This window comes from Drosophila sechellia, chromosome X (genome assembly GCF_004382195.2).
Source record: "Drosophila sechellia strain sech25 chromosome X, ASM438219v1, whole genome shotgun sequence".
Lineage (NCBI taxonomy): Eukaryota > Metazoa > Arthropoda > Insecta > Diptera > Drosophilidae > Drosophila > Drosophila sechellia.
The window spans coordinates 22,086,112-22,158,200 of NC_045954.1; the positions used below are offsets into that span (position 1 = coordinate 22,086,112).

At 39.8% G+C, this 72,089-nt stretch overlaps 5 protein-coding genes across 8 annotated transcripts; 4 read left to right on the forward strand and 1 right to left on the reverse strand.

The window, feature by feature from the left end:
* The first annotated feature begins 3,537 nt into the window (after positions 1-3,537).
* LOC6620094 (protein stoned-A) lies at positions 3,538-8,159 on the forward strand. 4 transcript variants are annotated; one of them, XM_032724552.1, is made up of 3 exons: positions 3,538-3,610; positions 5,010-6,441; positions 6,858-8,159. In XM_032724552.1, exons 2-3 carry the CDS (start codon positions 5,166-5,168, stop codon positions 8,132-8,134), a joined length of 2,553 nt encoding a protein of 850 aa, XP_032580443.1. In that variant the 5' UTR covers positions 3,538-3,610; positions 5,010-5,165; the 3' UTR covers positions 8,135-8,159. The 4 variants fall into 4 exon arrangements, with proteins under 4 accessions (XP_032580443.1, XP_002044306.1, XP_032580444.1 ...); XM_002044270.2 differs by having other exon boundaries at positions 3,569-3,610; positions 5,137-6,441; XM_032724553.1 differs by lacking the exon at positions 3,538-3,610 and adding an exon at positions 4,286-4,426.
* A 9-nt stretch (positions 8,160-8,168) lies between these two features.
* Positions 8,169-20,298, forward strand: LOC6620093 (protein stoned-B). Its single transcript, XM_032724550.1, has 7 exons — positions 8,169-8,300; positions 10,801-12,411; positions 13,415-14,678; positions 14,898-15,149; positions 15,209-15,390; positions 18,120-18,330; positions 18,401-20,298. Exons 1-7 carry the CDS (start codon positions 8,189-8,191, stop codon positions 18,543-18,545), a joined length of 3,777 nt encoding a protein of 1,258 aa, XP_032580441.1. The 5' UTR covers positions 8,169-8,188; the 3' UTR covers positions 18,546-20,298.
* Positions 20,299-35,070: 14,772 nt separating this feature from the next.
* On the forward strand, positions 35,071-36,090 carry LOC6620090 (farnesol dehydrogenase). Its single transcript, XM_002044268.2, has 2 exons — positions 35,071-35,666; positions 35,777-36,090. The coding sequence occupies exons 1-2, from the start codon at positions 35,091-35,093 to the stop codon at positions 35,942-35,944; spliced, it is 744 nt and encodes a 247-aa protein (XP_002044304.2). The 5' UTR covers positions 35,071-35,090; the 3' UTR covers positions 35,945-36,090.
* Positions 36,091-40,092: 4,002 nt separating this feature from the next.
* Positions 40,093-42,254, forward strand: LOC6620089 (farnesol dehydrogenase). The gene is made up of 2 exons (XM_002044267.2): positions 40,093-40,801; positions 42,012-42,254. Exons 1-2 carry the CDS (start codon positions 40,226-40,228, stop codon positions 42,177-42,179), a joined length of 744 nt encoding a protein of 247 aa, XP_002044303.1. The 5' UTR covers positions 40,093-40,225; the 3' UTR covers positions 42,180-42,254.
* A 5,455-nt stretch (positions 42,255-47,709) lies between these two features.
* Positions 47,710-49,151, reverse strand: LOC6620088 (nuclear envelope phosphatase-regulatory subunit 1 homolog). Its single transcript, XM_032725327.1, has one exon. It carries the CDS (start codon positions 48,382-48,384, stop codon positions 48,013-48,015), a length of 372 nt encoding a protein of 123 aa, XP_032581218.1. The 5' UTR covers positions 48,385-49,151; the 3' UTR covers positions 47,710-48,012.
* Between the last annotated feature and the right edge of the window lie 22,938 nt (positions 49,152-72,089).

The following is a 72,089-nucleotide window of genomic DNA, read 5'->3' on the forward strand; positions in this document are numbered from 1 at the left end:
TCCTCGACTATCAGATACCTGTGGTACTATGCGATCGAAACCCCTTTCATTTACACCTTACATATTTTTCTACAAGCCCCCGTAGAATTGAATTTTTTTAACAAAAAATGTGTCTTTTGATACAAAGAATAACAAATTGTTAAGCTGTGCTTCATCAATTCCAAGTTCTGATTAAAAAAATAATTTTTTCATTGGAAGTTTCATTCATTTTCCTCAAAATCCGTATGCTCTCATAGTTTTCTCTTCATTACTTCTACTACTTCGGTTTCCTAACATAAATAGACATGAAGTTGTAACAAGTCAAATTCCAAATACTTTTTATCTTTTTTTACTTCTCTTAAAAGACATTAGTAAGTAATGCATTTCTTCGTGTTTGCTCCGCATAGAAAACATTTCATAAATGATGTAGCTTAATACGTTGCACAATTTGACAACTGCCATAGTGTGGTATTAAGTACCAATGACAACAGAGTTAGAATATTCCAATGTCTTTGCTACTACCAAATTATTGGCAACATCATTTATATTACTACAAAATATTGTCAACCACTCTAAAATGACTTTACACAAATAATGTTTAATCAATCAATAATACATAAAGTTATACATCTAAAAAAGTTAAAATAATAGTGAAGTAAATACCTTAAACTTTAAACCATGCGTGGCCTTTGGGCAATGATCGAAAATAGTAATTTAAATCTTAAAATATTTTTAGGGTTTTTTCCTTCAAACTGCCTTCGAGTAATTCCATAAAGATAACTCGACCTTTCCCAATCTGTTTACTATACCTCTATGAATTCTTGGTTTAATTTTAAATAATTTGTTTTTACCGAACAATTGAGTAGCCTTGAATTTGGAATTGTAGTGTAGGAGCATTTATTTTTGATATTCAATTCAAAATATTCAAAAAATAATAATATATTGTATAGAAAGGCATATAGGGGGTTCCACTTGTATATGTACATACATTTGTCTATTTATCATGCAGTCTTCACCCGTAAACTGCTACCAACAACACCCTCAATTGTGTTTCGTCCAAAAGAAATAACTAAAATAATTGAAGACAATCTCAGTCCGAAGAAGTCCCGTATGCGGCGGTGTAACATCGGAAATGATCACCGAGCTGCACATTCTGCAGTTCGTTACATAATCCAGCTCTTCAACACTGTCACTTTAGAAAATTGAGGCTGGTGTCCCTACAAATAGTCGCCTAATGGTATCCAAGTTTGCCGACGACACAACTATCCCTATCCGTTCAAGATCCCCAATCCAAGCTACAGCACAGCTGGCTTGTACCTCATAGACATTGAGAAGTGTCTCTCTAACTGGCGAATATACAAACGTAAGTAAACGAGAAGAAATGCAAGCACGTGACGTTTACGCTAAATAGACAGTTTGGCCACCACTGTTGTTGAACAAAATACCACGTCCGAAAGCAGATGAGGTAATGTATGTACCTATGAGTACACTTTGACATATGAGAAGAATCATATGGCGCAGTCAATTCATCTTGCATTGAAAGCCAACAACCTACACTGGCTGATCAACTCTGGCTCTCCGCTCAGCCTTGACCAAAAGTCTTACACTATAATTACGTATTGAAACCTATCTGGACCTATGGCTCACAGCTATGGGGCAATACGGCAACAGCAATATTGACTTCATACAACAGATGGTTGAGAACCATCACTCGGGCACCGTGGTACGATCGGAATAAAAATATGCAAAGAGACTTAAGTATTCCATCAGTCATTAATGGAATTCCGAACATAAGGAAAAATACCAAAGAATTCTTAGTCGACTTCCCCGACTATCAGATACCCGTTACTCATCTGGTAGAAATGCAAACGCGAATTTTCATAATTTTTCTTGGGTATCCATAGATAATGGTGAATAAAATGAGAAACAAATTTAAATATTGTTTTAAAGTGTGGGCGTGGCAAAAAGTTTTTTTTAGCAAATTAATAAATACTTACAAGCCAAATAAAACTATGAAAAAGAATCAATACATTTTTGCAAAGTGTGGGCGTGGAAAGGTTGGGTGGTTTGTGGGCGTTAGAATGGGCGATTCAAATTCCTTTTTGGAAAATCGAAAGAAATTTGAAAAACTAATAAAAATATGAAAATTTATCAAAACATATTGCAAAAGGGTGGGCGTGGCAAATTTGAGCGGTTTGTGGGCTTTATAGTGGGCGTGGCAACATGAATCAACACAATTGATCTGCGTCTATGTCTCTGGAAAATGTATACTTAATATCAACTCTCTAGCTTCTATAGTTCCTGAGATCTCGACGTTCATACGGCCGGACGGACAGATGACATGGCCAGATCGACTCGGCTATTGATCCTGATCAAGAATATATATACGTAATATGGTGGGTAACGCTTTCTTCTGCCTGTTACATACTTTTCAACGAATCTAGTATACCCTTTTACTCTACGACTAATGGGTATAACAAAATGAGATCTGACTTAAAGTTTTCATGAAATCACGTCCACACTTTTTTCAGAACAACACCATTCCTTGTTAATTGCATTAGAAGTTTGATGATTCGGACTTATCCAAACAAAATTTAAAATTTTGCAATAATGCATGCCTGAGAGCTTTGTCTTAGAATTGTGAGTTCAAATAATTTGTCGCCCTCTACTTATTTGAGTGATTATTCAAATTCGGGTAAATCGAAAGACAAACAGAGTTGGTTCTGAAAAAGTTAGTTTAATTTAAACATTATTCGATTATTTGAATATGCACTAAATATCACATATTTTCAGGGCTGAAACATGTTTAGGATACGCATGCGTCAGAAACAAGACTTAATAAAATGCCAAGTGTCATATGACAGTACGCAGATGACAGCGCTTCTCTTTATATCCTTCTCTTTATATATATAAAGTAAAAGCGTATACTAGACTTGTTGAAAGGTATGTAACAGGCAGAAGGAAACGTTTCCGATCATATAAATTCTATAACAATAGCCGACTCGATCTGGACCTGTCCTTCTGTCCGCATGGACGTCGAGATCTCAGGAACTATGAAAGCTAGAATGCAGCTTCCAGAGACGTAGATGCAAAACAAAAAACTTTTTACCGCACTATAACGTCACAAACTGCAAAAAACTGCCATGCCCACTCTTTTGAAATATATTCGGAAATTTATATATATATATATTGATCAATTTTTAATTTTTTTAATTTTTTAATTTTGTTTCCCAATTTCTACCGATATTCCAAAAAATATTTTAATGTCTCGTTCACACTTCCAGTTGAGTAAAGGGTATCTGCTAGTTGGGGAAGCGGACTATTCTTGTTTAATTCTCTCATTCTCGCATTCTCTCTTGTTTAAGTCCTTCTCTTGCAGAGCTTTAGGAGCAGCAAAAATCCCACAGGCGCAAAAAATAGCATAACAAAAGGCAAATGTCAGCTGTGGAAGGAAACTTCCTTAAGTACAGTGTTTTTCAGAGCTTTATGAAGCTTTTGCAGGATATACCGTTGGTGCGCCGTAACGCTGCTTCTCCTCTGCTGACGTCGCAGCTGACGAAAAGCACTTCCTACGGAATTTCACGACATTTAATTCATTCTGTGCTAGATTTCCCGATAGTTCAAATCAGAGGTAAAGACCCCGAAGCGAATCAAAACGAAAAAATAAAGTCCTCTAAAAGCAAACAACGCTAAGTGCTTGTGTTAGGTCTTTGCTTATTTTAAAGTATGTGCCAAAATATTATCTCCAAAAAAATTAGTGAGAAATGTTCTTTTTTTTCTCGTACAAATGATGTTCTTTCGATAATTGTGTGCACAAGAGTGAGACGCAAGTTGCATAATTTCCTGAAAGAAAACTTTGGAAATTCAGCTGCGTACAATATTTGAAAAGCGGGAATTGGCTTACGAAAAGTTACAGTTTCTTGGGCTCCTATACCCCATACATATATAATTGTAGAGTTAAACTTTTCTATGTGACGCGTGTGTAAGTGGCCAAGTGTGTGTGACTTGTAGTGCGGGGGCGCTGTCTCTTTTGCACGAATACGTCGACTCGCTCGCCCTTGTCAGAAATTCAGTCTCTAGAGCATCGATTTTTCCCACCAACTCTCATCAGAAAGGAGAAGAAAATGAAAGAAAAACGAAGAAGTTATTAAAAAATAAAAGATAGAACGAAATTAAGACATTATTGAATTGTACCTATATTGTACCTATTACTCAACATGGATAAAATTTTGCCTTATATGTATAACTATGATATCAAACTTATTTTTTTAGGTGCTCACTAGGGGTCTAAATCCAGTTTTTATTGTGAAGTACAATAAAACTGTACCTGTAATCCTGTTCAAAAGTCGGTCTTCTATAATACAATACTGTAACCAACTTTTGCATTAATATTCTAAAAGATGTAACCCAAGCCGCATGAAAACCGTTTTGATAAATGTATTCAGTGGTAGGTAATCAACAAACCAAATTTGAGTTCTTTAAACAAGACAAGTGATTAGCAAAAATAAACAGCTAAAATGATAAAATTTGTGCTTAAAACGTGATAAATTCGCACTGTCCTAAGTGCAAGTAATTGGTATAAACAATGTGTCCGAATATGTTGCCTATTTTTACGGTCAGCAAAATATTTCTCCCTGGCATGCGAGATTGAGTTTCTGTGTGTGTGTGGTAGGGCTTTGAGCTTTGACTGACTCAACTGCAGCCGTTGCGTCTCTCTTTTGGTGTGAGGTGGGAAAGCTCTGGCAATTCGACAAGTTCACGTGTAGGTACACAATCGAGCTCTTTATATATACGTACATACATATGTGTGTATCAAATTTTCCGAAAACGATTTTTGATCTCAGATATACTTTAGGTTTTTCTTTGAGCTTAAGCGATAACGCCTGGAACATCCGAAAAACAGCCGATAAGGCGGCGGTGAGTGGGCCGGCAAATCGTTGCAACTATAGACACCCCAGTTTCGATACCGGTTCAATTTCGCGAGACGTACATATCTTACATAATCACTCCTCTGTTCCTCCCACCCGCAGTTCCAAGACCCCATCCAACTAGAACTAAACTGAATTCTACGTAGTCGCTGTAATCACACCGCCACCTTCATCTACAGCACGATTTCGTATTCGACCGGAGTCAGTAAGTTGTACGACCTCTTTGCAGACCGATCTCGATGTCTCCGCAATTAGATAATGCTTAAGCTACCAAAAAGCCTAAAAAAGAAAAAAAAGAAGTCGAAAAAGGATCAGGAGCTCTTCACCGAGGAGGAGCTTGAGCAGTACAAGCGGGACCTAAAGGCCAAACAGGAGGCGGCGGCCACAAAATCGGACGCCGGCGAATCCGACGGAGCGGCATCAGACGTTGAGGCCCACCACGAGCCAGTAGCCCTTAACTCAGGGTTAGGCTCGGGATTATCCTCTAGCATCCTCAACGCCCAACAACAGTTATCGGATCAAAATCAGGGGGCTGCCGGCGGCGACGAGGAGTGGGCCAAATTTAAGGCACTTACATCAGGCGTCGATAGCATTCTACACAAAACCCAGGACGAGCTCGATCGGATCAAGAAGGAGTCATTTTACCAGCGCCTGCCCTCTGCCGCTGAAAAAAAGAAACAGGAGGAGGAGGAGGCCGCTCGCCTTGAAGCCGAGCAGCAGGAGCGGGAAAGACAGCGCCTTGGGCAGATCGAGTCCCAACGGGACAAGTTAGCTGAGGCGGTTGTTCAGCTATCTGAATCAGAGGAGGAGGCAGGCGATTACGAGGCTGATGACATCTTTGCCACCGACTACATTGAGGCTATCACCAGCGGCGAGCTCCAACTAGCCGTTGTACCAGATTCCCCCGTCCTTGCCGACGACGGTCCCGATCCCTTTGACACCGCATACGCGGAGAAGGTTATTGTTGGTGCCGATAGAGCAAAAGGCAACAAGAAACTAGTGAGTCTTGGAGCAGCCGTTGAGGTTTTATCCGGTCGCGTGGACCGAGAGCACGCTGTCGCCCTAGCGAATCCCAAGCGAAAGTTAAGAAAGGGTATCCAGAACCTCCTTCTTAGCGAAAGCGTAGAGCTAGCTGATTCGGAAACGGAACTTCTGGCTGCCACTTCGAACGTCGAGCCTCAGCATAATTTGCTTGACGACCTCGACGAGGAACTATCCGAGTCATCGGTTCCCATTGATCTTAGTGTCTCCTTGCATTTGCACTTGATTAAGCACAAGCAGCCCATAGAGGAGGAGGAAGAGCTCGAGCACAAAGATCACGAAAATCAGCTGCTTAACCCGGATCTATCAGAATTCGATGCACTCAATGAAGAAGAATACGACGAGTTCGCCGAACTAGCCGCGGAATCGCTGACCAAAAAGGAAGAGGTTACTGTCGTTAGCCAGGTTGCTTTGCCTGTCGCGCAGCTGCCCACTGAAGCCTTTGGAGAAGGTAGTTGGGCCGAATTTGAAAAGCAACCGGACCAAGAATCAGGTAAGAGTTCTCTGAGCTTTTCTGGTTAGGCTTTTTTTTAAAAGTACAATAATGACTTATAACATTAACATTAGAGTGTAAATATATGGTAGTATTTTTTGTATTTGTGTAGATTCATGTTCTTAAACACAATTCAGCTGTCTTTGAAAGTGCACCGTTTATATCTGCATTAATATATCTTTCTGCATTAATATATGTCTGAATAATTAAACTTTTTGGCCCGCCCACAAGCCGCTAATTTTTTATTCTCGAATGTATATGGCAGATATGGCACAATATGTCAGAAAAATTATGAAATTTCGCATTCTCACTTTCAATAGATTCCGTTAGTATCTGATAGTCGGAGATAATAACTTACTTATTTAAAGTCTTTTCACATTTTCTAACCCACCAATTTACTCCTGTTTTATCCCTAGGAAAACCAAAGCGTCCGCCACCTCCAGTCCGTCCGCCTACAGGACCCCACATTGTGCCCGGTGCGATTTACGTGTCAGAGGACGAGGAGGAGAATCCGGAAGACGACCCCTTCAACACCAACTACGCAGAGCAAGTGATTAAGAAGACCACTGTACTTGAGGAAGACGACGACTTTGATCCGCGTGCGGAGGAACCGGCCACAGGGCCATCCTTTTTAGCAGCTCCACAACGCGATCTTCTCGCTGGTAGTGCTACCGACCTCAGTCAGGTGGTTCCCGCGCCCTTGGCGCCGACATTAAGCGTCGACCAAGAGGCAGAGGACTTTGATCCCTTCGATACATCGGCCGTATCGGCTCTGGTGCAACCCAAGTCCACGGAACTACGGTTTCTGGAGCGCGAGCTTCTTAACTATTCGGGCGTAGACGGAGTAACCCTTAAGCAGTCCCTGAGTGACCCAGACTTTGATCCACGGGCGGATCAAGAAGAACCAGCAGCACCGCAAGTAAAATTAGAGCAAAAAGAAACGGATTTCGATACAGCTCGACGAAAGTCCTCTCTTAGTCTAAACATCCAGGCCAAGAGTGTGGGCTTCCTGGAACCGGCACCAGATCTTCTCGGAGCGGGTAATGAGTTGGGAGCTAGTAAGAAGCCACTGACGCCGTACTACGCACCATCTGACAATCTTTTGCAGGAGCGTGAACGAGAAACTGAGGACGTTGACCCCTTCGATACGTCTTATGTGCCTGAGGCAAAACTCAGCGATATAGAGCTGAAGCATATTGAAAAGGATTTGATCTCCGTATCCGCCAATCTACGGCACAGCCTTTCCGACCCCGATTTCGACCCCCGGGCTCCACCTACTCCTGTTCCAGCTGAAGTCTTGCTGGCCGTCGAGGAGAATATCAACATCAAGGTCTTGACACCCGCTCAAGAGCGTAAGAAGCTAACCAATTCAGGTGGAAGCGACAAATCGGAGGAGGACATCGACCCATTTGACACATCCATAGCGGCAAATCTCCAGCCGGGCCAGACTGAGCTAAAACTTCTAGAAAACGAACTATTGCCGGAGACAAAGACTTCGGTGACTGACGTACTTGACGTGCAAAGCGACGCTCAGGAGTTGGGCTTGGGCGACAAGGTCCTCACGCCTTCGACCCCCTCAAGACCGTCCTTGCCCGCCCAGGATATAGACCCGTTTGACACTTCAATTGCGGAGAATCTAGCGCCCGGCGAGACAGAGATAAAGCTGCTGGAAAGCGAGCTGATCGAACGTTAAGATAAGATATATAGGCTATCTTTAATCGCAGAAAAGTAAAAGCCGAATTCGGAAATGGCTAATCCCTTTTTAATGGACGAAGACCTGGATGGTTGCGATGCAGCGGCCAACCCGTTTCTCATGCAATCTGAACCTGAACCTAGTGCGGATAATCCTTTTATAGCAGGTATGTACAAATTTCCATTCAGATTCACAGGTTTTTCCCATTTTTTTGAAATGGAGTTAGCTATGCAACCCGAAGTTTAGATTAAACAAAACCCCCCTTACTGAGGAGTGACGAACGGAACCTAAATACACCATCCACAATTAATAATTCCTCTCGTTGAAACAGAAAATTTCCACTTGGGAAGCTTAATATTTTAAATGAGAAAATTAAAATAGTATTCTTATTTAGCTAAGTAGAATTTTTCGTAACAAAACCTTATTTTAGAGCTTTTGTAGATGGAAGGTGAGATATTAATTAAAATTATAATTAATTAAAATTCTGGGTACTCTACGCTCATTTAAATTTGTTATTTATTTTTTTTATTTTATTTTATAAAGATTAAATCTAGTATTAAATACTAAACTTAATATATATTGAGAACAAGTACTGGCTGCTGGTTCCTTCGACTCGAAATAATATTTACATATTCCGTTCCAAATATCAAATTTGGGTTTTTATTATAAAATTCTTCAGATTCAAATGTTTTCTTTTGAGGTAATGCGTAGAATGGTGGATGGGAAACAAATTCATTATCTCTCTCTTATTCTCTCAAGTTTATGGCAAGTGTCCAACATATGTTCGACGGATAGATTTTCCCCGCATAATGGGCAAGGAGTTTAATGGTAGAATGACAGAGTATCTGTGTCTGAAGACGATGTCTCGTCAAGATGATCTTGGATTAAATTATTGATGACATTGACATTTACGGGACTAAAGAGTATCGATGGATCTTGTTGATTGCCAGTATGGTTGGGTCGCTGTGGAGACGGTTTTGTAGAGCAGATATGTTTGAAGCCGCGAACTGACAGGCTTTCAGTATAGCGAAAGCCTCCAGCGGTAAAGACTGAGTTATGTAAGGGCAGGTGCCCTCCAGCGATAATGTTGTGTTCTCAAACAACAGCGAAGGAAGTTGCTTCGGTCGATCAGATACTGGTCGCCAGATACTGTTGCGGATTGCTTCTTATTGAGACAGAATACGGCCAAGAAACTCGGCACTCGTAGTTGTGTTCCTTGTAGAACTCGCCAGATTTGTATTGATGTTGGGGGGACCAATAAGGCGGCGAGGATATAGCCTCTTGTGGTATAAGAGGCGGCAGGCCGAGCTGGGTGCAGTAGCTGGCACAGCGCCTGAGCGTACAGAGGTATCTGTATTTGCGATTCTGCTTACATTTGGCGCAGAAATCTTTTTTAAAAAGGGTGTTGGGAGTGGTGAATAGGTTTGGTAGAAGATGCATGGTGCATTCTAATATGCGATCAGACCTGCAGACCGCTGGGCAGACCTGCTTCTCCGAGAGGTGGCACCATCCATAGATAGGAAGGCCATTGTCTATTTTAGAGAGCCTTAGGGCGCGAGTAATGTTATAAGAGTATTGGTGTGTATACAGGAGTACTTGGAACTTGACCATTTAATAATGTTAAATCGAGATTCAATTTGTTTTCTAAGATTAATGCAATGGTTTTTAAAATTAAGCTTTGAGTCGAAGGTTATACCCAGAATTTTTAAGTGGTCTACACTTTTAATACAATTATTCTTATACATAATGTCAGTAAATTTACATCGTTGGTTTTTACAATGCATTACAACATTGGAATGTTTAGATGTGTGGCCTAACAGTTGGCATGTTTTACACCTCATTGGGTTGGGATTGTATTCCCTAGCCTTGACGGAATGCCATGAAACGTCCAGTTTGGTGGCTAAACTATAAAGATAGAAGGGGATCCTGTGTGCTTAGAGATGCCGTATACTGTTCTGGAGAACTTAAGCACAGAGTGTACATTTAGTGATTTGAATCAGTAATAGATTTTACTTAGTTTTTGGAGGCAATAATTAGGAATCTCTGGTGTTGTTGGGAGGTTTCGGGGAGTTCAAAACTCCTCCGGAGGGCTGACACTAAGGCTTGCTTAGCGGTCATTTTACGCAATGGAATTATATTAATTATGATATGAAGCCAAAATATGTTGTAAGATCGCAAATGGAATTTTGTTTTCATGAAAAATGTATTACACAAGACGCGCAAAACCTGCCCAGAAAAAATACTTAAATTTTTTCGTTTGAAACATATTTTTTCTGCCAACATATGTATCGTGCGCTATGCCGAAAACATTTTTTACGACCTATCTGGTTTTTTATTAGTTTGCTAATCGATCTTATGGAAATCAAGCTTTAATATCTAGACCTATATTAAATAAAGCTATGTCTAACCAAGTAATGCAAAGCAGTAAATAAGATAATATATTTATATATAGAAATATAGATATACAGTAGCTATAGAAACCCTTGAAATTCAAGGGTTTTCCGCTTATCCGATCTTGATTACTAAACTGTGCACCGTATACCGTGACTCCACGAGTGTTAAAACTAAATATAATACTTTATCCGATAAAACAAGATAAATGAAAGCAACTTAAAAGTTATTTTCGGATTGCTCAATATTTACTAACTGTTCACTTTCATATTTAGCTACCGGCGCTTCAAATCCCTTTTCCTTTGGTGCCGACGATCTCGAGTTGGGGGCGGAGCCAGAAGCGGAGGCTACACATGACAACGAACTCGACCCGGCGATGAGTTTCTTCGGCACTACCATCGAGGCGGAGGACGACGCGTTAAGTTTGAAATCAGGCGCCGAGGAGGAGGATGAGGGTAAGAAGCCGCCTCAGTCACAGCCACAGTTGCAATCACACGCGCACCCGCCCCCGCCACGCCCACTGGTTCCTCCACAGAGCACCCAAGACTTAATTAGTACGGTGTCCAGTCAGTTAGACGAAACTAGTTCGGAGCTACTAGGTCGTATACCGGCCACCCGATCTCCCAGCCCGGTTTCGATGCGGGATCTGCACTCGCCCAGTCCCACTCCGGATTCGGGACTAGCCGATCTTCTGGATATGTCGGTGGATAGTGGATCGAGTGCCCATACTCAAGGCATGGAGGCGGACTTAATTAGTGGTGTGGCAGGCGGTGTGCCGCTAGATAATCCCTTTGCAGTGCCGACAGCGATGCCTAATATTCAGGCGGCAGTTCCACTTCCTGCAACACCTATGAAACAACCCCCTCGCCCACCACCGCCTCGTCCTGCCCCGCCACGTCCCGCTCCACCGGGTCAGGCAGCACCACAAAGACCTCCACCACCGTTGGCCGCAGCTGCTCCACCGCCAGATGCGGATGACCTTTTGGATATGTTTGGTACTACGGCATGTAAGCCGGCCAAGCCACCACCACATAAATCTAAGGAGGACATACTAAGTCTCTTCGAGCAACCGCATGCACCACCTGCCCAACCAGCATCCAAGCCGGACTTACTGCATGACGATCTGCAGGAGGCGATTGGGGAGGGTGTACCGCCGGAACAAGAGGAGTCAGACACGGAGCAGAGGAATGGAATTAGCTCTCGAGATGAACCAGTATTTACTTCCCTACTTATACGACCAGACGAAAGCACCCATGATATAACATCCCAACCACAGGCGGCTACTGGATTGGAACGACAGGTGAATAACATGGCTGCACCACCGGGAACCGCCAGCACACAGAGGGCCACCACGCCGGATATTGAGATCACCACGGTAGAGGACCTGCCGCGATCTGATGACGAGGATGAGCCGGAGGCTATGCAGGAGCCGGAAACGGAGACGAAACCACAAATCGAGCCCGATATGGAGCCCGAGATCGTCTCTGATCACAGCCCACCAACAGAACGCATTGTGACCACCCAGGCAGCTCTCGTCGATGGTGAGCCAATAGCCAGCGAGCCCGAGCCGGAAGAAATGGACACCGGTCTAGACTTTCCGCTGGCTTCCAGCGGCCAGTTGTCTGCTAACCCCTTCGCCAGCCCCGAGGAAGAGGAGCCGAACTTCGAGCCCATGCCAGCGGTAGTTGCCAATATATTTGCAGTGAACGATCCGGACTCGCAGATGGAGACCCCGAAAGCGCCCAGCCATACAGCCAATATCTTTGCTTCCGATCCAGACGAGTTCGACGCCTTCTCAGCCAAGTTTGACTCGGTGAAGAAGGACAACATCAGCATAATGGAGGGCTTTGGCGGTTCCGGAGCGATAACGCCCACGGGCAGCGATGGTAAGTTTTATTTATCAAGATCGAAAATATGACTTAGATTTACCAATAAGGACAGGGAATGAAGCTATCTTCGGCTATATATCCTAGTGAGGACCGAATAAAAAAACCATATGCGTATAAACAACAGCACCATTTCTTTTGTAGTATATTCAAGAAATAATTAGACTGCCATAGGGCAGCTTCACTTATTTCCATATATAAGCAAGTAATTTTACGACTGTTTCGATGATCTTCGATTTTAATAAAATTAAAACTGAAATTTCAACATCAACAAAGTTATGTTAGATTAATAAAAACGAAACAATGATTTATTTTTAAATAGTTTTTCTAGTGTTCCTATGGTACTCAATTCGAGCAAACTATTATCAATAGCAACGAAGGTCTAGTTTTTTCCCGATATAGTGGTTGGACCCGACCGATCTGACTTAAATAAATAATATAAATATAATACCTGCAAAAAAAAGACTTGGGGAAATTTCTTTCAATGCTCCAAAATGGTTAATGTAAAATTTTGTTACGATTAAAAGTGACATTTACAAGCAATGTATTTCAAAACAAGAGCTCCTCGAAATGCGAACGCGAATTTTAATATTTTTTCTGGGATATCATACAGATATTAATATCTAATGGTAGATATTGGTGAATAAAGTAAGAAAAAATTTTAAAATTGTTCAAACGTGTGATCGTGACAGTTTTGTGCTGCTTGTGGGCGTTAGATTGGTCGTGGCAACATTTTTAAACAGACTTGCGCTGCGTCTATATCTCTGGAAGCTTCATGCTTAATCTCAACTAGCCTTTATAGTTCCCGAGATCCCGAGAGATATAGTCGTTCATACGGACGGACAGACGGACAGACGGATAGTGCCAGATCGACTCGGCTATCGATCCTGATCAAGAATATATACACTCTATATGGTCGGAAACACTTTTACACTTTCACTTATAGTACCGGCTATAATAATTGTTAAAGTTTATTAAATCAATGAATCGACGCTTTTTTCAGCTTGGGGAGATAGTGCTTTCCGATCGGCCACAGTCTCGGCTAATGCCTTTGGCGACACCAATTCGGCGGATGATGGATTCGGCAACGAGGACGATGATTTCTATGCAATGCAGGCGCCTGCACGCGCTGACTCCGTGGAATCTGTGGACAAGGATTTCAGCGTGGTGATCCGCCCGATGGCAGAGGGAACTTGTGGGGTGGCTCCTCAACTTGCGCCACCACCGCCGCCGGCGCGTAGTGTTAACCAGGCACAGACCACATCGCTACCTGGCTTAACCGTCAATCCGTTCGAGGATGTTAGTGGCCTCCCGGCTCCGGGGCCGCCACCAACCGATGGAACCGCCATTAAACGCACGGACTCGCAGGAAACTCCACAGACACCACTCTATGACGAGGATGTATCACAACCGCTGGAGGAGTTCCCGAGACTCCATTACATTGGACCCGGATGGGAAATGCAACTGCGGCAGCCCAACAAGAAGAAGATCACCGGTCAGCGCTTCTGGAAAAAAATTTTCGTCCGACTGGTGGTGCAGAACGACGTGCCGGTGGTTCAGCTGCTTAACCAGGCGGGCGATAAGCAACCCTTTCAAGAACTGCCCTTACAACCCTCGTATTCTGTGTCGGAGATCGGGGCCCAGCAGTATGATCAGTTCGGCAAGATTTTCACGATGAAACTGCAGTACATATTCTACAAGGAGAGACCCGGCGTTAGACCCGGTCAAGTGACCAAGGCGGAGCGGATCACAAATAAGCTGACCAAATTTGCACAATATGCCATCGCTGGCGACTACGAAGGCGTCAAGGAGTTTGGCAGCGATCTCAAAAAACTTGGCCTGCCTGTAGAGCATGCCCCGCAGTCATCCCAACTCTTCAAGATTGGCTCAATGAACTACGAGGACATGAAGCAGTTCTCGGTCTGCATCGAGGAGGCATTGTTCAAGCTTCCGGCTCTTCGGGATCGGGCGTTGACATACAAAATGGAGGAGGTCCAGGTAACCGCCGTTGATGAAATCACTGTGGAACAAGACTTCGAGGGCAAGATCCTCAAACAGATTGCCCGGGTGCGACTCTTCTTCCTCGCCTTTCTTACCGGCATGCCCACCATCGAGTTAGGCGTAAACGATATGTGGCGGCAGGGAAAGGAGGTCGTCGGCCGGCACGACATCATTCCGGTGGCCACCGAGGAGTGGATCAGGCTGGAGGCCGTTGAGTTTCATAGTGTTGTTAATCAGCAGGAGTATGAGAGAACGCGCACCATCAAGTAAGTAGAAATTGGCGTTACACATAAAGTATGATGATTCGAGATCCATATGATTAGCTGCGTCGATTTGACTATGTCCTTCTGTCTGTCCGTATGAACGACTATATCTCTGAAACTATAGCAGTTAATTTTTAAATGAACGTAAACAAACATTTTTTAAAACTGAACATAAGTTTACTATGTACCTATCCACTTGTAAAAAATCCCGATCCTGTGCAGGTTTCAACCACCAGACGCGAACTATATTGAGCTGCTCCGCTTCCGAGTGCGTCCGCCCAAGAATCGGGAACTTCCGCTGCAGCTGAAGGCAACCTGGTGCGTTAGCGGCAACAAGGTGGAACTGCGGGCCGACATTTTGGTGCCTGGATTCACCTCCCGCAAGTTAGGCCAAATCCCTTGCGAGGATGTCTCGGTTCGCTTCCCCATACCCGAATGCTGGATCTACCTGTTCCGTGTGGAGAAGCACTTCAGGTAGGTGTTTCTGGCAATAATGAAATGGCCTTTGAGTATTTAATTGTTGTCTTGAACAGATATGGTTCGGTTAAGTCAGCTCATCGACGAACAGGCAAGATCAAGGGTATCGAGCGAATCCTGGGTGCCGTCGACACGCTTCAGGAGTCGCTGATCGAGGTGACCTCCGGACAGGCCAAATACGAGCATCATCATCGGGCCATTGTGTGGCGTTGTCCCCGTTTGCCCAAAGAGGGTCAAGGTGAGTTTTACCTAAAGCATTGCATTATTATGCATTATGCATTCTTGATAAAAGCATTCAAAGTTCTAATTTATTTGACAAACATGTTCTTGTGGGCGAAATATTCGTCGTTGGTGTTTGCTTCCCTCTTCACCTTTCGTGTCCGGAGTAGTATTCCACGAAGAAAGGAATAAGTTCTGTCTGTGTTGTCCTTTAAGAGTTCCAAAGTATATGAATCTTTAAGCAAGAACAATCACTCAAATGCCAAAACAAGTCACCTCCTTTAGAGGTAAAACAAGAGAGAATGCTATAGTCGTCTTCCCCGACTATCTCCCCGTTACTCAGAAAGTGGAAATGGGAACGCGAAATTTCAAAATTTTTCTGGGATATCGATAGATATTGGTGATTAAAATGAGCAAATATTTAAAAATTTTTCAAAATTGTGTTTGTGGCAGTTTTTACGGTTTATGGGCGTAAGAGTGGACGTGGCATAAATTTTTTTTGGCAGATCGATAGAAATATCAAAACATTCTGCAAAAGTGTTGGCGTGGCAAATTTGAGCGGTTTGTGGGCGTTATAGTGGGCGTGGCAATATGAATCAACAAACTTGATCTGCGTCTATGCCTCTGGGTACTGTATATTAATTCTCAATTCCTGAGATCTCAACGTAAATACGGACGGACGGGCAGACTGACATGGCCAGATCGACTCGGCTATTATTTCTGATCAAGAATATACTTTATATAGTCGGAAACGCTTCCCTCTGCCTGTTACATACTTTTCAGCGAATCTAGTAAATCCTTTTACTCTGCGACTAACAGGTTTAACAAGAGAGAACGCTATAGTCGACTTACCTGCCTAAAAGATACCCGTTGGTGGAAGTGGGAACGAGAAATTTCTAAATTTTCAAAAACACCTTTAAAAAGTCTGGGGACATCAATGTTGGGTGTTTGGGGGCGTTAAAATTTCAAGAGTAATACAAAAATTAACACTTTTTAAAAGTCTGGGCGTGACAATTTTGGATGTTGGTGGGCGTTCGAATGGGCGTGGGCAAAATGTTTTTGGTATACCGATAGAAATTGGAAGAAGAGTAATAGAATGCAAATATATCAAAACATGGTTTAAAAGTGTGGGCTTGGCAGTTTTTGGCGTTAGAGTGGGCTCTACTGTACGAGTACGGGTATTAATTTTGATATTAATTTTTATGACGAAAAATAATGTTTATTTTTTAAGAAATGTCCTAAACTCGTTAGGGACGATTTATCAAAGCATTTAATTCTAGAGACAAAGACGCAGCGAAAGTTTGTTGTACCATGTTGCCACGCCTACTCTAACGCCCTAAAACCGCCCAAAACTGCCACGCCCACATTTTTAGTCATTTTGTGAATTTTTTCATAATTTCATTAGTCTTGTAAATTTCTATCGATTCGGTCACGCCCACACTTTGCAACAATTTTAAATTTTTTTCTCATTTTATTTCCCAATATCTTTCGATATCCCAGAAAATTGATCAGCGCTGGGATTTCTGCTGTTGTTCTGGGCAATCGAATTCTACTTTTTTTCAATTTATTTGTACAATTCAGATTGTTCATAAAAAACTAAAAGAACCTGTTTAATTGTCGTGTAGTATCTATGTAGCTTAAAATTGTTTTTGGCTTAGTTTAGTGAAAAAACAGAACTTGGAAATTCTACTGTTTAGGAATATGTATGTTTTTCAAACTTCTCAAGGTGCAATATTGTGGAACATATTATTTTACTATTTTTCCAAAAATTGCATTTTCTTGAATGCTGAATTTGAACATTACTTTTCACAAACCTTGGCAAACGTGGTGGAACCTTCTAGTATATTCGTAAAATGTAATTGTATTTGTGAATGTACATATGTGGTTTGCTTTATTTTGCCAATGAACGCAAAGGTAATACAAGGAAATGTGTGATAGAAAAATAGTTAAAATTTTTACAGCGTCTGCGAAACGAGTACCCAAATTTGTATCAGCTGGTCAATGTAGTCCACTCGGTTCCTGCAACACAAGTCAGCAGTAAAGAATATGCTTAGTGAAAATAATGCTCACTAATAAATGATGCTACAGGTTCAGGGGCAGCTTTGCGATATTTATACAAGGATATCAAATTATATACGTTAAGGTCCCGGAGTCCGTGACTTACTGTTGATTTTAATTTTGAGCGGAATAAATAAATAAATAAATGGAATAAAAATAATCATTATTTTAAATCTTATAATCTTGATAAAAAATATATTTTTTTTAAATCTGAAGATCAACGAAAAAAATCTGCACTTAAAGAAGTCATTGTGAAAACGGTTTAATTGTTGAATGTTAGAGTTTTTCGTACATTTTTTTTTATATGGTATAATTTTTTTGGTTTATTTTTCGTTGGGAATAAATTTAGATATATGTAAACAAGATTCAGTAACAAAATTGGCCCATTTTTTAATATTTACTTGTGTGGATTAACCCAGCAGCCATGTTTTTTTAAATTTTCTATACGAACCCTGTACTAAGATTTCTAGCTTATTTTGAAAATTATCCTAATCCGCTCTTAGGCGAGCCGCAAAACTTGTGCGTTCTTTTTGTTAAAATTAGAACCTCATAATTATTTGCATATGATCTGTGAAATCAAATCAATCAAAATTTGTATAGAGTCCGTGGGCCCTTTAATATGACCCCTACGTGGACGTATTGACATGTACTCAATCGCAATGCATTTACCTTGATCCTTTCCCCCGGTAGGTGCGTACACCACACATCAGCTTGTGTGCCGAATGGCCCTTACATCGTATGACCAGATTCCAAGCGAGCTGGCGCCATACGCATTCGTGGAGTTTACTATGCCCGCCACGCAGGTCTCGCATACCACTGTGCGCTCCGTGAGTGTACAGGATTCGGATGCCGATGAACCGCCAGAGAAGTACGTCCGCTATTTGGCACGGCACGAGTACAAGTAAGTAGTTAAGACGATGGAATCATGGTAAAAATATCGCCATTTTCTCATGTGTTATTTTCGCTACCAGGGTTGGCATCGAGACCACGCACGGCGAGTCCACGAATGCGTATTTGGCGGCAACGCGTCCTATTCGCGAGGAGCCGCCCAGCACGGCAACCAAGCCTACTGCTTCCCCGGTTCCGCCCAGCGATTCGGACACGGACTCTAACTAAGTAAGCTAGCTGCTGCGTTCCGTTGCCACAGTAGGGCTCAACCGGAACTTCACAGTTTCATGTAAATGGAAAGGCAGTGCCATCAAGCGGATTTTTGTAGATATTCCTCGTGCATGGTTTTCCTTATCGTTCTTGTTATATACATACATACATATTATACAATACGGTGTTAAGTGCAGCAATTGAAGAGTGCAAATAAAGCAGACGAAGGAGAAACTGACGAAAAGGTCATTGCTGTGTAAAAAGCCAAATGAACGAATCCAAGAAGGAGCTAATGGATCTGTGGACACGTCAGCGGAGTTAGCAAAAGCATCTTAGGTGACCTATAATCTATAAACCATATGCCACAGCCATTGTCACATGACATAAAAATATTAAACTTCGTTACTTGTAGACATATGATCACGTTAATGTTAATTGATATCAGACCAGAATCGTACTTAAAGTCAACCCATCATATGCATAGTGGTTATAATCGCAATACACACAAACTCATACAAGCGAACAAAGAAGAACTGAAACGGATGTTTCCCTAAGGCAGAAAAATTAAAAGCAATTTCCCCTCATAGCGTTCTAAAAGCATAGGCTCAAATGCACGGAAGCTTAACCAATAAAAATAAGATAACACATCGCTAGCTCCAGTTTTCCACTGTGCATGATGTTAACATTAGCATTACCGTGTAAGTTTCTGGCGAAAGCTGCAAGCATAGATTAATCAACATGGAGTGAGCTGCCAGCCTTAAACGACATTAACCTACCCTGGAACGAGCTGCCAGCTTTACAAAGTTAACCAATACTGGTCACCATACATGTGTGGGATGTGAAACTTGAAACTATCCATAGCCATCATATACACTTAGGTTTATGTACACCATTAATTTCATAAATTTAGAAATGAATTGAAAACTACAAACAAAAGCGAAAACGTAAACGAAAATGCATATTCAAATGTTATTGTTGTGAATTAAATTAAATTATATTCAAAATAAACTACAAAGTAATGGGAAACAATATAGGCAAATCATCTTTGTTGACGCAGAAAGTGTATAAGAAACCAAAAAGCTATATATTTAAAACTTAAATAAATATTTGCCATACATATTGATTTATTAATTGAGTTTTCAAAAAAATTTGAATACAAGTTGATTTGTTAACTGCGTGTTATATAAATATATTCTTCATCCCAGACTAACAACTTCCTAAAAGGCTTGAATTTTTTCGCTTTCTTGTCCTCTGGATAACTCAATAATTCATGTCAAACAGCTCTACTAAGAACTCTTTAAACGGCTCATAACGGATTCATTAACATAAATAGAGAATGTGTATATTGTACCCCTAAGAAATGATTCTTTATTCATGTATTATGTATGTTGCACTATTTACGTTTAATTCTACATATATTATATCGGATATATCATATATACTGTATGTACAATAAAAAAGAAGAAAATCTATGCAAAAAAACCGGTCGGTTGACGATCGCCCTAACATGTTATATTTATAAAATAATTATACAACCCTCGACGGTCCCGACGTTATATATGCCCCGATGTGTGTTCTAATGTGGGCATATACTGCGCTGGCATTTGTTGGTAATTTACAAATATATAAATTTGTGGCGCAAGCTAAATGGTATTAACCAATAACCTAATTACAATATAATAAATATTACGAAGCGAACAAAATCGCATTATGATGGAACAATATCTAGTCAAATGAGAAAATAAATATTGGAGCAACAAATATTAAGCAATGCAAACTGTCACCTTGGCTTTATCTGGGAATCTGTACTCCTTATTGAACTGCTGTTTTGCTTAGGGATCTAGTCATGGCTGTCTGTCCGTTACTTCGAGCGTCGAGACCTCAGGAAGAGGAAAAACAATGGCGCATGGAGCATTACTCTCGACGGCCTTGACCAACCTCCCTTTCAGGACCTTACGGGCGAACTTGGCGTTGAAGGCTGTTCTGAAACCACTCAGCACGAAGTTCCTCCGGAAGACTTCCTGTCCTGGCATGGCGTGCAGTCGTAGGGCTGCCGAGTCCTCTCTAGGCGCCCTCGAAGTGTTCCTGAACATTGGCGTGGATGACCCGTGGATGAACTTATCCTTCCTTTATTCAAAAACATGTGATGACCGAATACAGTGAAGAACGGTGTTTTTCCTGTGGCTGAGTGGGCAGTATTTCATAAGGCCACCTCGATCTCCGGCAGATGCGCATCCCACTTTCTGTGATCCTTGTCCAAGATTGCTGCCAGCACATTTCGATTTACCTTCACCGCTGCGTTGCTTTGGGGTGAGTATTTCGGCGTCTTGATATGTTGGCTTCCGAACCCATCGACCATCTCCTCGAACGTCTTAGATGTGAACTGTTTTCCATTGTCCAAATGTACCGTTTCAGGGACACCGAACTTGTAAAAAACTTCGTTCGCCATGAAATCTACTACGTTCGCCGCCGTCGCACCTTCATCGCCTTCAGGAAAATCAATGTTGAGAAATGTTCCACTACGATAAATATCCATGCGTGACCACTTTTGGTTATCGGGTACTTGCCTAGGAAGTCGTTGCAGAGTTTCTGAAATGGCCTTTCAGTTCCTACTCTTCTTCCTATCCCAACATGCATCCTGAAGCTTGGCGCTGTGGTATCCTTACACATCTCACATCCGGACTCCTGCAATGCAGGGTATGTCTGGCAGAAGCGGCGTGCCAGGGCTGCGTTTACCGCCGACTCCGCTGCACTATAGGCTATACGACAACAATTTATCATAAAAAAAATGGGCTAGTGCAAAAAAAAAAAACAGAAAATAAATATCTCTCTCCGTTTTGAAGTTATTAATTTCGCAGTGTCGCGTAAAAGAGAGAATGATAGTGTAAATGCGAACGCGAAATTTCATAATTTTTCTGGTATATCGAATAAAATAAGAAATTAAAAATTGTTCATAAGTGGGGGCGTGGCAGTTTTGTGCGGTTTATGGGCGTTCGAGTGGGCGTGGCAAAAACATTTTTGGCAAATTGATAGAAACTTACAAGACTGATAAGATTATGCAAAAATATCGAAAAATGGTTCAAAAATATGGGCGTGGCAAAAAGGTTGTTTTTTTGGCAATTTTGGATTCGGGGTGGGACGCAGATAGCCTCGGTGCTGATGAACGCGAACTATGCGACAGCGTTCCTAAAATAGGGCACTTTAACCGTTGGATGGTCAAGGTGTCGCATAACCCAGGACGTCCGGCCCACGAGATGCTACAAGTGTCTGTGCTACGGATATTGAGCAGCGACCTGTGCGTGGCACAAGGCATTTTATTCTAATGCCTTTGGTATACATATACATAAAAATTCTTGATAGTAACAAGATTCAAGATCTAGATTAGCTTTTTGTGACCAAAATACTAAATTTTAAGACTTTATTGTTGCATACAAGAAATTTAAAAAAAAAATCCCGTACTGGAATCGGCAAAAGTATGTAAAAAGTAGAAACGGTCGTATTTTAAAACATGTTTTAATTGCATATATTATATATTTTTATCAATATGCCAAAAATTGGCCACCATCAGAGTTCCAGACATCGGATAGTTGAAGAACTATACTGTTCTCTTCTGTCTTCGAAATTATTAATAGAATTACAAAACTAAAAAAATGTACGAAAGAGATATTAATTTTTAGTAGAAATTTGATGATACATTTTTATTTAATTCTTGGACAAACAATACCATCATTGTATATTTTTGGCGTTCCTAATTTATGTAAAATTTAATTCATTTTTGTTGTTCTTTTTTTGAATGTATGTGAAGAAATAGTAATCTGAATTTTTCGTATTTCATTCAGTATCATCTATATATATAAAAACCTCGTGTTACAGTTTTCGTTGCCTCCGAAACCCCTCCGAAACGGCTTGACCGATTTTGATGAAATTTTTTTGTGCTTATCCAACATCTATTTTTCATCCCCCTAAATATTAGGGGTAGTCCACCCCTAATTTTTTTATTCTTTATACAACATTTTTAATTTCTATCTTTTTATGATATAACATAGACCAATATATACAATCCACAATTTGGACCCTTCTACGATTGACCCTTATTTTTGAATATCCATTTTAGTAAATTAATCAATTTTTCTTTCCGGTCAAAAACTGATCAATCGTCATTTAATTAGTTATATCCGCCAGATGTCTACAGGTGTCTGACCCAGTAAACAGCACGGAGTAGGGATGAGAACAAAGCCGGTCTCCTTTCTTGCTCACTCCCTACACAATTGTCGGCCATCATTACTGTTTAAGCATCAAGTGTAATAGTAACGTTGACAATTATTTTTTAGCTATCTCAGTGTAATTTAATTTAATTTTTTTTTTAAATGTAATTGAACAATTAAGATTATAAGATCATTTGAAAATTTTTTCCATAAAACCTATATATTTGATATCAAATATATAAACAAATGAAAACAAATTATTTCAAAACTGATTGGATGCAAGGATGCAAGGGCGTCGCCAGGGTGGGCAGCTGATGATCAGCAATTCAATTCTGGATTCAAAATCGGCACCGGGTGGATCTGGCAAAACTTTCGTTATTTCGCTAATTCTTGCTGAAATACGATCAAATGATGGCGTCGCATTGGCATCATCGGGCATTGCAGCAACTTGATTGGATGGAGGTAGAACAGCTCATTCAGTATTTAAGCTGCCACTAAATAGTCAGAATAACCATGACGCAGTATGCATCATTAAGAAACAATCGTCAATGGCCACTGTGCTGAAACGGGTTTCTCTACCCACTTTCTATGCATGACTCCCAATTATCTAGCTTTCGTTTTTAATTTTTTAGTATTAGACAATTCAATTAACTTCAATTCGAATCGCTATAACAACAAGCGAGGGCTGCTATAATTTATAAATATTAATACCAATAATAACAATGGGAAACAGAAAGATATAAAGTAAAAAAGGGTAATTACAATTTTAATAGGTATATAGTGCCGTATTCACATAATTAGCACTGTACAAAGAAATAGGAATATACTGAGTGGCAAAACACACTCCACTCATTTATACAATCAATATCCTAAGCGGACGATCTCGCTCCAGAAATAATGTAAGCAAAAGGGCAGTATAAGAAAGATTTTTGTCACTAACATTTAGTCTCAAGCTGATATCCGAATAAATAAGTTAAATGAAAACCTTCGTCAAATATTTCTTCTCAGCGTTGTACTCAGTCAACTGACGGGACATTTATTTGATTAAATAAACATATATTAAAACTATTTTACTATATTACAAAATATGTTTACTATGTGTAAAAAAATTCATATTTTGTTTTTCAAAGTGTATACCTACAAATTTATTTTCTTAATATACTAAAAATTCCATTTTGTTAAACCAATTATAATTAATTAAACACTTGCAAAGATGAAAATAAATCGCTTAATTATAAATTTAATCATCATAATGTGTGCAAAAGAAAAGTAATAATAATAAACACCAGCGGACTTACAAAAATTCTAGGAAACTTATTAACTAGTATAGCATATCCTAATAATATTTTTTTGTTGGTTAGCTATTTTCTACAAATTAATTTTTCTTTTAATATTATATTCATGGTCATAATCAAATATAATTTTTCGCAGTGTATGAAAAACTGAGAGGGTGTGCGGTATAGTCTAATGGCTCTCAAACTGCATGCAGTTAGAGAAACTTTCGCTATTTTCTATATGTCTTCTATTTAGTTCTTTTTTTAACATTGTTTTTAACTTTTCCATCTACGTGCGCATCTCTCCATTTCTCAATTTTTTTAAAAGTGTTGTTTTAAATCGATTGTTTTTTATTTTTAAATCATTTAACTAGTCATTAAATTTTCTTCTTACCGATTTAACTTCTTTCTTTTCTTTCGTTTTACTTTACATTATTACTTTGTTTTTGATTTCTGTGATTTCACATTTGCAATTATAATTTCTTTTAGATTTTAGATCCGTATTCAGATATAAAAAAATAGATATAAAAAAATGTACGACGATTTCTAATTAAGAGCAGATCAGAAGGCCCTCATTTCGGCCAACGTTCGACAATGGGAAAAATTCAAAGATCGCGGTGGAACTATTAATTAAGACCTTAGTGGCTTGATCCAAGTTATTGTTGTTGTTGTGTTGATATGTATTGCGGCACAAATGGGGGATGGCTTTGGGGGCCAACTTGAGACAGGTGACCACCTCTCGGTGACTAGCCACTAAGGTTGGGGTTGATTAATTGAGCGGCAGCCTCCACTCTACAGATGCACGGCGATAGTATTAGCCGTGATGGCATAAACTGGGTGCCTAGACGAGGGAAAGCCAAATTGATCATACATATAAAAATAAATACGGCACCCAAATTTAAAAGAAAATTGTTTAAGGTAGATTCCACCGTGATTTCGGTAGCAACAGGTAATCACATAATCGGTGGAGGTTAGAATCAAATCTCGCCGAACTTTTTCTTACATTCCCGGCGCACTTTAAGAGTTATGAAAATAATGGGAAATAAGAATAATAATAATATTTATATTAGATAGCGTTTAAATCATGCGCACTACACCCATTTGTACCATTATGTACCATTTGTAGTAAACATTAATTCAGTCAGCATCCAAGCCCACAGCAATGCTACATTAATTCCACGGTAAGGAAAATGAACCAAAATAGACTTATTCTAAAGTTTTTATAAGCCAATTATTCGTAAGCCCTGAAACAAATGAAAAATCATAAATGTAACTATGTTTAATTTAAAAATGTATATTTCTTTATGCGGAGTGAAAGTGGTCAATTGCCGATCGAAAAAGAACGGGCAGTCGATTTTTTCCTTTCCGAACCTCATTCAAGGCACCTAATAGCCCGTATTTCCGCCTTGCTCCTCAAACAAACTTAGTGTCCTTATGAAAAATATACATGCATACGTATCTAAAAGCGAAAGATCATCAGCTACATATAAAGGTTGTCTTCACATGTATTTATTCTTATACCCGTGTCGCGAAGAGTAAAAAGCCATGCTAAATAATCTGTTGGCAAAGCTAATTTGTTTCGTTTTACTGATTTTAATGTAGATGCGTATAAATGTATGTAGGTATGTATGTTCTTACATAAGTTAAGCATCACGGGGCTTCTTGTATTATTTCTTTATAATTTGACACACCACATCCAGACTGATTGCAGTTTTTGGTTGCATGTTGAAGCCATTTATCATTTGCTTATATCCAGGTTGAGGTACTCGGAGTGCCAAGACCGGGACTTCTATAATCAGCGCACACATGTCCAGAGCGCAGATTTTGCCTGGATTCCTCATAAAATATTATGTTCAGCTTTTACACTGTGTTGTGTTATTCCAAATGTCAAATGGCAATGGCTGACGTGACTGAGTGCAACATGGCAAAGGGCACTAGTGAATAAATTCGTTATCTGTAAACCACTCAAGTGGTTCAATCTGTATTACTCTCTCCTAGTTCCTAGCACCTGTTTCGGCCTGAAGTTGTTCGTATTGATTCAGCCCTCGGACACGTGAGGAAAAGCAAAAGGCAGTCAGCAAATTGATAGTTCAAACAGTCAGTTACTTTGCACTGGAAGATAACTCTCAACACACGACGTTTTCTAAAAATCTCATATATTTACATGGTTATATTTAAAAGAACTTACACAAATGCATTGCGAGCCGGATTTCTACAAAATTTTAGGGACACCAGAAGATTAAAACTTTACGGCAGGCTAACTTGTTATACCCGTTATTCGAGGGTATGCTAGATTCGTTGAAAACTATGAAACAGGTAGAAGGAAGCGTTTCCAATCGTATAAAGTATATACATATGTACATATATTTTTCGAGATCCCAGGAACTATACAAGCTAGAAGGTAATGACTAAGCATACAGATTCCAGAGACAAAGACCCAGCAAGTTTGTTGACCCATGTTGTCACGCCCACTCTAAAGCGCCCAAAACTGCAACGCCCACACTTTTGAACCATTTTTCGAAATTTTTTCATAATTTTATTAGTCTTGATTAATCTATTAATCTATCGATTTGCCAAAAACCTTCTTCTCACGTCTACTCCGAGGTGTTCGATGGTCATTTGACCATTTTTCCCTCACGTCTAGAGTTACGCTGCCCACATATGTACGTGCCGCAATATGAATCAATAAATGAGCTGAATAAGTGACGCATGCTACAGATCTAATCAGCTTGTTTGTGAATATAAGATCTGGGCTTTTAGAGAGGGCAACAATGTCAATGGGTGAGTTATTAAAGCACAAAAAATATACCCACGTTCTTACTCAGTAGAATGCGGGCATGGAATGAGAAGGAATAAAAACAAAATCCTCCATTTTAAATCGGACTCGGAGGAATCCTGGACTGCGGCCAAATCGTAGCTACGGAAGAAGCCATCATAAGCCGAAACTGGAAAGGATATCCGGGCCCAGTTGGCAACTACTGGACTATAACTAATTACTGAGTCCGCCAAAGGAATATTAATTTCGATAAGCATTAAAATTGAATCAATCATTTAGTTTTCGCGTGAGAGTAGAACACAAAGTTTCTGCATACCTTGGGACATTAATGCAGGCGGTGGATTGTTTGCAATTTTAGCCGGGTTATAGGTGGTCATAACAGCCAAAACGCCAAGTGGTTGCCGTCCTTGCAGAGAGTTAGTTGCCACACACGCACCTGGATGACTGCCATTTCGACCAGAAAACAGAAGCAAAACCAGCTTAAAAAGCCGATGGAACACAAGAGCATGGATGGAGAGAGCAAGGGGTCGGAATTCCCGCCAGCTGCTTACATAATTAAACAGAGGGATGTTGGGAAGTGGAAAGCCCAAGACAAATTGGCATAATGAAAACAGCTGGTGACGCCTTCAAGGGTCAGGCCAAATGCAAATTTCGCATGTTTCCCTGCAAATTTCACTTGTCGCCTGCTGGTCCTTCAGTTTTGGGACTCCGCATTTCACAATACGCATTCCAATTGCTTTTTTCCAATTTGAATATCAGGCACTCGTTTTTCAAAAGGACACCGCATATGCCACGGCTGCATAAATTTCCGGCACTCTTCTGTGGCCGGAGACAAGGACACCGCCATCTTCCCGGAGATCGAATTAGCATAGAAAACTTTGAATTATGAACAGCGACAGCCGGAGCAGCAGAAGATGCAACAAGGAGCACAAGAGAACAGGAAAGCCGAAAACGAAAGGATCGATCGAGACCAGGAGCCCCAGCTGCAGATGTTCCAAAATGCACCCTGGGATGCCGCCAACAATAGAGTCTCCCAAACCATCATGTTTGTTAACAAGCAAGAAATAATTAGATAACAAATTGAAGTGGCAAGGCTGAATTGGAGGTCGCGTGACTCCTGATATGATACCAGCCTAAATGACGGTAAGCTAGTTTAAAAATAATTATTGGCGTTCAATCAATTGATTTCAGCTAAATGGTAAAGTCAAAGAAACCTCGTTTAGATAGCAAAAGTCACAATTTCTCATAGGTGCTGAAAAGGTTGCCGTCGGCTGAGGCGCCCCATGGACCCACTGTTCTCCACGACCACCACCATTTGACCACCACCGATTGATTGCACAACCCACACGGCTCGCTGCAACAGCATGGGTCGGACTCAGAAAAGTCCATTTGGTTTTCCAATATTCACGTGCATATGCACATGCTCGGCATTGAACTCTGACCATTGGCTCGGCGGTATGTAGGAGATACGGCGATGTTGGACACCGCACATTTCGTACTCCGGACTAGACACTTCGGTTGAGGGGCGCATCCTGTCGAGTCTAATGCGACTAATAGATCCATGTTTGCCGAAAACTTTAAGGCACCCACTCCGCCTCGTTTGCTCCCTGCTTCTCGGCAAATACGTAATCAGTAAAATCTGTATGCGTATTCTTTTTGCGTTCTCCACCCTCAGTCGTCTAGAGTCGGCAAATAAACTGCGCTGTGAGATGGCGCTTTTCCTCCAAATACTTGAAATACGTTGCTCAATTTCCATAAACACGTGAGCAAATAGCACGTGTGTCTGTGGGGCTGGAGTTGCGAGAAATCACGGCTCAAACATACAAACATTCATATGGTTTTTCCCAGCTCGAAAACTTATTTGATTTGAAAATATAAGGTGTAGTTATTTAGTTTCTGCATTTGCGGAGTATGTATATTTTGTAATATTAATAATTTAATGGATCGAACAATTTTTTTAGCTTTCTTCGAAATTATTATCAACTATTCAATTCGGTGTAACAAAAAGTGTGTGTGCAATCCTAGCCATTTTTTGTGCATAACTAACTATTTCCGAAATTTGCTTGCGAATGTGGCACACCCTGATAGAACCCCCATGGAACTTTTCAGCCCTTCGCCTCTGCCCACCCTTTTTCGAAGCTCCCGCTCTGTTTGAGTTTCTGTAAAATACGCCTTAAATTGATTTTTATTTATATTTCAAGGGGGAACTTTTGAGCAGCTGTCGACCTTGTTGTTTTTCTTGTTCTCCGTTTTGTTTTTGTTGGCCTGGTTTGCAGCTGCGACAGACTTGTGAATTCGAATTCGTCAATATTTCATTACCATACATACAACCATACAACTTCGATTTAGCTATTGAGTCGGATTTTGAGAACGCATTCCAAAAAATTTCCAACTAATTTTGTCACTGCATTGCAGCTTGCTAACATTACTAAAATAATGCGTACGAAAATAAAGTATGAACGCTATGGTTTCAGCCACAATTAGATACCCATTACTGTGGGGAAGAAATGTCCAAATATCAATAGAAATTGACTAAATCAATAGTCAAATATTAATAAGAATGGTAAAATAAGTTAGAAGTCGTGTGACTCAAAATGGTTTGAGCGTATCAACGGAATACGAGTAACGGGTATGATAACAAAAATGCACAATCACAACTACTGGAACGAATATTTACTTAGATTACTAGAGGTATAGTTAAACACAGATTATTATAGTATAACTATGAGTTTATTATTAATGTTCATACATGAAACGTCCGTAGTGCGCGTGGTTGCATTGAGAAAAAAATGTGAGTGACTCAAGCAGTGAATGGTGAATGGATCATACAATTCTTATGCTAAAGATATAAACAAGTTATCGTTTAATCCGTTCAAAAAAACTCGATGTCCTCGTTTGCCTAGCTTAGATAGTATGTTAAATCTGTCAAATTCAAAGAAAAAAAGAATTCCCTGGACAATTCAGCAAGCATCAGCGCAATAAATTCGCTCTCTTAAGCGACGGGTTGCCCGACAAAACAGGAAACAAAGAAACAAGAACGAAGATCTCGAAATGGTAATTGAAGACAGCGCCACTGATTCTGCTAAGCCCCCACCTATCATTCTGTCTGACGTCAATGATATAAGTGAAATGCTAGCCTATCTCAAATTTAAAATTAAAAGAGAACTTTACTATTATAAGACTCAACGTAATGGACACGTACGGGTTAAAGGTATTGAAGAATTCAGAAAATTAGTCAAAAACAAACAACTGATTATGTGAAGTACCACACATACCAGCTTAAGGGAGACAGAGCATTTAGAGTTGTTATTAAGCACTTGCATTTTTCTACAAATTTGAATAATATTTAAAGTGATGTAGGGTCAAAAGGTCATGCTGTTAGAAACATAAGTAATATTAAAAGCCGTGCGACCAAAACGCCACTGAACATGTTCCATGTAGATATAAAAACCAAGACATACTTGTATATAATGTAAAACACATAGGTAACGCTATTGTCACTATAGAGCCAGCCCGCAAAACCAATGAAATCGTTCAATGCTATCGCTGCCAGGAATTCGGACATCCTAAATCATATTGTGCAAAACGTACCGCTGTGTAAAATGCTCTTCTCGACACCCAAGCAGCATCTGCCCGAAAAATACAGAACAACCAGCAAAATGTGCCAGCTACAAAGGGTGTAGAATTTACCAGGAACTCTTGTCAAAAAAATCAGCAACCAATCGAAAATCCCTGAATAGCAATAGAGACCAGAGTAAAAATGATTGAGGAATCCAGCAATCGTTTGCTCCGCCTAACAAACCAACATATAGCCGACAAAGTAAAGATTATCAATCTTATGCCAAAATTGCTGCAGAAAATGGCAAAACAAACACACAGAGAATAGAGCAACTATTAGAAAAACAGTCTGAACTTACTAATAATTCACTCAACATGATAATGTTACTTGTAAACAAATTATGCAAGTAAATCTTAACCTAGGAATATGGAATGCCAATGGGCTTTCTAACCATGCAAATGAAATATCCATCTTTATAAAAACGAATGAAATTGACATTATGTTAACTTCCGAGTCACACTTCACCAGCAAATCATATATCAAGGTTGTTGGATATGATATAATTAGAGCTGACCACCGTCGGGCAGAGCTCTTGGTGGCGCAACTATTTTAATTAAACAAGGCCTAAAATTTCAAATTATGGACAGCATTAGAGAAAATGCTATGTAGGCTCTCACGGTCAATATATAAATGTATCTGTAACAGCAATTTATCTTCCCCCAAGATTTGCTCTCAAAGAAGCAGATTTTAAGAAGATTTTTAAAAACTTGCACCCAGTTTATAGTAGGAGGCGACTTCAATGCTTTTTTTTTTTTTTTTTTTTGAATACTAATTCTATTTATTAAGGTTTCAAAAGGAATCGTTCAGTAATTCCTCTGTACATAACCTAATGTGTGATAAAGATAAATGAGACCAATTGGTATCTTAATTATAAAGTACAAAAGAAAGAAAAATCTAGTCTAGTTATCAATTACTTAAAATGAAATATGTTATATTATCCTCCGGGTAAGGAGATCGCTGGGGTGTACCCTCTTCAGTCTTCGGAGGGAGATGGGATCAGCTAGGATAGTTGCTAGTCGGTTCGGGTGGGCCATAAGCCTGTCGGCATAACGGCTGCTGTGGAAATTAATCTGATCCCCAAGAAGGGTAACTTTCAGATCTCTTTCGATGACCATGTTCGTCACGTACCTGGGGAGCCCAGATGCGTGACGTGCAGCGCTCGACTGGACCACATGGAGCCTATTAAGCTGGGATTTGGCAGCAGTTCCCCACACCTGGATGGCATAACTCCACGTTGGAGCGAGAATGGCTTTGATTAAAAGAGCCTTAGAGCTCATTTGAAGTTTGCTGGAGTGGAAGAGCCAGTCGAGCTTTTTTAGCTTCGCCAGTGACTTAGATTTGACCGACGTGATGTGGGCCCTCCAGGTCAGTCTCCGATCTAGATGAACTCCTAGGTAGCAGTGCGATCTAGGGCTTCCATCGAAGGTCAGATCTGTGCAGGTTCCGGGTCGCAGGGAAAAAGTTACACAGGCTGACTTTGAGGAGTTAATGGCCACATTCCATTTGGCAGTCCATTTTTCGATTGCGTGCAGCCATTCCTGGACTGCGTTGGAGGCAGTTTGCAGTGAAGGATGAGACGCCAGCATGGCAGTGGCATCGGCGAAAGTGGCCAGGAGCAGCTGAGCCGGGGGGACTTCAGCGTTGTTTGCGGGAGATGGCATGTCAGCAGTGTACAGGGTGTATAGAAAGGGCCCAAGAACACTTCCCTGTGGAACTCCTGCGTGAATCTCTTCCAGGCTGGATCGAGCATCACGCACTGCAACGTCGAAGGTCCGATTAGAGATGAACGATCTCAGGATGGCATAGTAGGGAGCAGGAAGGAGAGCTTTCATCTTGTATAGAAGGCCCTCATGCCACACCTTGTCAAACGCTTGCTTCACGTCTAGAAAGACACCGACCGTGTAGAGTTTGTGCTCGAAGCCATGCGTCACCTGGTTTACCAGTCGATGTATTTGTTCAGGGCAGCCGTGGGACTTCCTGAAACCAAATTGGTGTGGAGGTATGTGGTTCACTACTTGCGGCAGTTCCATCAGGCGGGCTAAGAGTATTCTCTCAAAAATCTTAGAGAATGTTGATAGCAGGCTGATTGGGCGATATGCATCGATCTGAGTTGGCGGCTTTCCGGCTTTAGGTATCATGATGATACGTGCTCGCTTCCATTGCCTTGGAAAGTGCCCTAGCCTTAGCATGGCATTAAAAATTTTTACTAAGGCTAGGACTCCTTTGCGTGGCAGAGACTTCGCTGCACGGTTGTCGATGCTATCGTAACCAGGGGTTTTCTTGATTTGTAGCGCCTTCAGCTGCATCATGACTTCCTTCGGTGTGGTATGCCTAATGGGGCGAGCCGGTACAGTCGGAGCGTCCAGAAAATTATTGATTTCTACGCGGTTTGAGTCGTCTGTTAGGTTAAAGGGCAAGAAGGTGGAGGTCTGGTGCAAAGCAAACGCCCTCGCTTTTTCATCGTCCGTCTTGAGCCAGAGGCCACTTTGACTAAGCACCCCTGGTGGGGCTCCAGATTGACAAATCCGAAGGGAAGTGAACTGTACAAATGCATAGTAAACAACAGCATAACAACACTTTCAAACGGCAAGCCTGCATTCTGGCCTACTGATAGTAGAAAGATATCAGACTTAATAGACTTCGTAGCATACTTTGAAATCCCACAATCGCACATGCGAATAATGGAAAGTTTTGATCTAAGCTCAGACCATTCTCCAATAATAGTGACATACAGTACAGTAGCTCATATATTGACAAAACCATACAAAGTAATTTCTGCAAACACCGATATCAATGCGTTTAAAAGTTATCTGGAAACAGCTATCAGCCTGAATATCTCGCTAATATCGGAAGGTAGATACCTTTCTCGAGTCACCCTGCCAAATTAGCTTACCCATTCGTAAAATCAGTTATTAATGAAGTTTCATCAGAAATGAAATGGCTGAAAAGTAAAAAGGCTCCAGGTTCGGACAAAATAGATGGCATAACCTTGAAAAATCTACCACCAAAGTGTATACGATTTCTTACGTTCATATTTAATGCGATCTTAAGAGTTGACCACTTCCCAAGCCAATGGAAATGATGATCCTTAAACCAAACAAGGCAGAAAATGAAGTGACATCGTTCCGTCCCATTAGTTTGTTGTCAATATTTTCTAACGTATTTGAAAAAATACTTTTAAAGAGAATGTTGCCAATCCTGGACGAATTCGCTATCATACCGGAACACCAGTTTGGATTCAGAAGGGGCCACGGAACTCCTGAGCAATGTCACAGGATTATAGATGAAAGTTTGTCAGCATTTGAGAGCAAAATATACTGCACTGCAACATTTCTTGACGTTCAACAAGCGTTTGATGGAGTCTGCCATGACGGCTTATTATTTAAAATCAAAAAGAGGTTACCTGGTTACTACCATATTTTTTATTATTAAAGTCATACTTAACCAGTAGACACTTTTATGTGCAACAAAAAAATGAAACGCCCTTGCACTTTATAAAAGCTGGAGTCCCACAAGGAAGCGTCTTAGGACCTGTCTAATACACCCTGTACACATTTAAAAAGTGAATATGACCTGGTTGCTTGGCCGAAATTCTGCAACCACTCTGGAAAATAAAGTCCGTTGATATAAAGCTATACTAAAGCCCGTGGGACTTATGGCATACAGCTCTGTGGTACTGCCAGTAACTCAAATATTGAGATTCTACAACGCTACCAATAAAATATATTAAGACAAATTGGTAATGCTCCATTTTATATTTCAAATGCATGTATCCATAATGACTTAGGAATCCCTTATGTTAAAGATACTAAGACTAAGAACACATGAAAATAACTTAGCCTTAAGTTTGGCAAATAATAATAACAGCGTCAGAAGACTTAAAAGATTTCACGTGCTAGATCTCCTAGCCGGGTATTAATTAGTAAAACATGTTATGCATAGAGTATGTAGTAGGGATTAATGGATAACTCTCTGTGCCTCTGTTAATCTAGGAATAATTATAAAATTACCTTATTGTCATACTTTTTTAGGACAGATTGTAAATAAAAAGAGAGAAAAAAAATGCTTAAAGCGAGAGTTTTGGGCGTTTTGTGGCGTGTCAATGTTTTGCAACAAATTTGCCTGCTTGCTTAATAGTGTAGTCCATACTTATTTACCTTACATTTAAAAAAAAGTCAAAACATGTGAGAGCCATAATGACAAACGCACCGATATATACCGCCTTGGTCCTTATGATGTACATATATGTATGCACACTTGATATAAAGTTTCTCAATTAATTTAGTAAAAGCCTTTACTCTACGAGTGACGAGCATAGAAATTTGCTAAGTGATCCAAGCATTTGGGTTGAAATGCGGTTTAACTTGATCTGATACGATATGGTTGCGTTTCAATCTGCGGTTTGGCGGTAATTGAATAAGTCATACACATGAAGAACACAAGCACTGTATGGAAACAATGAAATCACAATAAAAATTTTAATTTTTTACCGACATAATGCTTGAAGTTTTAACGTTAAATAATGATGATTTTTAAATTGATTATAGAAGTAATGAATTTTAATTTTAATGTATTAGGCTTTAGGTCCACTCTTCGCTCTGTGTGGAGATATAGACTGAGCACCCTCAATCCGAAGCTGTCTATTGACTCAGATACGTGGGAGGTTTTATTTGACGCACAGTCGCCGGCATGGAACGTTGGCATAACTGCGTAGCAGTGGTGACCGGAGCCAGTTCGGGAATCGGAGCGGAAATCGCCCGAAAGCTGGTCTCCGCTGGCGTCATGGTGGTTGCCCTGGCCCGTCGACTGGACCGCTTGGAGCAACTGCGCGAGAAGCTGCCGGAGGATCCACGATCTCGATTGCGTATCATGCAGTGCGACGTCTCGGATGTGTCATCCGTAAACGCTGTATTCGACGCGGTGCTGGGGGATCTGGGCGGCGTGGACATTCTTATCAATAACGCCGGGAAACTGTCTGGTGGCCAGCTGCTGACCATGTCGGTAGACACTGTGCAGCAGGTGCTGCAGACGAATGTTATGGGCGTGGTCTACTGCACCCAGCGCGCCTTTGAATCGATGAGGCAGCGCCAGTCCATGGGTCATGTGGTGCTCATTAACAGCATTGTGGGTCACTACATCTTCAATCCCCTGCCCGGCAGCCAGCAGGAACTCAACGTGTACCCGGCCACCAAGCATGCGATCACCGCTCTTACCGAGCTCTTTCGGCAGGAGATGCGAGAATTCAAGACCAAAGTCAAGGTCACGGTGAGTATGGTTTAATGAATGCACTACAAATGAATCCGGAAGTTATTATTCACAATCGAATTATGGCCAAAAGTGGCTAGACAGGCATTCTAATCTACACTATTTTACAGAGCATTAGTCCGGGATTGGTAAACACAGAACTAGTGCCTTTGGACTACAAAAGGCTTCCTATGCTACAGGCGGAGGATGTGGCAAGTGCCATCATGTATGTTCTGTCGACGCCTCCACATGTCCAGGTGCACGAGCTGACCATCAAGCCCTTGGGCGAACCCTTTTAGGACACCCCTGCATTGCTCCACTTTGACTACTAAATATTTAACTATGCTGTGCACGTCTTTGCCCTTGGTTTCCTAGCTGAATTATTCGCGGATTGAAATAAACAGAAATAAAATAGACGGATCCAATGTCTGAAATATCTTTGAAATATATTGTGACAAGTTCTGACGATAATCGGGAAAATTGCACCATATTACAAACATTTTAATTTAATTAATTAATTTATTTGTGCTTTATCCCTTATATATATATGTACATTTCATTAAAGCTAATGGTATAATTAGGTATTTACAGTGTTTAGCTAAGGCTTTCATCTGAAATATTTATTAATTATGTCTAGTTGACCTGTTTTTAGTTTTTTGTATAACAATATTTATTATTTATTAAGGAAAACAAGGGAGAAGAAAAACCTTAATTGACTTACAACTAACTTAAAAAACTAAGACTTGAAACAAAAGATTGTTAATATTGTATTTTTTGTTGAACTTTTTGTACACCTACTTTTATATGCAGGTACTTAGTGTTTGTGTAATAAGGTAAGTTCATTATTAATTTTAACAGCTTGTTTTGGCATATTTGAAGTTTTTTGATATGAGTTTGAGCACATCTACCCCAAACAGGTGACCCATACATTAATATTGGATTAAAAATTGTTTTAAAAATTATGATCTTATTGGATATTGATAATTTAGATTTACGATTTATTAGAGGGTACAGTGTGCAAATAATTTTATTAACTTTCATAATTGTGTTGTTGATGTGGTATTTAAATGTTAGTTTTTTATCAAAAATTATACCCAAATATCGAATGTTGTCAACCCATTGTATTGGAGAGTCTAGTATTCGCAACTGTCTATCAGGAAGATAACGAGGTTTCCTTCTTTTTGTAAAAAATATAGCATTCGTTTTATTAGGGTTAATTTTAATTTTCCATTTTTTGTAATATATGTCTAATTCATTTAAGTAACTCTGCATGGATTGATTTATCTCGCTGTACGAGAAACCAGCACTGTAGACAGCGGCGTCGTCAGCAAACAGTGAAAGTACACAGTTTGTAGCTTGTGGAATATCGTGTGTAAAAATATTAAACAATGTAGGTCCTAAGACAGAACCCTGTGGCACACCTGCATTTAAAATTCGTCTAGCAGATTGACTACTGTCCAAATTAACGCTAAAGTATCGATGTGTCAAAAAATTTTGAACTATTTTAATGAGGTATATGGGAGTTCCAATCATCTTTAGTTTGTGCAACAGTCCGTCATGCCATACAGTATCAAATGCAGCCTCAATATCAAGTGTAACCAGCCCTACAGATTGTTTGGATTGGATACTTTCTTTAATATAATTTCTTAGTTTTAAGGTCGGCAGTATGGTATTTTGACCATTTCTAAAACCATACTGTACCGTTGGTAGTGTGTTGTGTATGTCCAAAAATTTCACCAATCTCAATTTAATTAATTTTTCCAGAATCTTGGACAAACCGCTTAATAGGCTTATTGGTCGGTAGCTTTCAGGGTTATCAGGAGGTTTTCCTGGTTTGAGAATTGGAACTATTTTTGCTATCTTCCAATCCCGTGGGAAATAGCCTGCCTGAAGACAGTGATTGGCAATGTTAACAATATGATTAATGGCGCTTGTAGGAAGGTTTTTCAAGGATATATTAGGTATTCCATCAATTCCAGGAGATTTTCTAGTATGGAGAGCTTTTACAATTGAAAAAACCTCTGGATAAGTGACTCTACAAATTTCTGCGATGTTGTTTGGGGTTTCAGCTATAGATTGTAAAGATATTTTGACTTGGTCAATTGTATTTTGGTTTGAATATGAATGTGTCAGATTATGCTTCAGTTGAAAGACATCAGCAAGAATATTCGCTTTTTCTTTTCCAGAAGCGTATATTTCATCAGCTTTACTTAGACACGGAACAATTTGTTTTCTTTTTTTAATTGCTTTGGTTATATTCCAAAAGGGTTTGCTGCATTTATCCAGCTTTTGAAGTTTATTGTTCCATTTTGCATTATTATAAATGAAAAGCTCTTTTCGTATGATGTAATTTAAATGATCACATCTTGATTTTAATAATGGATGACGTGACCTAAACCATTGTCTTTGGATAATATTTCTTGTTTTAAATAATTCAGTTATATGTACAGGGAGTGTAAGCTTGGAGTGATGTATAGGTTTATGAGGGACTGCTTTAAGAAAGGCATAATTGATTACTCTAGTGAAAGAGCCGATTAAATTATCAATATCCAAAGTCGATATCTGTGAGCAGTTGACAACCACCTCTTCAACCATCAGCCTTTCATTTATAATTCTCTTAAAAAGCGCCCAATTTGCCCTTCCCAAAATCGGATATGTTTTTACATTGCGCATAAAATTTGTAGAGTATTTAATAACCACTGGTAGGTGATCAGAGGAAAGCTCTTGCATTACTGCTGGATTAGCCAGCTGGTTAGGGATATTAGTGAGGCATAGGTCCAATGTTGATGCTTTTGCTTTATGGTTATGCGGAATATATGTGGGTTGCGTAGGGTACAAAATACTGAATTTTCCCAGATCTGAAAGTTCATTGAGAATTTTGCCCCAACCATTGGCTCGGGTACACTTCCATGCTCTGTGGCGCGAGTTGAAGTCCCCGCAAATTAGAAAATTTCCATTTATTTGTGAGATCTTAAGGAGATCAGATCTATACAAACTTTTTAAATGATTATGGTCCCAAGATAAATCACATGAACTAGGAATACATTTTGAAGTATTTCCAGCAAAGTAAATAGAGTAAATTTTTAGACTGGAATTAGAGTCAGTGTTGATTTGTATACCTACATTTTCAATAACATGACTTTTAATGCAGGGTATTTGTTCATGTATCAATGTGTTACTAACTGCAATGGCAACGCCGCCTCCCCTACTTTCCTTCCTGTCATTTCTGTATATAGTGTATTCGGGTATATTAAAACGGTCACTATGAGTCAGCCACGTTTCATTTATAAGTGCTATGTGAATGTGATTATTTTCTAAGAACTTGATCAGTTCTATACGTTTGTTTCTAACGGCACGAGCATTCCATGCCATAATATTCAAATTATCAATAAAATTATTTGTTTGTGTAAACATACTTAATCGCTAACTGAGAAATTACTTGAAATTGCTCTCCCTTATTGGAGCATTCATTAAGTCTTGTTATTAATTCAGACAAAAGAGAATTTATCTCTTCACATGAAAAGAGATTAGTTTCATTTGTGATATTTGCTTTGGGATTAGGCAAAGTATGAATATTGGTGAGTGCATTACTATAGCTACCAAAGTTGAGTTGTTGCACTCTCTTAGTTTGAGTAGGCAATGAGATCTGGGGTTGATTTCCAAAGAGAGCAGATGGAGCGATGTGTTGCTTAGAATTCCTCATTCCATGAGCTTCCAAGTTATTTCTTCCAATGCGTTGTGATGAGCGTTTGGAAAGTAAATTGAGATAAGAAATTCGGCATGGGCATGTCAGTTCTGTCGATGGATGGTCGCCTTTACAGTTAGCGCATTTTTTGTTGTTTACGTCCATACATACGGCAGTCTGGTGTGATCCAGCACAATGGGCACATGATGTTTTAACTGAACAATTATTTGATCCATGTCCAAATAGCTGGCAATTGTAGCATTGAGTAATTTTATTCTGCAATTTCACTTTATACTCCCAGCGTACTTTAGTGTTACAAACATTTTGTGTATTAAAAGAAAGAAGTGAAACACTTTTGATGCCGCACAAAGTGCATCCGCAGAACTTGGAGATGGCTTGACTATTTGATTTCAAAAAAATCATGTTAGGTTAATAATGTGAATTGAAATTATTATTTCCATACGCGTCCCTCTGGGTTATCTATGCGCCTGTTATATGTATAAACATTTTGGCATTTCTTTGATTGGGATATATGTATATACGTTTAGCTTCTTATAACCAGGTTATTTCAAATCGACTATTACATTTGCGACCCGCTATAGTCTTAATTACCCCGTAAAATGCGCCATAGATGCGCGTATTCACTTAATTATTCAGCTCACGTGTGAACTGCGCGCTTGGGACGGTCGGTGTTAAATATTTTATTATCATTTGCAAGCAATATGTGCCGATATGTGGGGTATAAAAGTGGATGCGCGGGTGCCATCTGCAGTCAGTTGCGAAATAGAATTGCCTGGGAGCTGGCCTGGAAGAATACTTACTAACAGCCAAAATACTCAAAGAGAACCTTGCTTGGGACGCACAGCAATCGTAATACTCGTCGAGAATCTTAAGGATGGAACGCTGGCATGATCGCGTGGCGGTGGTCACGGGTGCCAGTTCCGGGATAGGAGCTGCAGTGGCACGCCAATTGGTGAGTGCAGGGGTCATTGTTGTGGGTCTGGCCCGGCGGGTCGACCGCATGGAGGTCATGAAGGAACAACTGCCGCCGGAGCTGCAGGGCCGCCTGCATGCCATCCACTGCGATGTCGGAGATCTGGACTCGGTGACGGCTGCCTTTGACTGGATCGAAGAGCAGCTCGGCGGCTGTGACATCCTGGTGAACAACGCGGGATGCCTGAACCCCGGACAACTTCTCACCCTGGAGCTGGAGCAGCTGCAGCAGGTCCTGAACGTGAACTTGATGGGCGTAGTTATCTGCACCCGCCGCGCCTTTCGCTCAATGCAGCAACGTGAGGTGGATGGCCATGTGGTGCTCATTAACAGCCTAACGGGCCGTAACATCATCAATCCACCTGGTGACGAGCTGCAGGTGCTTAACATGTATCCGCTTACCAAGCACGGGGTTACGGCCCTGCTGGAAGTTCTGCGACAGGAGCTGCGCGGATTCAAGACTAAGATTAAGGTCACAGTAAGTGCACAAAAGGATCAAACTTGTTAGCCTTTAGCGGTCAATTTGTGAGACGTAATTGTTATATCTCTCTGTCCTTCCGTCTGTCCGAATGTCTGTTAAAACCTTAAGTTTTGTTTTGCAAATGTAAGAAATTTTCTACACCAATTTTGACGCCTACAAGCGTAGTGCTTAGCGCCACTTCTTTAAAGAATTGCGAGCAAATATTCTAACCGACGCTAGGAGCTCGTGTGCAATCACGGAAACAGTCAGTGTTGCGCACTTATCTAATTCCTGGTCACATTTGGCTGATTATTTTGCATGACCGAAAACGGGAAGGTACTTAAATTAGGAGGAACTCTCGTTATGGCTATTTCAAAATTTACATAATTGGCGCAGCTATCGATACATCCATTTTGAGCACACTACAGTGTGCACTATGTAGGTAGACTATAAACGTTAAATTTTGGGATCTAAACTGCCATGCTAAGAAACAAAGGCAAAGGGGTGAATGTTGTTTAATAATAATAGTTAATAGTTCATAGTTAATAGTTCATACAAATAATAATGGTGATTTTACTTGCAGCTATAGCCATAGCCATAGCGAATTTTATTCTCGGTCAAATAGTATACATATATATATTTTTGATCACGATCACAGTCATGTCCGCCCGTATTAACGTCGAGATTTCAGATACTATAAGAGCTAGTTGAGATTAAGCATGCAGATTCCAGAGTAATAGACGTCGCGGAAGTTTGTTTAGTAATGTTGCCATGTCCACTCTAACGCCCACTTTTAAACAATTTTTAAGTTTTTTCATATTCTTTTTTCATATTTCTATATTCTCATATCTATCGATATCGCAGAAAAATTATTAAATTTCGTGTTCGCATTCCCACTAGCTGAGTAATGGGTATCTGATAGTCGGGAACTCGACTATAGCATTCTCTCATGTTTAATTTGTTATCATTTTACCGGTATCTGATAGTCGGGGAACTCGATATTTTGATCTGAAAAAATTTGTTATCAGTGAATTTGGTGGTGTAAAGTTTAAATTTAATGATTAACAAATTTTTATAAGGTTGTGCTATTAAAAAAAATTCCTTGAATAGATTATTTGTACGTATAAGTATATGTACATAAGTCGAATGACTAACGGGTATCAACTAAGAAAGTAAACTCTTTTTTAACCAACAAGTCTACAAGTTGTTTATCTCCTGTTTTGTCTAGAGCATCACTCCAGGTGTGACCGATACGGAGATTCTGCCCGCCGGCTACGGTATTTTGCCGATGCTAAAACCGGATGACATCGCCGCGGGCATCATGTACGCGCTTGGCACACCCGCACATGTCCAGGTGCACGAGCTGACCATTAAGCCGTTAGGAGAGCCCTTCTAAGTACGTCCCGGAATGTCATTACGATGATGATAAAAATGTCGTGCGCAGCCAATAAAGTGACTGAAATTGCGTATATTTTTTAGAAATATCATGCGTTGGGCGGACTGTGTCACTTGAAAACTGTGAATGACAAAAAATATGAAGATGCAAGCATTAGCGTGGCAAGTCCTGTAGCAACAACACGTCAAACAACAGGGATGTGGCTTACTGTAGCAAGGGGGTGGGGTTGATGTTTGCAACAGGTGACGCCACATCAGCCACTGCAACAAAAACGCCTCTGTCCATATTGAAAGCGTATGCGTTTGACATAAAATGTAGTATAGTAGCGTCGGAGTTTTCGGAGTTTTATTTTGTTACACTAGACCATATCAATGACAATCCCAAAAACTGTGCGTGTGGCCCTGCCCCTTATATTTAATTAACTAATTTGCGTATTCTTTAATTTCGCATGCATCTTCCAGTCCAAGGAAAATTAATCATTTCGAGGTAGTGACTGCATATTATATTACTTTACGAATAAAATTACCGAGAAATTAATAAAAACAAGAGAATGCTATAGTCGACTTCCGCTACTATCAGATACCCGTTACTCAGCTAGTGGAAATGCTAACGCGAAATTTCATAATTTTTCTGAGGTATCGATAGATATTGGGGAATAAAGTGAGAAAAAATATTCAAAAATGACAACATGGGTCAACAAACTTGCTGGGTCTTTGTCTCTGGAATCTGTATGCTTAGTCATTACCTTCTAGCTTGTATAGTTCCTGGGATCTCGAAAAATATATGTACATATGTATATACTTTATACGATTGGAAACGCTTCCTTCCACCTGTTTCATAGTTTTCAACGAATCTAGCATAACCTTTTACTTCTCGAATAACGGGTATAAAAAGTTAGCCTGCCGTAAAACTTTAATCTTCTGGTGTCCCTAAAATTTTGTAGAACTCATGCTCGCAATGCATTTGTATAAGTTCTTTTAAATATAATCATACCATTTGGAACTTTATGCAAATATAAAAGATTATTGGAAAAAGCCGTGTGCTCGGAGACACGTTGTGAGCACTGTTGCTGCCAGCCCGGCACAATATATTATCGGGATCTTCGCGGACTTCAAAGGATCTTTCGACGTGGAGTGGAATGTCGTGATGAGACGACTCATCGACTCCGGCTGCCGAGAAGCCAGCTTGTGGAGAAGCGTCTTCTCTGGCAGGAGTGCAAGCTTAGTCAGCAGGTATGGTGATGTGACTGTTCGGGTAACACGAGGTTGCCCTCAGGCATCCATCAGAGTTCCATTTATTTGGTGCCGTATGGTGCGGATTGTGAAGACTGGCAACACGTGTTATGCGATTGCCTCCTATATGCGGATTTGCGAGACCTCAGAGTGTATGCGGTACGCTGGCAGTCTCTTCCAAACGCGACAGGAAAGGATATACCAAGGAGCGGCGAACGGGTTGCCAGTCCCGGGCTGAAAAGACGAAACTGGTAAAAACATCAGGTGTCCCCAAGTCCGGGCTTGTCGGAGCCGAAAGGGGGGGACCACCGAGCCCTAATTGGTACCATGGGATGATCATCGACGACACATCATGTTATACCTGATGCTCAACACGTTCAACCAAGCCCCGCTTATGCGAGGTAGGCCCCCTTTGAGCCGTGATCCTGCACCACTGTAAGAGAGTCGAGGTCGTCCCATTAGACAGTCTGAAGCGACTTGGTTGGATGAAGGCCAACTGGAGTGTTTTTTTTTAAATGCTTCAATTGTACGGTTACATTTAGCCAGATTTTTCATTATACATAGGTGAAAGCTTCTGATTTGCTTAGCGATTTTTAATTTCTCGTCAATAGTAATATCATTTAATTTAAATTCGCCAACAACCCAGTCAACTAAGGCTTTGTCATTTCGATCTCCTTTGATCCATTCATCCAGCAGAACCGATCGGCTAATCTCAAACTTGTCTTAAACGGCAAAATATAAAGAGCATAGGCAAACTTAGGCGAAAGGCGTTGCTAACATCAATTTAATTACAATTTGAGTAAACACATTAGTTATTAGTTTTTGGCACAAGTTGGCACAAATCATTTCTTACTCTACAATAGCCGAACACTTTAGTAATATTTTGCTTAAAATAAGACGTCAACAAAGACAACAACAATTACAACATGGAGCACATAATTCTAGATCAGTAAGCTATATCTATATAAATCATACCTTGACCCTTATGTTCCATTTTATTTGAAAATATTTGGATACGAGGTGTATTTTTAACAGAATCACAAAGTTGGGTAAAAGCTTCGCGCCAATTTTGCTTGAACAAACATATGAATTTGATATCGCATAAAAAATGCAGTGTTGCAACTTACATGTTTTTAAATATCGTTTTCGTGACCCTAATGTATGCTCCTCTTTCATAATATATAGTTATAGTTATAATATAGTAATATACTGTGTGCAGTGGTCACAAAGTAATTGTCCGCCGCTGAAGCAGCTGTAAAAACACAGTGATCAAGGCTGTCGAAAAACGGATTCCGTCCTTATCTCGAGCAGGAAGCAGCACGCCTCCAAGTTGGGGGCAGTGACGTCGAAACGTTTGATAAAATCATGCTCGACACGCCGCCTTTCGTTCCGAGAAAACCGCGAGTACGCCCACAAAAAGGCCAGAGCTACTGCTGGGTCTCTGTCGAGAAGGCTTCCAAACATGAGAGGTCAAAAGCGAGGCAATCCGAGGTTGCTGACGGGCGTTGTAACAGCCCAGGTGCTCTACACACGCTGGACCCTCAGACTGATCCAAAAGTGGAGCCCTGGGTCAACAGGAAGCACCGGCCGTAAACTTTTACCTCACCCAGGTGTTGAGTGTTGAGTGGGCACCGCTGCTTTCGGGGCTACCTTCGCTTCGAATATTAGAGGATGCCTACCACGCCAACTTTGAGTCTCACCCGAAACTCTATAGCTGTATAATGTTTTTCATTTAATTTATTAGTCTTTATTTTCATTCTATTAGTCTTGTATTTCTGTAGATTTGACAAGGAACTTTTTGCCACTTTATCGCCCATAACTGCCACGCCCGCACTTCGGGAAAATGTTGAGATATTATTTCATATGTTTATTAGTCTTGTAAAATTCTAACGATTTGCCAAATAACTTTTTGCCACGCCCACTCTAACGTCCACAAACGGGCTAAAACCCTCACGCCCATACTTTTGAAAAATATGTTGATTTTTCTTCGTTTTATTGTTTGTTTTGTTAATTGATATCGGTATACGAAAAACATTTTGGCCACGCCTCTGCTCACACCTACAAAACGGACACGCCCACACTTTTAAACAATTTTTAAATTTGTTCTCATCTATATTCTCATATCTATCCATATCGCAAAAAAATTATGAAATTTCGCGTTCGCATTCACACTAGCTGCGGACCTCGTCTATAGTACTTAATCAGATCATTTATTTCGCCAATAAACATTTTAAAATCCCACTCTGGCACAAGACAATTTTTGAAACTGTGAGGATTTATATGTATATTTTCAATATCCCTGAAATGTAATTATATTAACTTTAAAGAAAACGGACTGCGCATGAGGCAGATAAGTATATAATTAATGTTTTTGGTATGCTGGTAATAATTGGCAAGAAGAAAAATCAAAACATAACAGTATGGCCGTGACAGTGGAAATTTTTGTTTGTTTTGTTAATTGCTATCGGTATACCAAAGACAATTTGGCCACGCCTCTTCTAACGCCTTTAAGCCGCCCAAAACTGTCATGCACGCACTATTTGTTTGCGTTTTTTGAGACCAAGCTAAAAGTAATGAAATGGATAATCAATTAAAGTTTTTCGTCTCTCCATCGGCTCCCGAGCCCTTTATAAGCCCCTTTTCGGATGGCCCACCGTAGTTCCTCAGTCATATCGCTATGGGCAATCCGCTCAACTGGCGTAATTTGCGCGGGGCTTTCAAGGCTCCGCTTTTCCGCTTCCGGTCTTTGCAGCGTCAATTAATTATAAAGTTGTAAGCGGAAACATTTACAAAACATTTAGCGAAAATGCTTATTTCCCAGAAACGTGTGCGGACTTGGTAATATGCGAGCTACGCCCAAGCCCTGCTGGCGAAATCAAAAGGCCTTCAGTAACACGTACGCTGGACAACCAACCGGGCATGCAAATGTGTCTGTCCGGCGCCCGTTGACGGCCATAGACCGCAAACGAACTCCGACCCTCATCTTCTTCCTACCCGGCGTCACATATCTCTCACTTATTTACTCCGGCCCGAAATATTGAAATAAAAGAGTTTGCCTACCCTACTAAGCTCTCGCCGAAAACACTTGCGAAATGAGTTTGACGAAAGACACCAAGAACTCAGATCTGATTGCTGACCGATCTAGGACTTCGCTGCCGTGGCTACTTTTCATATTTCTCGAACTCCCCGTGTTAATGGGGAATACAGAGAGAAAATAGTAGACAGATATTATAATTCAAGGGGTTTCAAAAAATAAAATACCCTTTGCTAGGGTGTAAAAGCGGCGCAGTGGGTCGGCGAGCGCCTGATAATAAATGTCAAGCGTGAGACGTGGGCATTGTGGCTTATGGGCTTGAAACTTTTAAAACTCCATGAATTCCGGCATACATAATCGTAGCCTTTGCATATGCGTGCAACGCACTCCGACTCGCTCCGCTTCTACCGCTGAGGGTAGCTGCCTCCTCACCACTGGCGGGTTACGATGAGTTGTGCTCTCTGAGTTGTATCTCTGCTGCTGCCACATAGCAGAAGTGAAGGACACTACAAGTACAACGACTGTCAGATAACCGTTATAATAAGGTTTGAAATATCAATGAATCCAGGTTGTATTATATGTATATTCATATATATATTCATAGACAAATGTTTGAATTTATGCACTTCGTAGGCTTCACTAAAATTAGAAAGAAACTTTATATTTTTGATTGGGACACTAACCAAGACGACAGAATGTCTGTCAAGATCTGGGAAACATTATTTGTTGGCAAAATCTTGCGCTACTTCTCTAGAATCTTAGCGCTTAAGCTCAACCTTCTATATTTTTATACGGACAGTATAATCTTATGTATAATGTGAAAAGTGAAAATACTTTTGACCACCTCTGTATATACATGTCCCCCTTTTTACGAATCTTGTATACCCTTTTGCTCTACGTGTAATATTGCATTAGACACTTCACTTTCGATTCTACGTTTAGAATTCCCGAAATATACTGTACATTCCATTACAGCGAGCGAGATTCTGCTTCGATGCGATATGTTTAAGTTATGAAAGCGAATGTTAATAAGTCATTTAACTGCAGAGCGAACAGCAGAACGGAATTTTAACAGAAACGATTACATAGTGTCGACAGCAGCCAACTCCAATCGATACTATACTAATAGTAGTATTGATTAATACTAATCAATGTTATTTCTATTATAACTATTCTATTCTAATATAATTTAGGGCTGCAATGCATGTCAGCCGGCAGCGGCGGTCGTTTTTAGGTCCGCTCTTCGATTCTTGATCGCTAAGCATTGTTGTCAGCGAACCTTTTTTTTGTTGTCGTCGCTAGTTTAAGCGCACATTAACTTGAAATAAAATGTATAACGTTTCCAAAATTAAAGCTGAGCTTTAAATGGAAAATTAAGCTGGCAAAAAGCTGGCAGCGCAAACAATTAGTTTCAAGAAGTCACCTCTCGAAATTTATTATGGTGTGCAATACCTAGTCCGACTTAACATTTCCACAAATACCCTAGAATTTATGAGGATCATTTATTTGACTGGCATCAACTGGGAACGCAGTCAATAAAAATGTGTTTTTGGGGATGTATATTCAGCTACTCTGTCTGCGGTGGAACGAGGATGAGACGTCCCTGGTTATCAATGTTAAGACGGAACGGAGACAGCATTTCTCGGGTGTCACGCAGAATGCTGGGGTCCTGCTTGGCGGCGTGATCGACTCCATATAAGACTAGCAGGCATATGGTTGCCAGGGAGAAGGCAAAGGCGCTGTGACTGGACAGTATCTTGAACACCACCGACTCGCTTTCCTTGGCATCCCGAACCCAATGACAGGCACTGATCGCCGAGCAGGCGAAGATGGCGCCCAGGACAAAGCGCCAGCGAAATGAACTCCGTTTCTCGGTGTTTACCACCTCAGCCAGCCGACGCTCGAAGGCCAGCAGGTCCTCCTGATCTGTGTGATCCATTCTGTCACTGAAGGAGCTGACTCTAAAGCGGTACTCTGGGCGCTGCAATGCTGATTGTTCCGTTAATTACTAATTATTTACAAACAGCAGTGGGCCCGCATCATTTGCAGAATTTTTACTGACAGGATAATAATTTTCTTTCGCTAAAGACGAAATCTGTTTGAAGAAAATGACAAAGTAATAATGATATGATTTTCAACGAACGAGTGCTGTGTGCTTAGTTCCTTCTAAAAAGTACATTGAGGCTGTAAAATAACGAAAATATTTGTAATGCATTATCCGAGCATATTAAAAATAAATGTTCATATTGTTATATTTCATCTAGATGCCCATAGTTGTAACTCCGTCCGTTAGTATGAACGTCGAAATTTTGGGGACTATAAAAGCTACAAAGTTACGATTAATCCTCAAGATACAAGTTATGCCTATGGTTAAGATTGTTTTCACACCCACAAGCTACTGTCTCCCACGGGGACCATATAAACGGAGAACAAAATCGCAACCAGAAAGAAGATCGTGGACCGGCTAATGCCGGTCATGCGGCCAAAAAAATACATTAGAATAATGTCTGTTAGAACATTATATGCAAATATGTTTATACCCGTTACTGGTAGAGTAAAAGGGTATACTAGATCCTATTAAGAGTATGTAACTGGCAGAAGGAAGCGTTTCTGACCATATAAAGTATATATGATCAGGATCGAGTCGATCTGGCCATGTAAAGATCTGTCCGTACGAACATCAAGATCTCAAGAACTATAAAAGCTAGAAGGTCGAGATTTAGCATACAGATTCTAGAGACAAAGACGCAAGTTTGTTGCCCCATGCTGCCACGCCCACTCTAACGACATAAAACCAAAAACTGCCACGCCTACATTTTTGAAAAATATTTTGATATTATTTTTTTATAATTTCATTAGCCTTGTACATTTTTATCGATTTGTGTAGTCACAAACTACACTTGGAGCCATTTAAGATAAGTACCTTATCACAGCACCATATTTGAAAGTTATCTAGATCGGAAAGTCCAATTCACCCGAACCGACTAGCAACTATCCTAGCTGATCCCATCTCCCTCCGAAGACTGAAGAGGGTACACCCCAGCGATCTCCTTACCCGGAGGATAATATAACATATTTCATTTTAAGTAATTGATAACTAGACTGGATTTTTCTTTCTTTTGTACTTTATAATTAAGATACCAATTGGTCTCATTTATCTTTATCACACATTAGGTTATGTACAGAGGAATTACTGAACGATTCCTTTTGAAACCTTAATAAATAGAATTAGTATTCAAAAAAAAAAAAAAAAAAAAAAAGGAAAGTCCAATTGGCACGAAAAGTCCTTATGCTGGAGGCATTATTTAACATGCGTACTTACTACTAAAGGAAAGTCGGTAATAAATAGGGTAAATAAAAGCGGAAGAAAGTGGCTCCCTTGTGGGACACGGGATGTGACTCGGAGAATACAAAAAAGGGAACTTATAAAAAGAGGGAGATTACCTAAAATCCAATTTAGAAGATCAACTACTAAATCAAGTTTCCTTACTAGAAAATAATGCTTAATGTAGTCAAATGCTTACTAAAGTCAGGGTAGATGACATCTGTTTGAAGATTATTTTTGAAGCCCAGTATTATAAAGGGAGTTAGCTCCAAAAGGTTAGTCCATGTTTATCTGCGTTTATAAAACCGCGATGACATGGTGATATAATTGAACCTGGGACCTGGCGAAGAGTGGGACAAAATATTAAATTCGACTTTGATACCGCGTAAGAGTATCGCTCTTCAGAATATGGTAACGAAAAATACGTTGTTTAAAAAACTTGGCAAAAAGATCGGCTATTGTCAGATCCAACGTATTACGAATAAAATAGCGAGGAAGGGTAGGAAATTGTTTTGCGCTAAGTTTTGACGAAATTGTGAAACTGTTTCGGATCCTGTGCGAACTGGATCATTAAGCACGGTAAAATTTAACCGAGCACTGTAATATTTAAAAAGGCTAGACTTAGAAGCGGTATTTTTATATATTCTATAAAGTCAGGACTTAACATTTCTTGGGTGTGTCAACTCTTTATTAAGCCAAGGGGGTTTGTTAGAGATTGACGGAACTCAAGAGTTAAACAATTTGTAATTGCTGGAGTAAAGATCGGACCAATTTAAGCCAGCTATAATATTATTTAGCTTCAAATAGTTTGTCTTGCGAAAACAAAGAGTTCGTTTAGTGGGCTATCTGATTTTTCTTTTATTACGGTACCTATATCTCGATTGTCACTTCGAAAGTAGGATGATATAGATCGTCGGGTTGAGTAAGAGGTGCTACTCTGTACAGAAACACACTTTCAGGACTTGCCACAAGACACAGATCCAATAATCGACCAAGAGAGTTTCGAATATAATTAACTTGCGACTATGATAAGTCGAGCAAGCCGTCAATAAAGTCATGTTGTGCTATAGGGTGAAGGATATTTGATTTTTCTTCTGACGACCACATTGTGCCATGGAAAATTAAAACCAAAACATTACCAATTGGTCCTGATCGGACAGTTATTAGAGACGGATTGATTTAGATATTCTGGGAATTCCGAAGACGGCGGAATGTAATACGAATTCTAAGTCTTTTAAGTCTCTGTAAACACAATTATATAGGATGCAAATGAAAGGCTATCAGGACACATCTTAGTTAGTTTGCTACGCAAGCCTCTTTTTAGGAAATATTTGTTAGGAAATATTAAGACTTAATGTACGTTTTTTGAAGAAGAGATGACGAAGAGGCGGATGGTGGCCCGCATATTGTATTTCTGAAGGACCAACTTGTGACGGTAGTCCGGACTCAATATTCACTTGTGGTAGTAAGCTAATAGATACAGGTGGAATCACTGGTTGAGAAACCCAGTGCCGACAAATCGGAATCATTAGCAATCCCAAGCTGGACTCCGTCCACAACGGTTTGATCAGATTGCACCCAATCTTTTTTGTCTGCTGATCTTAGCAACATTGAGGATTTGATGCGACTGACAGCTGATCAGCTGTGGAGTTCTGTTGATCAGCGGCTTTCTTGAAACTATCTGTAGCAACGCCAAAACGGTTGATCAGTCCTCTCAAGCCTCCTTTAGTTTGGGGCATAAACGATTTCATCTCGTTCGCAATCCCTAGGCAAGTATTACAACAGTATTTATAGCCGTTACTCGTAGAGTAAAAAGGTATACTACTTCCTATGAAAAGTATGTAACAGGCAGAAGGAAGCGACCGACCGACTACATAAAGTATATATATTCTTGATCAGAATCAATAGCCGAGTCGATCTAGCCATGTCCGTTTGCCCGTATGAACGTCGAGATCTCCGGAAGAATGAAAGCTAGAAGGTTGAGATTGAGCATACATATTGTAGAGACATAGAAGCAGCGCAAGTTTGACCTATGTTGATACGCCCACTCTAACGCCCACAAAACGCACAACACTATCACACTTTTGAACAATATTTAAATTGTACGTCCTAATGAAGTTAGATGTCTTACGATGCCCAATTTAAGCCCCGCAAAGCCCACCGAAAGTTTGTATTTTTCGAGTAACAGGTGTCTGATGGCCTAGGAACACGAATCAGCGCTTGAGATCAAAATAGTAAGTTGTAAGCAACTCGATATAAACATGCCTTAAACACAAGGTGCTTGTTTTACATGTGCGTAAAACGCAATTATGCAGTTGCCTTTCGCCCTGCATGTTTTACAGGTGGGTAAGCACTGGGATAAACCAACATTTTTGTCTTTTGGGCCAAGACAATGGTAGGGAGTCCCTACTAGGGACAGCATGTCCGTATGCGATGGAATCGCTAAATAGAAATTCAGAGTTAATGGCGATGCTATTTAATTTAATTGTGGCGCTGCGTTCAAAGGGCAACGGGGAACAGGAAAAAATGTTGGAAGCCCAGGACTAAATGAAAAAAGGGCAAAAGTAGACGCTTGACCATTAAGATAAATGTGAGTCGGGTGTGAAAACGAAAAGAAAAGTATCTTCGCTTCATTTATATTGGAGGAAGGTTAAATATCAAAACATTTGTTAACTGAAAATGCAGTCAAATGTGCGCAATTTAAAATACAACATTTGGAGTGTTTCACATTGATCAATTATATTTTTATACAGTCATCCCGCGATTGCTTATAATATGGCTTAGAATGTTTTTCAAAAACATAGAGATATATTGCATGCAAACAAGAAACACTCACGCCGGAATTTTAACCGTTTTATACCCGTTACTCGTAGAGTAAAAGGGTATACTAGATTCGTTGAAAGTATGTAACAGGCAGAAGGAAGCGTTTCCGACCATATAAAGTATATATATTCTTGATCAGGGTCAATAGCCAGGTCGATCTCAGGAACTAAAAAAGCTAGATTCAACATACAGATTCTAGAGACATAGACGCAGAGCAAGTTTGTTGACCCATTTTTATCTGTTTACCAAAAACACTGTGGCAACGCCCCTCCTTTCACCTACAAAACGTCCAAAACGGTCACGCCCACACTTAAAAAAAATTTTTTTTTCTTATTTTATTCCTTAATATCTATCAATCTATCTATCTATTCGCATTTACACTAACTGAGTAACGGGTATCTGATAGTCGGAAAACTCGAATAGCATTCCCTTTTTATTAAGGTTTTTATACTTTTGTTTTATATTCTACCTTAGCTCAGGATAGCTGGATTTACATCAAAGGGCATTTCATGTCTTTAGGCCACTTCGAATAACTACAAACCGTGGGATTCGAGGGCACTCATTCTGGCATGGACTGTCATTCAATTGGTTTATTATCATTTACCAGCCGCAATTATAACGAGATGTAACGCTTTAGTCCCCGACTATCAGATACCCGTTACTCAGCTAGTCAGGTAGTTTTGGGCGGTTTGCTCGCGTTTGAGTGGGCAACATTTGGAATACTTAATCTCAACGTTCTTGCTTTTATAGTTCATATGATCTCGACAATCATACGGACGGACAGACGGACATGTCCAAAACGAGTCGGATATTGATTCTGATCAAGAATATATATATGTTCTTTATATGGTCGGAAACGCTTTCTTCCGCGTGTTACATATTTTTCAACGAATCTAGTATACCGTTTTACTCTACGAGTAACGGGTATAATAATATGATATGCACATGTCAGACCAAAATTCATACGCCATGTTGCCCAGCGCCCAATTAATACACGCACACACACACACGCATAGAGACGTTGCACTATGGGAAAATTGACCACTTTGTCTGGCCAAAATTAAGACTTCCAGAACTGGGAGAGGTATTAAAATAATATTTTTCGAATTTGGTTATACTAGTACATATATTTTATGATAGCGAAAACTGTGGGCGTGGCACCGCCCCTTATATTTTTTGTAGTTGGTAACTCCAGAACGGATAAAGGTATTTAATTTGTTTTTTTTTCTGCATCGGGTTACACTAGCCCATATCTATTATGATACCAGTAATTAAGTCATATATTTATATTTAATAAACAAATTTTGTATAGGGATCTCTCTAATAGTAGTCCAAGCAAAAACAGCTAATTTCGTGGTAATGATTGCACATTAAATTATTCTACGAATAATAACCACAAAAATAATAACAAATTAATGAAACAAATCAGCAACAACCTTGTTTAACTCCCTTTTAGCTGAAATTAATACAAGCCACACTAAATAAAATTCATTTTGCAGAATAAAAAAAGACGCTAAATATTCGTATCAAGGGAAAAACTTACCTTTGCAGACAAATTTATTTTGTGCGTGCAAGAGCTGTTTTCAACAGCTGAATTCTTTGTTAATGTTATCTTAATCGAACGACTCTTATAAAATGGTTTTTGGCCAAAAAGGGGCCAACAAAATTTCCCATAGTGCGTTAATGGGCCCTCTCGTGTATGCAACATAATTGAAAGCTGCATGCGTCAACATAATTTTCTGACAACTTTAGTTAAGCATGTAAATTAAGTTAAAAATAACGATGACATTGGTTATATAAGCGCAAATGCATGCACAGGCGGTGGTCGGGGAGGCGTGGCTTGTAAGTGGGGACTCCTTTCTGCTCCTGCTTGCACATTTTTCTTGTGGCGCAGGCACGACTGCTCGTAATTGGAGCGTGGAATATCACTCTTCATGTTATGACATTTTTTCGCGAGCAGCGAATTAATTGTACACCGCGAGAAATTGTATCCTTGCAGCAAACCTTATGAGTCCCTTAGAAAAGAACATTTCGTGTATAACGGAATATTCTCAGCATTTATTTTTGAAAACTTGGTTAACATTGAATTTAGTGATTAAAGCCGTTTGGTTTGTGCAAAAGTACAGTCTATGAGTTTTTCGGTTCGACCGATTGAAAAAGTAGTAATTTCGGAAAGTGCATTTATCTGACTTGAGACTCGCAGGCAGTTCCACGCTGCACAGAAACAAGTGTAAATGGGTCATCCACCACAATGTTGCGGTTACGGTTGCACCACCCAACGCCTTACCATCAGCCACCTCCGCAGTTAAGCAGCAACAACAGCATTAGCAAAATAAGGAAAACGAAAATGGAGACGCCAAGGTGACGCGCTGCCTGAAAATACAACACACTCAAACACGACGCCACCCGCACACCCACAGATCCACGTTGAATACCTGGCCTAAAAGCCAGAGCGAGGACCGTAAATCGCGCCTTACACCCTGCTCCTGTTGCACAATTTCCAAGGCTTGCACGTTGCTTCTGTTGCCACTTTTGGCAAGACAAACAATAAAACGAAGAGTAATCGAAACATTTTTCAAAAGTGTGGGCGTGGCAGTTCTGGTCGGTTTGTGGGCGTGGCAAAAAGTTTTTTAGCAAATCGACAGAAATTTACAAGACTAATAAAAATATGAAAAAATATTAAAATATTTTTCAAAAGTGGGTGTGGCAGATTTGAGCGGTTTGTGGGCGTTATTCAACACTCTAGCTTTGGTTCATACGGACAGACGGGCATGGCCAGTTCGAGTATTGATCCTGATCAAGAATATATACTTTATTCGCTCGGAAACGCTTCCTTCTACTATTCAACGAATCTAATTTTACTCTACGAGTAACGGGTATAACAAGAAAATGGAGTCCGTGGGAATTAAAATTCCGTCATTATCCAGACCATTGCACCATCAGCCCCTTCTACTTCGCTCACTTTTTCTAAAAACTAACATCTAACAAAATGTAGCCTTTCCTTCGCATCCCATTTAATTGTTTTTACAGAGACTTGGTTAAAGTCGGATATACTTAACTCTGAAGTCTTCCCAGGTATGTATACAATACACAGGTATGCTCGTCCATCCAGACAGGGAGGTGGGGAGTCTTAATTGCGGTTAGGTGAGTTAGATGAGTTACTTTTTGACGAGTCCCGTAAATTAGAATTCGTATGCGTAAAGCTGTAACTTTCCGATGATCTGTTTATATTACGTGCTCTTACATTCCGCCTTCTTCTGAATCCCCAGAATATCTAAATCAGATGTCCGCTATTCAATCCGTCTCTAATAACTGTCCGATCAGGACCAATTGGTAATGTTTTGGTTTTAATTTTCCATGGCACAATGTGGTCGTCAGAAGAAAAATCAAATATCCTTCACCCTATAGCACAACATGACTTTATTGACGGCTTGCTCGACTTATCATAGTCGCAAGTTAATTATATTCGAAACTCTCTTGGTCGATTATTGGATCTGTGTCTTGTGGCAAGTCCTGAAAGTGTGTTTCTGTACAGAGTAGCACCTCTTACTCAACCCGACGATCTATATCATCCTACTTTCGAAGTGACAATCGAGATATAGGTACCGTAATAAAAGAAAAATCAGATAGCCCACTAAACGAACTCTTTGTTTTCGCAAGACAAACTATTTGAAGCTAAATAATATTATAGCTGGCTTAAATTGGTCCGATCTTTACTCCAGCAATTACAAATTGTTTAACTCTTGAGTTCCGTCAATCTCTAACAAACCCCCTTGGCTTAATAAAGAGTTGACACACCCAAGAAATGTTAAGTCCTGACTTTATAGAATATATAAAAATACCGCTTCTAAGTCTAGCCTTTTTAAATATTACAGTGCTCGGTTAAATTTTACCGTGCTTAATGATCCAGTTCGCACAGGATCCGAAACAGTTTCACAATTTCGTCAAAACTTAGCGCAAAACAATTTCCTACCCTTCCTCGCTATTTTATTCGTAATACGTTGGATCTGACAATAGCCGATCTTTTTGCCAAGTTTTTTAAACAACGTATTTTTCGTTACCATATTCTGAAGAGCGATACTCTTACGCGGTATCAAAGTCGAATTTAATATTTTGTCCCACTCTTCGCCAGGTCCCAGGTTCAATTATATCACCATGTCATCGCGGTTTTATAAACGCAGATAAACATGGACTAACCTTTTGGAGCTAACTCCCTTTATAATACTGGGCTTCAAAAATAATCTTCAAACAGATGTCATCTACCCTGACTTTAGTAAGCATTTGACTACATTAAGCATTATTTTCTAGTAAGGAAACTTGATTTAGTAGTTGATCTTCTAAATTGGATTTTAGGTAATCTCCCTCTTTTTATAAGTTCCCTTTTTTGTATTCTCCGAGTCACATCCCGTGTCCCACAAGGGAGCCACTTTCTTCCGCTTTTATTTACCCTATTTATTACCGACTTTCCTTTAGTAGTAAGTACGCATGTTAAATAATGCCTCCAGCATAAGGACTTTTCGTGCCAATTGGACTTTCCTTTTTTTTTTTTGTTTTTTTTTTTTGAATACTAATTCTATTTATTAAGGTTTCAAAAGGAATCGTTCAGTAATTCCTCTGTACATAACCCATCGTTTATCCTATTTTCTGTACTCTTGGCTCTCTGCCGCTCTTACAGAAATCAATTCTAACTTTTTAACACATACATAGATCTTGCTAATTTATTTATTGTATATTTATTATATTTATATTATTATTATCTTTTTTATATATTATATTATATTTATTTCATTGTTTTTGTGCTCTCTTCTATATCGTGTCTATCTTCTCGCGAATCGAGCCGTGCGATACACGGGAGCGCCCCTCGGTCGGTTTCTCGTTAGGTGTAGCCGTGGGACTCGGGAACGATTCCGACCTTACAAAGTACAGCTGTGATAAATAAATAAAAATGCGCCACTTGCCCAATCAAGAGTTGTAGATTTGAAAAAGTTTCCTACCTACATTTAAGGGGCTTAAAAGGAACTGAAATGCTTTTTAAAAAGGGTTAACTTATTAGAAAATAAAAAATAACCACAATTGAAAGGTTTTCGTATTATCGATGGAATTAAGGTCTGGGGACTATGCAGGGCACTCCAAAAAAGGAACAGATTTGTTTTGGAACTAATCATTGGCCTTTCTACTGCTGTGTTTTGGGTCATTGTCTTGTTGGAAACCCAATTTTGTCACTATGCTCACCACTGTCCAAAGAAATACGAATATGCAGAGTGGCGAAACCCACGCAATGTTAACAATTCACATCCCCATATAAAGCAAATAGAGTATACATATATGTTCTTGATCAGGATTAATAGCCTGACTTTGTATGCGTTTGGTAGGTGTGTGTATGGTCGGAAGGAATTCTGCCTTACATACCTTTCAACAAATCTAGTATACCCTTTTACTCTACGAGTAACTGGTATTAAAATGTATTGATATTTTCTCATATTATAATTAGTCTTGCAAATTTCCATAGAATTGCCAAAAAATTATTTGCCACGCCCACTCGAACGCCCATGAACTGCCCAAAACTTCCATGCAAACACTTTTGAAAAATATTTTAATTTTTCTTCGTTCTAGTTTGTTGTTCCAATTTATATCGGTATAACAAAAACCACTTTCCTACACCAACAAAGCTCCCAAAACGGTCAATTCCACACTTTTGAAGAATTTGTATATTTTTTCTTATTGTATTCCCTAATATCTATCGATATGCCAGAAAAATGAAGAAATTTAGCGTTCGCATTCACATTAGCTGGGTAACGGGTATCTGATAGTCGGGGAACTCGACTATAGCATTCTCTGTGGCAGTGTAAAGCGGGTTATTTTGCATAGCATAAAGAATTCACATTGATGTTACCTTCAAATTTTGTTTTACTATGACTCCGAATCCATCCTTGAAAATAATCCTATAGCGAGGATTCATAAGATACGACCTGAAAGTTGAATATTTCTTTATTTGCTAGTTCAACATGTCTTTCTTGATGTATTCTCAGATGGTTAGTCTTTCAAAAAATACAATTATTATTTTTGGAAGTGGCGTACACCTCTTAAACAGACTAGTAGTACCTGGTTATTCGCAGTAGGGAAATTCCATTAGCGGAACCAGCTGGGCAACTGGGTGATACACCACCAGAGTTGGAGGTCTCTCTCGCCGAAGGATTTTCCCTGGTGCCTGACTAAAATCTGCTGTTGTGTTTGTGATTTTCCGTGTGCTTGAGAAGGTGTTGGTCAAACAGGACAACCAAATTAAAATAAAATGCTTGGGATCTCACCGGAACAGAACCCTTTGAATTACTTCATTAAATTTGCATATTAGGTGCGCGTTTGGTCACATTTACCGCACTTTTTCACATCGCTGTCAGCTACCGGTCGCATGCTTTTTTATTTGCCAGCCGAGTATACAAATGTTTTCACATATTTTGCAGCTCTTTTTGCCGACATTTCGACCAACAACTGTTGCCCTTGGCCGCTGGGTACACAGATTGAATGAGAGTAATGGGAATCCGCTTAATGGGCAGCCTGCGTCGCCATCGTCGTCGACTAATGGACGTCATAAAGTGTCGAAGCCGGGAATCTTTTTGCTACTGCACTCAGGTGGGCAAAAAGTGTTGATCTGTTTGCCGTAAAGTGCCAAAAGCGGCTTAGTCCCACAGAATTGTCAATTCATCAGTTTCGAGCACTGAACTGCAGCCCATATTATGGCACGAAATACAAATTAATTAAGCTTTGAATATTGGGTGTAATCAAATTATCGGAGATAATCTATCCGTCACAAAATCATACTAAAATTTGACTTAAGACAACAAAATTTAAAATTAGCACTTAGCACAATAAGAATATGCTGAGGGGCAAAAAGCACACAAGCCACATCCACTCATTTATACAATCAATATCCAAAGCAAAAGTGCAGTATAAGAAGGATTTTTGTCACTAACATTTATTCTTAAAAGAATAAAGAAAGAAGAAAGCAAGAAGAATGAGATCAAAAGAATAAAGACGTGAAAACTATTTCTCCGATAATTTTTTATTTCTTAGTGTTGTCATTAGTCCACTGACGGGTCATTAGTTTGACTTAAAAATATAACAACTATCTTCTATTTATGTCTTAAAATAGCATCTGAACAGATTGGTAGGGTTGCAAAATAAAAGTTAGCAATGTCACGAACTCATTTAGTTAAGTTAAATATTTTTAACTTACGATTTGTAAACGGATTGAATCTGGGGTTCATTATACTCGTTACTCATAGAGTGAATGAGTACACTAGATTCGTTGAAAAGTATGTAAAAGGCAGAAGGAAGCTATTCCGACCATATAAACTATATATATTCCTGATCAGGATCAATAGCAGAGTCGATCTGACCCTGTCCGTCTGTATGAATGTCGAGATCTCAGGAACTATAAAAGCTAAACGGTTAAGATTAAGCATACAGTTTCCAGGGACATAGACGCAGCGCAAGTTTCTTGATCCATGTTGTAATAGTCTTTTACATTTCTATCAATTTGCTAAAATCTTTTTGCCACGTCCACTTGAACGCCCACAAACCGCACAAAACTGCCACACCCACACTTTTGAGAAACAAATTAATTTTTTTCTTATTAAATCAGTTGTTTTGCCAAATCTATCCCGCCCACACATTTAAATTAATTTTTCCCCCATATCTACCGATGTTCCAGGAAAATGTTGAAAATTCCTAGTTGGATTTTACGGGACCATTGTGTGCTGTCTTTTGTCAACTAAATTAATAGGGACCTTCTGAAAGGTGGAGATCAGTAGCTCGGAGTGTCCCACCAGCTTCTGCCGATGCTCCCCTAATCCCTAACATGGGCAGATATTGGTAATGGGTGCAACTACAGCAACAACGGCATTGCCGTGGCCATAATCAGCTATCAGACGATACTCGAAGTGGGCGGAATGGGGCCTTCACGGATGGCTGAAGCGATGTGGATGCAGAGAGCGGCAACAGATTTTGGGCTGGCCAAATTTTTCAAGTACGGCCTAGACAGCGAAAATACAGGGCAGACAGGGCGAAAAAATAAGTAAAGATGCTGACCCAGAAATAAAAATGCGATTAAGTGTGATTAACACGCCGCTGAGCTTAGAAGCCGTTCCAATCTTTTTCCATATTTTAAATCTGTGGGCAGGGCCATAGCCCAGCAAGAAAATTGTCCTAATAAAAAAAAAATCTATGTTGGGTATCGTAAATATTAAAAACAGAAGGTTTAAACAAAAGACCACTTTACACTTTACCATTTTACTTTTTCTAATTTCTTAAAGTACATAAGTATGTACATAGGTAAGTATGTAACTTATTTAGAGGCGAATTAATATTAGTGTATATACTAACACACTTATACTATTATAACACACACTGCCTACCAAGGTCGTTCGTGGTGATTATTCAAGGATATATATTAAATAACTTGTGTGCATCTGAACTATCTCTAAGCTATGATGAGATGCGGCTCGCAGCTGGAGAGTCAGATATGTATGTCCTTAATTGGTCGAGGATAAACAAGAAGTTGGCCATGAACTTGTTTTCATAATGAACAGGAAGCTATTCTTTGTTACACCTGGCATTAGCCGCATTATTCATTATTTTCGCTTTCACATCTCGAAACGGAACAACGAAAAGCGCAATAAGGAAGTCTGGAAAATATAGATGGAATAAAACAAAGGGGCAGGCCCATCATCACCACCATTTCATTGCCAGTGTATCTTCCATCTTTTGGCTGATTCAAACTTATTCTGCCGCGGATTTCAAGTCGGCGGCTGGGGGTAATTTATTTAGTCACAACTTGATTTGCATAAAGCGAACATTTACTTTTTAATTAGGTGTACAATTTATGCACTTCACTTTCATTTTGGCCATGGCCCCATAATTTCTTTCAACTGTCCGAGTACGTTCACCATTAGGCGGAAGGAAGAAAGCGAGTCTTGATTTTTTCCTAATTTATGGTTCTCTTGGCTTTAGGTTCTTGAACTCGAGATTCGAGGTTGAAAGCAATCGTCGGCCAAAGCTCTCGATACTAAACATTAGGTTTGCAAACATCGCTGGAAATCGCTACTAGGAAGTTCTTCCCTTCAAAAGGGGAATTCAATGAATTTTCAGGAAACTTGTTAAACATTCTGGTAACTTAAACGCTCTGGGTATATTGGTGCTTAACTGTGAATATTGAAATAAATGTATTTTCATATTTTATAACTGCGCAAAACAAGAGGGAACGATTCGTTGATTTGTTCGACTGTCAAATACCCTTGATGAGATGAAGACTGTTTTCCGAATTGTCTGAGAACGCAACCTAGCATAGGTTAAATTAATGGCTTACAAGATCTCGAAGCTCATACGGACTTAATCGCAATCTAAAAGCATAAAAAATGTATATTTCCATAATAAGCAAAGCACATTTAGTACTGTTGAGGGGAAATTGTATCAATAATTTTAAATTCACTGCCGAGTGATTGAGTGATTTATAAACCATCGCTAGATGGAGCTAGTGTGCAATTTAGTGAGTACAAGTACTCCAATTGCCATTTATTGGACTCAATAGTTTTAATTATTTTTGCATTCTTAAAGGCGATTTATGTAAATGTTAGAGCCGCTCCATGTGACTTGATGTGATTCATTTATCCGCCAAAGCAAATCGTTGTTGGCCGGTAAGCGAGTTGGTCGGAGTGACATCAGATTTTGCCCCTGTTTCGAATTCAATTCAGATTCTTATTCCTATTCAGACTTCGACACATATGCCACATTGTTCGAGTGCGAGGACGAATAGTTGTCGGCTGTGAAACGGATTACCAGATGTCTCACTGCCTCAGCACGTCCGAGATACATTCACCGTTCTCAACGCCCCGCTAAATCCCTCCACATTTATATCGCCCGAGCAGGTATGTTGAAATACTTTCGGGCGGATAGTTAATCGGTTTGGCTGCACCACAGCCCTGACTTCCTCCTACTTTCCACCTGCAATGTGGGTGGCAGACCGAGAGTAACGAATGGGTGATGGAACGCCGACTGGGACTGACGAATCCAGGTGTTTGGGCATCAGGACGAAAACGTGCCCGTGCCACAGGCTCATTTAGTGCAGCACACTGAGGCGCGATAAGGAATTTTCTCTTTCTTTTTGCGGCACATTCGTACATATAAGAGTGACGTTCTCTACACCGCACTATGGGGAATTTTATCCGTTTTATTGGCATAAAATTTACAAAATTTCAAATACTTTTTCTTAACCGATTACGAATTGATCAAAGGGGCTTATGTTATGTAACGCAAATGTTAATTAACAGTCCAATGTTAAAAATTAGCAAATGTAAAGTCAGCTGTTGCAAACATAAAGCACGTGCTATCGGTGAGCTTCTTTTTTTTAGTTATTAGTTATTATTAATTATTTTATTATTATTTAAATGACGGCGATCGTTCACAAGATTCTGGTTCACTCCGAACAGATTTTTGAAAACACAGTTCTTTCAGTCGGTTATTTTGGGGGCTGCAGAATCCAGAAATACAATTTACAAATCCGACTGACTTAATCATCCCAGAAAGCACAGTCGAATTTCCAATTTTACAGATGCGTTAAACAGAGGATTGGAATCTTCGGACTATAATATAATATCATCTATAAATTTAACTCCCTTTTCCTCGAGAAGTCATTGAATTGTTGTCGTGCGAATTTGAATGGATGATTCTCATTGTGGAGAGAAATATTAAAATGACGTATTTTTATCGTTGAAATAAATACGGAAGAATATATTGAGTAAAATAAAATTTGTATTCACCCACTTTGCCAAAACAATTCTAAAGGTATGTACAAAACTTGAAAAAAAATTATCATCGTATCTTAAATAGTCTACGAGATATAATTAATTTATGCCAAAAAACAAGTCAGATTCCCCATAGAGCTTATCAAGTGAATAGCATGGGAGAATAGTACATATGTATGTATGTATATGTAATAGTCGAACTCCTGAGAGAATTAAGTTCTTTGGGAAGGAGAACAATGATAAACTCTTTAAATGGTTGCTATAATACATATTCGCTCAAATTAGAATTATGGGTTATCCATTGCCACAAAATTGCTGTGAAGCCGTTTTCGTGAATTTTTAGGACTCATGGAGGCTAGTTCTACATGTTTATTAATATAAATTTTAATATTTATTTAACTTGTTCTTCATGGTTATATTGGAGAAAAAACCAATTAGATTACGTTAGTGATATGGAATAAGCAATAATCGCACGTGGGAACCCTGTTCTTCGTTCGAATGTGTCTCGGTTTTTATTTTTACTCTCCTTATTCAGTGGCAACTTTTGTTGTTGCTATCTGTTGTGCTTGTGTTTGTGTGCGCATTTCAGCATTTCAGTGCCAACAACTGTCAATCTTTCCGTTTCTCAGCACTGCCGACGAGAATTACCCAAGAAGCAGTTGCCCGGCCACCCTGCCCATTTCCCATTTCCCAAGCAAGGCCCAAGCAAGGCAACCAAGGCTCCCTCCCACCCACAACCTCTCGACAACAACACTTATCCACAATGTGGTCGTGTGTTTTGATACACATATTGTATCGTTTTGTGGCAGAAGCCCAGTCGAGCTTTGTAGTACGTGAGTTGGCGGCAGGTGAGAGAGGGCAAGTGGCAGCAGTTACGGGGGAAGGGGGTGGGGGGTGTGAGGCTGAGGCTCCAAGGAAAAGGGGGTACGTTAGGCTGGGGACCCGTTTCGGTATAAGTGCCTGTATAAAAGAAGTCGACATTTATTTGCGAGCATGTTGTAAATTGTAAATTACATTCCTAATCTTTGGAAGGCCGCTGATGCGCAGACCCGCCCCCATGTTTCCCCGCCCATCAGGGCTTTTCCAAATGACGCACAAATAGACAGCCGGCGAGGAGCAGGCACGCACTTTTGCTCATTTATGTATTAAATTTCATTTCGTGACAATAAGTGAGGATGGGCAATGGGGCGGCTTAAGGGGTAGGAAAGTTGAAGTGTTGGGCGCCTACAGACTTCAGATGCCCTGGTGTTTAATGCTCTGGGGACTCTTGTTCTTGCGCCTTGATTTGTACATACATACATATATATTCGTAAGAGCGCTAGTGTGGGTGGTGTGTGTGTGCGTTAATTTACAAGTGTGTGTTGCTTAAAAATCTGCTACAGCGACGATGTCACGTTTTGTGTTAATTTAATTACAAGAAACCATTTGTAAATATTACGACGTGATTGCAAAGGCGCGCATGTGGGACTCCGCCGCTGCCACGCCCTTTTCTGAGTTCCGTGATCATGCTGTATAATTTTGCGCGTTTCATTTGCATTTGCAACTCATACGTAACACACACGCAGATAATGTCTTCGCGCAATTAGTTTGCATACCTTTGGGAAACACCCAGCCCGGGTCCATGGCCCTGTAGTCTCTCCCCACCTCTAGGGCGTCCTTTGACAGCCATCATCAGGACTCTAAATAAATTCCCTACTCCGCTGAGTCTGCTGTGCAGAGCAACATGATGCCGTGCAGCATGTTGCAGAGGAATGTTGCGCAAGTCGAATCTGAATCTTTGAGAACGTATAAGTATGTACATATACATATGTGTTGATTCCACCCAAGCATTGGTGTGTGTAAAAATGGGATACTTGGACTCTTTAACAGCGTTTGGCGTATATTATTATTAAATACGTTATGTAACATTCGGATATATCAGAACGATGACCTCTATCTGATGGAATTTGTTAGAGCGAGACTGTAAAAAAAAAATCGAGTGAAACGAGTTGGTTTCGCTTTACGTATTTCCAAAAGCCTATTACTCGTACTGTGGTTTCTTTTTTTTACATTTTTAAGTATTCTGTGCCTATGGCACTTATGTATATGATACAGTCGTCCGCCTTTGATCAAATTCAAAACGAAAATATGGCTATGCCATAATAATCGGCCAATATACTTTTTGCCACGCCCATTATAACGCCCTCAAACCTCCCAAAACTGCCACGGCCAAATTAACATATATTTACGGTCAGAGTTTTAACTCTTAAAAGTTCGATTGGGATCGTTAGTCGGTGACGCTCAGTTAGCGTATATTATTAATTCAGAAGAGGCTGTATAGAGGTCACTTATAAGGGTGTGGTGTGTAGTAAAGTGGTTGGGGGAGCCATATATATATATATATGTATCGCAAGCGTTTGTGCCAGCTGCTTAAATCGCCGGCAATAAGAGATGGGTGCCAATATATTTGTAGGAATCTACAGTTAATTTACAGTTAATTTGGTTATAGATTTTAGAATCAGAACTTATATTGCCGATTAGGGTTTGTTGTTGTTGCAGGGAGATAGGAAGTAGCTCTAGCCCGGAATAAGGATTTCTAGATTTGCTTGTGTTGTCTACCCCGAAATAGGGAATTCTAGAATTGTTTGTCTGGTGAAGAGTGCAGTTAAATGGAATGGGAATATTATTGGTGGTGGGATTAGTAGGGTTATCTTGAATATGAACATTGTAAGTTTTTTTACTTTAATATTAAGAATAATATTTATGAGGGAGTTAGAGGAAGATCATAGGTATAATTCTTCACCTGTACTCCATTACCCAGCGATCTTTTAATTTCGGGGTGGTGCCACCAACTTTTGATTTAGCTGTGAATGTTTTAGTTTCTCAGAGATTTCAGATCGTGTTGAATATATTTATGTTGATACAGTGGTGTTCATAGGATCTTCCGGGAGGTCTTTGTAGGGTATAATTTGTCTGGTAATATGATTATTCAATGGACCCCCACCCACATTCAAATCTAGATAAGACTGCGGCGCAATTAGCAAGCCATAAGTTCAATTGGCTATAAAATACAATTTGCATTGATAGGCGCCGCAGCCTTTCGTAGGGATTACGAAAGTTACACGTGCTTAAGTCAAAGTCGATGAATTAGAGCCATCCCTCGGGGATTAGTTGTGTATTGTGCAATAACTCATGTGGTTGGGCAACTAAGGGAAAATGCCCACACCCCCACTTACAGCTAATCCTATATTGCTACCTATACCTATACCTATGTACATACATATATACACCTTCAGTTAAGTTAGAGGACTCACCTGCAGTGAGAAAGCACCTTGAGTGCACTCTTGGTCGCCATGCCTATTACTTCTTCTAATGGCGTGCAATTGCAGGTGGGCGGTACTGAAATCTGGGCTAAACACTTAAATTAAACACCCGCCAGTACTTAGGGCAATCTATTTTATTTCAGTTCACCTCGTTTTGGGAAAAACAACAGGCAGCTTCACATCTTCAAGGTGCAGCATCATGACGGGCAACCCATGTTAGAGTTTTCCCCGTTTTCCGACTTAATTGGGGCTGTGGACTTGACTATATATCCAGGGACAATTTAAATTTGTATCCTTTAACTGAACAATTTGTAGTTTTGGCGCCATGAAATGTTATGAAAAATTACTCAATTTTTTGGAACTGGTATGGACTTTGAGGAACTAATGTCAGTATCTCCATTGGCCACCAGGAATTTCATAAAATATATATTCATTATTTGTCACGGATCTTATCTGATATGAACAATTTGGAAGTATATATATATTTTGAAGGAAATTAAAACCCAATTTATTAATACAAACTTGTACTGCGCAGCTGGGACTTTGAATGCCAGGCACGCTCTCCTTATCTGTCCCCCTGTGATTTTTTTCTATGGGGTTTTTTGAAATCCAGTGTTTATGTGAACCGTCCAAGAACCCTACAAGATTTTAAAACCAACATCCAGGAAGAAATTGCCAACATATCAACTGCTATGCTAACAAGAGTCACGACAAACGCCAGAAATCGGTTTACGCAATGAATAGAGAATGGGGGCGTCACCTATAAGATTTCATCTTCAAAAAAATATAAATAAGAACTTTAGACATGTACCTACATTATAAAAATAAATAAATATTTTCCGATGCCAACAATAGTTTTCATTGGGTTCTGAAAGAAGGAAATTTGTATTTGTATTTTGAAGAAATAATCGCTTTATATTTTGTTACTTAAACTTTAAAATAGCTTTTGATAACAAAATTTATTTTCTCCAAGTCCATATGCCGACTAGAGTAGTTCCCGAGATCGGGAACAAGATACCCGTTACTTAGAAAGTGGAAGTGCAAGGACGACTTTTCAAAAAGATTTTGACATATGTCAAATGTGAAATATGTGAAATAAAACAAGAAAGAACGCTATAGTCCAGTTCCTTAACTATCGGATAGCGAACAGGAAATGTCAACATTGGTATATCGATAGAAACTAGCAAGACAAATAAAATACTAAAACGACAATAAAAAATATATATATTAAAAAAAAACATCTCAAAACTCTTGTTTTTTTAAATCCCGAAATCCTAGCTGACGGACAGATGAACATCGAATGTTTGACTCGACTAGTGGTCCAGATTAAAATATACATATATATTTCATGGAGTGGATAGAGCTTCCTTCTATCTTTTTTCCTCTACGGGTATCGTCAATAAAAACGTATAAGTCTTTAAATAATATAATAAATCGTATAAAATATAAATACATATATGTGTGCCATAAACAAGCAAGTATGCCTACAAAATGATTTTTTGTTAAACAATTCGCTTCACGATTCGTCAATGAAAAAGGCAGATTCCTGCCAAATATTTCAGCAAATTTTATTAACTAATATTTATTTCCGTTTTGCTATTTTGCCAACTGGAGTTGTTGGCCAACCAGTAATGATGTCTCTTTCAAACGGATTGGTGAAGAATCGGCATCCATACGAGAAAGGTGTTGGGAGTCCGCACCATTCCCGGGCATCATTTAATAATAGTAAGCGTTATTAAAATCATAATCGCAATCATAGCCGATTATGGTCATCATTATTAATGTGGGCAGGCTGGCATGTGGTTATCATGAATGTTTTGCAATTGCATACATTTTGAGGTCGACTTCTGCGGCAAAAATCACTTTGCGCTGAACGGAAATATATTGAAAACCACACTTATCATTCGCGATTATGATGTGATTATGCAAAGCCCAAGTGCATGGGTGTGGAATATGTCTGTTTAATGAGCGCCAGCCACTGTAAAATGGACTTAGGATCGAAACTAACGAGTATAATACAGACAACTCCGACTCCCACCCCAAGCCGAGGACTAAGGACTGGGAAGTCCAAACTTTTGCCCCGATTACGGTATAATCAAGCAGCTCACCTCAATTTAAAGCCCGAACATAATTTAAGTAGCTGTCTTAGGTTGAGGGTGGAGCTGTGACCCATAATCCAAAAGCCACACAGACTGCTGAACACTTAATTTGGACGAGCAAACTTTTGACCAGCACTAGTTGCAAATGCTGCACGTGTCCATGTTCGGCCTGGCGCCCACTAGCCACCTCTTTGGCCCACAGAGCGAATGCCGGAATGTCAAGTTTCCCGGTGAAATATGCTCTTCTCTTAATCAGGGCCAAATATTTGCGCTATTTTGTACACATTCCCCTACTGGAACGGTTGCTTACATACATGTGGGATATTGATAGGCATCAACGAAATCCCATGCACCGCACCAATTGGCGAAAATTCTTCTAATTGTCGCCCAAGTGCACTTCTTCGCACTTGCATGGGGTCGCGGCACCGGCCCCTCTTTTCCCTGGCTAGGCTGTGACTTTATGCTCTCTTCTCTTGATGTTTGCCATTATGCATGCCAGAGCAACAATGACAAACGACAAGGGCAGACATTTTTCTTAAACACCGACCCGACATAGGAGTCGCAACTGTTCTCCTTCGCGCTCCAACCGCATCTCCTACAGGGCTTGCCCCACCCCGCATGTCTGCACATTCGCAATTTGGACACACAACTTTTTCCCGTTACGTGTTTCATTTGCTTCGGTTTTCCCAACTCCCGCCACATTTCGGTGACAACGCCTTAATGAGCAGCACCACTCCTTCAAAAGGCTCTCAGAAACTCGCACGTCTGGCACTTTGCATGTATGTGTATATATATATATATATGCATATACATATGTATTCGGCGTATAAAGTGACGTATTTACATAATTATCACTGTCCAAAGAAATAAGAATATGCTATGTGGCAAAAACCACACAATCCACATCCACACACTCATTGTATACAATCAATATATCCCGAAATAATATAAACAAATTGGCAATAAGTGAATTTATTATAAGTATAACATTTAGTCTTAAGCTGAAATCAAAAGAATAGAGACGTGAAAACTATTTTTCTGATGTTATTTATTTCTCATCGTTGTCCTTAGTAAACTGACTCAATAAAATACAAACATTCTATCATATATCCAAATTGCAGGTGAAGTCTTAACTTTTACCCAAATTCTGTTTGAACTTTTTGTTTGCCATTCGCCTTTTAAAAATAGGTGCAGTAGGAAAACTGCAACATAATTAAACGGCCATGCATAAAATACATGTAGTTCTTTGTTTATGTAGTTTTTATTAAACAAATAGTAGAGCCTATAAGTGTAACAAATCATTAATGTTCTTCAAGACTTCACATTTAATTATTTAGACTTATGACGAAATTTATTATTTAGATTTAGGAACAACCGCTCTTAGCAACTTTTTCACTTGAGACCGCTTCACTCTACACTCGCTCCATTTCTATCGATAGCTTACTCTTGTCTTGGGTTGCATTTTAATCAGGGCTGCAATGTAAAAGTATCGAAAGATCTAATACCTATCTTATTCCCATCTATCTAATTCCCACATACAATATATAGGCGAAAAACTGTACCACAATCTCAGATTCAATGTCCGTGTTATTGCCCAACATTGAACGACGTAAGTCATTGTTCGTATATCTTCGAAAGTGGTGAAAAAAGCTCCATAAGTCAATCTAATATGGTTGACGATATCTCCGGTAAATCGATGATTCTATATGAAAAGAATTTAGAGACTCCCAAGCCAGAGTCAATAGTGAGTACAGTCTGGAATCACGTCGTGATAGAATATAAAGGCATTTATTTGGAAGTTTAGACATTTATAACTAACATACCTTTAATTACGTAGCCAATCCAAAAGGCTTTGATTTCGGACCACAACTTCAATTGAGGTGGTATTCGCCATCTGCATCCACAAGTTTTTTTTTTCGCAGCACCATTTTCTCAAAGGACCTACCACGTTTGTCGAATTGATGGACTTCGATGACTATATGTCCGGCACGGCCCCTTAGCCATGTGCAACTGCATAGCATAGGTTGCAATTTAAAATCTAAGTAAAATAAATGAAGCTGCATTTCCTAGCACGTCGCAATTGATGAGCAGTGGGCTGGCTGGTAGTGCAGTCGAGGGTTCACTGTGCACACGCTCCCTGCTTCCACACCGTAAGTAATTCAAGTAAAACCCATATTAAGCTTACTTTGCTAATTGCAAATGACACGTCGCCAATGTCGCAGGCTCTTGTTGGGGGGAAGCTTTTGCGAAAGGAAGACCACTCCCCCCATTCAACGTCTTATCTACATAAAGGTGACTTTGAAATCCGGCCGGCGGGTAAAAACGGAGTGGAGTATCTTCCAGAGCAGGCCAATCATTTTAATTAATTTGTCAGGGCGTTGGTAACACACAAAAATTTATTATACTCCAATGACGCGACACCCTCCCCGCAGTGTCTCCTATTCCACCCCTCTATCTATTCGGTGTTAACCCATTTTCTTACAGAAAAATTAAGCTTCAAGGATCTGTTTGTATGAATGAGCAAATGGCTCGGGAATCAGTGTTAACGCGCCGTGGGAATAAAACTTTTGATTGCAAACGCTAAGAAAATCAATCGTACCACAAGTCACGAATATCAACAAGAGAGAATGCTATAGTCGTGTTCCCCGACTAACAGATACCTGTTACTCAGCTAGTGTGAATGCGAGCGCGAAATATTAAAATTTTTTTAGAATATCGATATCTATTGGTAGATATTGATGAATAAAATGAGAAAAAATTTAAAAAATGGTGGGCTTTAAAAATTTTGCGGATACTTACTCCGATTTTTTATGTCCTGACATTAGCAAACACTATAGTAAATCTAGATGATGTCTTTTATTTTCGTTAGTGGGATGCCACCATGATTATTGTGGTATATATGTATTAAATCCGGACGAAATGTTTACAGCTAAACTTAAAAAAGTGTCTCGACTAACAGATACTCGCTTTCTTAAAGGGAGTGCGAGGAAAATATGAATATATATTCCAGATAGACTGAGCCTTCTGATGGAATGACAACCGTGCAGTTCTTGGGCCAACTTGGAATGAACGAAAGGAGAACTCGAACGCTATGGTGTCCCAAACGCGACCGGATGCAGAAATTCTCTGAAAGAATATAATCAATACAAATAATATTTTGAAAGTTAAAAAAATATTATAATTGAACAATGAAAGCAAATAATAGATGTATATAACCATTTAACCTTCAGGTGTATATAAAGTTTATTTTTTCCAATTTTTATCAAATTGTACAATGAACCCGCTCTTGCCACATG

Coding starts and splice junctions, on each gene's coding strand:
- LOC6620088 (XM_032725327.1), bottom strand. CDS start 48,384: ATGGATCACACAGATCAGGAGGACCTGCTGGCCTTCGAGCGTCGGCTG.
- LOC6620094 (XM_032724552.1), top strand. CDS start 5,166: ATGCTTAAGCTACCAAAAAGCCTAAAAAAGAAAAAAAAGAAGTCGAAA. Junction 6,442..6,857: donor GCAACCGGACCAAGAATCAG/GTAAGAGTTCTC, acceptor TTTTATCCCTAG/GAAAACCAAAGCGTCCGCCA.
- LOC6620093 (XM_032724550.1), top strand. CDS start 8,189: ATGGCTAATCCCTTTTTAATGGACGAAGACCTGGATGGTTGCGATGCA. Junction 14,679..14,897: donor GAGAGAACGCGCACCATCAA/GTAAGTAGAAAT, acceptor GATCCTGTGCAG/GTTTCAACCACCAGACGCGA. Junction 15,391..18,119: donor TTTGCCCAAAGAGGGTCAAG/GTGAGTTTTACC, acceptor TTCCCCCGGTAG/GTGCGTACACCACACATCAG.
- LOC6620089 (XM_002044267.2), top strand. CDS start 40,226: ATGGAACGCTGGCATGATCGCGTGGCGGTGGTCACGGGTGCCAGTTCC. Junction 40,802..42,011: donor AGACTAAGATTAAGGTCACA/GTAAGTGCACAA, acceptor TGTTTTGTCTAG/AGCATCACTCCAGGTGTGAC.
- LOC6620090 (XM_002044268.2), top strand. CDS start 35,091: ATGGAACGTTGGCATAACTGCGTAGCAGTGGTGACCGGAGCCAGTTCG. Junction 35,667..35,776: donor AGACCAAAGTCAAGGTCACG/GTGAGTATGGTT, acceptor ACTATTTTACAG/AGCATTAGTCCGGGATTGGT.